General features: G+C 36.5%; 1 long non-coding RNA gene across 1 annotated transcript; it reads right to left on the reverse strand.

Annotated features, from left to right (window-relative positions):
• Positions 1 to 13,044: 13,044 nt before the first annotated feature.
• Positions 13,045 to 52,296, reverse strand: LOC128648762 (uncharacterized). The gene is made up of 3 exons (XR_008400623.1): positions 52,212 to 52,296; positions 15,133 to 15,196; positions 13,045 to 14,277 (listed from the first exon to the last, which is right to left on the reverse strand). It is a non-coding gene; the product is annotated as an uncharacterized LOC128648762 (long non-coding RNA).
• Positions 52,297 to 72,089: the final 19,793 nt, after the last annotated feature.

The following is a 72,089-nucleotide window of genomic DNA, read 5'->3' on the forward strand; positions in this document are numbered from 1 at the left end:
TATTTATTCTGTATTATAGACTAAGCATTGTGACATTTGAGCCTTAAAAGCTTTGACTGAATAAGTACTTGACAATAATAAAAACAGTCAAATGAACAGAATAAAAAAAACTGAAGCGTGCTTTAGACATGCATATAATATTAAAAGAATTTGTCTGCACTGTATATTATTTCATAAAGTAAAGAAATTATTTGTTGAAGCAATTATTTTTTTAAATAAATTGTTGATGATTAAATGTATTTATTTATTTAAGGTTTTGTTATATATATATATATATATATATATATATTGTTACATCTAATAATGCACTAGATATACATCTCTTGTGTTATTTTAGCAGTGACTACAAAATACAAATGTTAGACAAATTCAAAGCATTGTATTCAATAAATGTGTTGTGACATTTTAAAGTGCTTCTGAATAATAAATGTTAAGGAATATTCCCTTAGCTGGCAAATGTAATATGTCATGCCAGTAGAACCCAGAAAATGTTTTGTGTAAGGACACAGTAACTGCTATGGAACCTCTTTATAATTCTGTAAATGCAATTTACAACAAAACACAGAATTGCGTTATAAGCAAATAATCAGTTTAGCTCTGATAGGTCAATCAATTAAAGACTAAATTAGTGATAAAACATGTTTGCTAAAGATTATCACTAATCATAAGCAGTACTTGAATAAAACATTAAGATAAGAACTAATTAATACATTCACTATATTATTATTATTTCTAATAAGTTTCATATTTAAGAAAAAAGCAAAAAAATGTTTATTTTTAAGTTCTCAGCATAGCTGGCTTGAAACATTTTTGATTGACCCAGTGTTATTGTTGACAGATAAGACCAAGTTTCTTGGTATTACCTAACAAAAAAGAAAAATTGTGACTACAAAAGATTATTTAGATTTAAGTAGTTTACCTGATCAAAATAAAGAGTCATATTAACATGTATTTGTGTGGGTTTGTTTTGTCTTTAATAATATGGGATCCACTAGGTTAGTCTATGTACCTACTTCATTATTCTGACTTTTGTTAAGTTTGTTTAGCCTCATGTCTCATAGACAGGGTGTGGTCATTGTGCATGTCATGCAATGTAGAGTTAGAAGTCTGCTGTCTGTCATGTCTATCATGTTCAATGTTGCTCACATTGCCCTTGCTGTGTATGTTATCTACCTCCACTAATAAAGTAAGTTCATATTAATGATTTCCTAACGTTGATTACATTTTACTTAAACTTTCTGCTAAAGAGTTAACATTAAAGAGATACTAAACCCATTTTTTTTCTTTTTCATGATTCAGATAGAATATGCAATTTTAATCAACTTTCTAATTTACTCCTATTATTTTTCTTCATTCTCTTGCTATCTTTACTTGAAAAAGCAGAAATGCAAACTTAAGAGCCGGCCCATTTTTTGTTCAGCATCTGGGTAGCGCTTGCTGATTGGTGGTTACATTTAGCCACCTATCAGCAAGATCTACGAAGGTGCTAAACCAAAAATGGGCTGGCTCCTAAGCTTACATTCCTGTTTATCAAATAAAGAAAACAAGAGAATGAAGAAAAATTGATAATATGAGTAAATTAGAAAGTTGCTTAAAATGCCATGCTCTATCTGAATGTTGAAAGAAAAAAGTTTGGATTTAGTGTCCCTTTAAGGAGTCTGTAGATTATTATCGAACAATTATGTCTCTAAGTTGTAATGGACAAACACCTATATTTTTTAAAATATGCCCTTCAAAACACATCAGTATCACTGTCTGAACATCAATAGGATTAAAACCTGCTACTATTTATACAACAAGAGGCTTGCCAGGACCATAAGCCAATAACATATATGTATTTATGGGTGTGTGTATTATTACATTTCTCTTCATAACATGTCACATTAACACATGTAATTAATTGCATATGGAACTGGGATATTTTTGCAACAAATGTTCTGAGAATTTATCAATAAACTTGTACCACTTTATAAATCAGTAGGAGGCCTTTTTACATTCATTAACCCCTTAATGACCACAATGTACCCTGTATGTCACTGGTAGTTAAGGTTTTTTTTAGGACATAATAGCACAAGTCTAGCAAGAACACACTATTAATGCACTCCCTCCAGCAGGCTTTGTGGAATAGAGCAGTCTCAACGCTGGTGGCAAGACTGTGCTATAAAACAATCAAGTCCCCAAAAAAGGACAGCGACATACAGGGTACGTCGCTGGTCCTTAAGGGGTTAGTGTAAGAAAGCTGATTATGGAGAGAGGCTAAAATCATCCTTTTTAGTAGCAGAAGCTCTTATCAGTGTAATATATGTGATGGTTCATTAATCACTATATGACTGTCCATCTGGTCACCCATGTGTGATCCTTGTGTAACTAAAATTCAAAGCCAAATAAATACCCTTGGAGATTCCTTAGGGGTTTCAATTCATTATACACAGATGTATAAGGTTCATTCATGAATGTGTGGTACAAATAACAGTTTAGCAATATGAATTGGCTAAAAATATTTTTGGATTCCCACTGAGATAATAATTTACTCAAATGGAATCATATTATTATATATTTTGCAATGAAGTAAAATATATATTAAAAAATGGAGCTAGGGAAATACAATGATTTTTTCTTACAGTATCAAATTTAATTGCTTTCAAAGTCTAGCTCTTTGTCACACAGATCATATCTATTTGTATGAGGTTGTACATCGCAGATCTGGTTTAAATGAAAGAATAACTTTCTCATTACTTCATCCTATGCTGCTGTCTCTTTTCCTGTCCTTTGTAATGTAATAGAGGACAGCTGTGTGGGTGAAGTGAATATTAAGTAACCCTGTGCCTCAGCAGATTGTGCCTTTAATCCTTGCAAATACCACTAAAATTAAAATTCAATTACACTGCAAGTAGCTCTGTTAATGCCTGGAAAATATTTAACAATTAGTGGTTTGGCTTAATTAAGTAAACTGCCTTTCTCAAGAGAACCTGGAAAGACCTCTTCCCATTTTCCATCAAAATAATTAGTCTGTTGTAAACCTATAGCATTTAATTTATTGTTTCATAATCCATTGCATACAAGTATGTTATCTTTTTTCCTAGGAATCATTGTTCCCTAACAACAGGGCAGCCACATACAGAAAAAAAAAAATGATTAGATCTATTGCTATGATATTAAATAGAAAGCCGAAGCAAAAATCTCATGTTCCACTATCTGAGAGGTTTTCCTAAGAATGCGGTCTATACCAATAATACATTTTAGCCTTCAAGCTGATGTTTGCTTTGAAGACCAAATCATAGGTTTGTGATAACATCTAGATGCATTCAACCATTGATCTATTTAAAGGCAAACCACTGTCACATGCTCATCACCTTCTGGAGTCCAATAGTCTGCTTCTTCTGTATGTACCAATTAAAAGGGGGCTCAAGGGAATTCAGCTTGTTCACTCTTCATATATCACTACTATAAATTATATTCCCTGGTATCCTTTGACCCACTTTGTTTAGTCCATGGTTATCTCTTTGCTTTATGCTTAGTGTACGCGAACTGGGAGCTGAGTATCACAAGATTCTATAAAAATGAAATGAATTGATTTTTTTTTCAGTGATAAACAAGAAGTCCTGTAGAACATGTGCATCCAAATAAAATGTATTTTTTATATTTAAAATCACATGACACTGGTAAACTATGTTATTGCATCTATTAAATTTGTTTAGAACTAAACAGGTGTTAGGTATTTGGACACTAAACCCCTCCCTTAGTTGTGATGATATATCAAGTTCTCCCTATACATGAAGCATATCTGTCAATAAAATATTTAATAAGCCTCCCAGAGTAATACATGTGTGATGGGACAGCCAATAAAGGGCTAGATTACAAGTGGAAGGGTAATTACCGCTCCTGTTCGAGTGTTAACTTCTCTAGAAGTAAAGTTTTTGCATGCTTCAGGTAATGCTGGTATTACAAGTTGAAAGTAAAAATCTTGTGTTTGCATGAAACCTGACGCACGCAAAAAGTTAACCACTGTATATCGCGTTTGTGATATCACAATAATCCCATAGACTTCCATGGACTATAACCTATACTCGTATGCTAGCCCCAATCACAGTAAAACCCCTTACTCTAATAAACCCTAAACCACATCCCCCTACTCCTTTTACCCATTACACTATTAACCCCAAACCTTCTACATCCCCCATCTCAGAACTACCCCACTACACTATTAACCCCTAAACCACCACAACCACCACCACAATAAACACCCTAACCTATTAACCCCTCAGACTGCCACAATCTCTGCCATAATAACCTCTACACTACTTAACCTCTAAACCGCCATTACCCCACCCCAATAAACCCTACACTACTTAGCCCCTAAACTGCCATTACTTCACCACAATAAACCCTATACACTATTTAACCTCCTAACAGCTAACCCCACTAAGAAAAAAAAAACTACCAGTAAAACATTTTTACCAAAAATAAAAAACTCTACAAAAAAAAGCCCTTTTAGAAAACTATTGTACCCTTAAAAAACCTACACTAAAACTAAAATAAACCCAAAAATAAAAAAACCTAATCTAAAAATCGCCCTGAAATTTTGTCAGGCAGCGCCTAGTTTAAATGATTATAGCTTTTATGGCAGATTAAGGGTTAATAGTGTAGTGGGGTATTTACCATAGGGGATGTGGTATATTAGGGATTAATAGTGTATCAGGGCAGTTTGCGAAGGGGGATGTGGTGGATTAGGGATTAATAGTGTTGGGGTGGATAGTGTAGGTTGTGAAACTTAATTTCAATGGCAGTTTTTTTTTGGGTTTAGTGCAAAATCTACACAAGCTTTGAAAAACTCTATGTTTGAGTGATCGCATTTGCTTTCAACTTATAATATGAGCGTAAATTAACATGATTGCAATATTGCACTTGTGTTAATGTTAAATAGATACTACCAATACAGGGTGTTTACAAGCAGGGAATCATCCAAGAGCCATATATAGGGGCGCACAGGTTTCCACAGTCAAAAGAAAAGGGACATGAATAATTGCCAATGTGAAAGACCTACCAGAATTAGCTCTATATCTAAGTTGCTATGAAGAACAATAACAGTTGCAGGGCCATATGCCCATGCCTTGAGACACATATGTTTAAAACAACAATATTAAAATTGTAGGCTTTTTGAGTAATTTAAAACATAAAACTGCAAAATATTCTTAATACCCAGTAGATTTGCATGCAATTATAGTGTTGAGATGTACAATCAACAAATAAATATGTTTATAAGGAAAGGTAAGTGATGAAATGTATATAAGGGTCAATAATACATCACATTGAGATCCACATTGAACCTTTTCTGCTCATTCGGCTTTGCAGAGAATTCAGCAAGGTAACAAACTTTTTGATCATCAGTGCTAACTTCATCTCTCACATATTTTCATCTTGGGAAATAAACTAAATATACACACACAAGTGTGAGAGTAGATTATGCTTAATTATTTGGTCCTATTGATAATTAGATTCACAGATGGCTGGCAACAAAAACGTGATAACTGATTCTAACACTACATTTTTTTTTTTTTTATTGCATCTTGTGAGTTTTTATTGAATAGAAACTATGGTGTTGCCTTTTAGCTATTAAGAATGAAGACATCCCTTAGAAGGAGCTGCCCATCTCATCACTAAATTTATGGATTATCACTATATAGAAAACTACAATACAATATGGCAAATTACTTTAATATATTAAGAAACCTTGATTCTGTTTTTGTCTTGTGTTTTTAATTTAACGCCAAACCAAGTTCCGACAAAGGTTTTCCTTTACCAGACATCTAAACCTTATGCTCACCACAAATAATTACATCTGGCAGACCCTATTACATCAACATTTTTTTATGTTACAGGTGGATTGTGACCTTTACCCTTAAATTACTGAATTCTTATTATTACAAAGAGAAATATAATTGTGTACCTCCTAAGTTCTGAGAAGAGTGCACAACATAAAATAGATTAATGTAGCTTGCACAATTGCTATATGTACATGATTCAGGAATCCCAACCTCCACCTTCCTAAGCTGCATATCCTTCTATCTACCATTGATAGTATGTTTCATCCATATAAATGTTTTAACATAATTTTGGCCATTTCAGGAAGCCACCACATTGACTGCTGGTACTTGCCTTTTTACCTTAGTTTGGGTTTTTTAGCTACATGAAATAGCAGGGGGTGCTATTTTCTGAGTTCAGTTCATCTCCAAATTTTAAAATTGATTCCCATTTCCCATTTCAGATCACACTTGAAGCAATGAAAACTGAGAGCAAAAATAAGATTTTGTATTCTATTGAGATTTCAGACATTAACACTTTGGATTTCGATGCACTGCTATAATTTTTTTCTCTGTTGTAATATTTTATATGACTATGCAGTAAACAAATGTATTATTTTCCATGCTTTAGTTAATTTTAGGATATGCACATTTTAATGTTTTCTATTCGTATTAGCTTGAATCCCAAAGGAACTGTATCATACATTTTCATGTAACTAAGATATCACACATCACCATGGGTTACATCCTAAGGAATATCTAGGAAGCTTTTGCCGGTTATTTTAACTTCTTTCCTCATTACTTGGATCTGTTTCCAGTTATTTTTGCTACATGACTGTGACAGTACACAAAAAACAAGATCCCTTATAGTGTAACAATTTAATGTGTCTTTTGAATGCATACATGAACACCTCCTGTATAAACCACACATATTGTACCCCCTTGAGTTGATAATAGAATATAATATGTTTGTCTAGAAAAATGTAAGAGAAATCTATCTAAATACTTTTTATTTGCAGTTTTTCAGTGCATATACTTACTTGAAATATGAAAGAAAAACTTGCCTGGAGGAGAATTAGGTAGATACGATCGCCTAGATTTAGAGTTTGGCATTAGCCATCAAAAGCAGCATTAAGGGGTCCTGAAGCTGCTTTTTATCGCCCGCTGGTATTTAGAGTCAGGCAGGAAAGGGTCTACAGCTCACTTTCTTTCCGTGACTCGAGGCTACCGCAGATCCCCTTACGTCAATTGCGTATCCTATCTTTTCAATGGGATTTGGCTAACGCTGGTATTACGAGTCTTGGAAGAAGTGAGCGGTAGAGCCTCTACCGACAAGACTCCTACCGTCAAAAAGTCAGTAGTTAAGAGCTTTATGGGCTAACGCGAGAACATAAAGCTCTTAACTACTGTGCTATAAAGTACACTAACACCCATAAACTACCTATGAACCCCTAAACCGAGGCCCCCCCCACATGCAAACCCTATAATAATTTTTTTTAAACCCTAATCTGCCGCTCCGGACACCGCCGCAACCTACATTATCGCTATGAACCCCTAATCTGCTGCCCCTAACATCGCCGACACCTACATTATATTTATCAACCCCTAATCTGCCCCCCCCAATGTCGCTGCCACCTACCTACAATTATTAACCCCTAATCTGCCGACCGGACCTCGCCGCCACTATAATAAATGTATTAACCCCTAAACCGCCAAACTCCCATCTTGCAAACACTATAATAAATTGTATTAACCCCTAATCTGCCCTCCCTAACATCGCCGCCACCTACCTACAAATATTAACCCCTAATCTGCCGCCCCCACCGTCGCCGCTACTATAATAAAGTTATTAACCCCTAAACCTAAGTCTAACCCTAACCCTAACACCCCCCTAACTTAAATATAAATTAAATTTAAAGAAATAATTTTACTATAATTAAATAAATTAATCCTATTTAAAACTAAATATTTACCTATAAAATAAACCCTAATATAGCTACAATATAACTAATAGTTACATTTTAGATATTTTAAGATTTATATTTATTTTAATTGAAATATATTTTTATTAATCACACTCCTTCAACAATGACATCAAAAAAGCAAAAAAGAAAATACAGATTTTCAATCATTAGAAAACATCAGATCTTGGGGAACAAAATCACATTTCAAAGAGGAATGTCCTTCAATAGAATTTCTGATTCCAACAAGTCTCTTTTTTACTTGAGGTTTGTTCCAGTGAGATTAGTCCCTTTCACTTTGTGCGTTCTGCATTACATTTTCAGGCAAGAGTGTGTTATTTAGATATAAACACATGGTCCCTCAAACATTTTCTAAACAATGCCCATCATGTATTATCTATTTGGGGAACATGTAATATGCAGGAGGCATGATCTTCAAAGATTCCCAGCCTCATTAACAATAACTCAAAACTAAAACTATGTAAACATGAAAAACAATAATCAATGCACGGATCAAACTTATACCTTAATATTTAAACGTTGTATTTTGTGTTTTTAACATTTCAAGGAATTGGTTTCTCATCTTATCGTGCTCCCAAAGGTAGTAACTAATTCCATTCCTCACCTCCTATTCTCTTCCCTCACACCCTATCTCTCTCCCCTCTCCACTCCACCTCCTCCTCAGCTACTCTAGAAGTCAGATTATTATCCCCCTCCAGCATCCAATAAAACCAGACTTTCTGGAATTGGGCCTCCGTATCTTGGATCTGTGCAGCAGATTCATACATTGAGTACACCAACTTAATTCTAGCTATCACTTCTGACCATGACGATACCTCCGTCTTCCAGTATTTAGCGATCACTATTCTGGTCGTGGTGCACAATATTCTAATAAACGTATTAATGTGTTTGTTCAGACTAGGGATACGTTCATGCAATAAAGCCTGAGCCGGTGTGAGATCAATCTGTTCACCCAACACTCTTCCCAGTAGGGAAGACAATTCTTGCCATACTTTACATACTTTGGGGCATCCCCACCACATGTGTAGATATGAACCTACCTCTTTGCACCCTCTGTAACAAAATTTAGAGCTCTCTTTTCCCATATGGGCTGTCTTAGTTGGGGTAAGGTACCATCTGAAAGATGTTTTAATGCATTTTCTCTTAGATCGGCACTAATGAGGCCTTTACAGGTTTGGTGCAATGTTTCTTGCCATTTGAAGATTTATATTTATTTGATAGGCAACTTTGTATTTATTTTAACTAGGTACAATATCTATTAAATAGTTAATAACTATTTAATAGCTACCTAGTTAAAATAAGTACAAAAGTACCTGTAAAATAAAACCTAGCACTACACTATCAACAAATTAATTAAATAAATTACCTACAATTAGCTTAACTAAAATACAATTAAATAAACTAAACTATAATACAAAAACAAACAAACACTAAATTACAGAAAATAAAAAAATTACAAGAAGTTTAAACTAATTACACCTAATCTAAGCCCCCTAACAAAATAAAAAAGCCCCCCTTAATAATAAAATGCCCTACCCTATTCTAAATTACAAAGTAATCAGCTCTTTTACTAGCCCTTAACAGGGCTTTTTGTGGGGCATTGCCCCAAAGTAATAAGCTCTTTTACCTGTAAAATAAATACAACCCCCCAAAATTAAAACCCACCACCCACACACCCCTACTCTAACCCACACAAACTCCCCTTAAATAAACCTAACACTAACCCCCTGAAGATCTCCCTACCTTGAGTCATCTTCACTCAGCCGAGCAGAATTCTTCATCCAAGCAGAGCAAGAAGAGATCCTCCATCCTGTAGAAGTCTTCATCCAAGCGGGGCAAGAAGAGGTCCTCCATCCGGTAGAAGTATTCATCCAAGCGGCATCTTCTATCAGCCAATCAGATTGAAGTTCAATCCAATTGGCTGATCCAATCAGCCAATCGGATTGACCTTGCATTCTATTGGCTGTTCTGATCAGATTTTTCCTACCTTAATTCCGATTGGCTGATAGAATCCTATCAGCCAATTGTAATTCGAGGGATGCCATCTTGGATGACGTCCCTTAAAGGAACCGTCATTTGTCGTTAGTCCGTCGGTTGAAGAGGATGGCTCCGCGTCGGCTGGATGGAAGATGGCTCCGCTCCGCTCCGGATGGATGAAGATAGAAGACGCTGCTTGGATGAATACTTCAACCAGATGGAGGACCTCTTCTTGCCCCGCTTGGATGAAGGCTTCTACCGGATGGAGGACCTCTTCTTGCTCCGCTTGGATGAAGAATTCGGCTCAACTGGGTGAAGACGACTCAAGGTAGGGAGATCTTCAGGGGGTTAGTGTTAGGTTTATTTAAGGGGGGTTTGGGTGGGTTAGAGTAGGGGTGTGTGGGTGGTGGGTTTTAATGTTGAGGGGGGGCTGTATTTTTTTTTACAGGTAAAAGAGCTGATTACTTTGGGGCAATGCCCCGCAAAAAGCCCTTTTAAGGGCTGGTAAAAGAGCTGATTACTTTGTAATTTAGAATAGGGTAGGGCATTTTATTATTTTGGGGGCTTTTTATTTTATTAGGGGGCTTAGATTAGGTGTAATTAGTTTAAACTTCTTGTATTTTTTTATTTTCTGTAATTTAGTGTGTTTTTTTTTATTAAAGTTTAGTTTATTTAATTGTATTTTAGTTTAGCTAATTGTAGGTAATTTATTTAATCAATTTATTTATAGTATTTATAGTGTAGTGTTAGGTGTATTTGTAACTTAGGTTAGGATTTATTTTACAGGTAATTTTGTAATTATTTTAACTAGGTAGCTATTAAATAGTTATTAACTATTTAATAGCTATTGTACCTAGTTAAAATAAATACAAAGTTGCCTGTAAAATAAATATAAATCCTAAAATAGCTACAATGTAACTATTAGTTATATTGTAGCTATATTAGGGTTTATTTTATAGGTAAGTATTTAGTTTTAAATATGAATAATTTATTTAATTATAGTAAATTTATTTAGATTAATTTAAATTATATTTAATTTAGGGGAGTGTTAGGGTTAGGGTTAGGTTTAGGGGTTAATAACTTTATTATAGTAGTGGCAACGTTGGGGGTGTGAGATTAGGGGTTAATAATTGTAGGCAGGTGGCGGCGATGTTAGGGAGGGCAGATTAGGGGTTAATACAATTTATTATAGTGTTTGGGAGGTGGGAGTGCGGCGGTTTAGGGGTTAATACATTTATTATAGTGGCGGCGAGGTCCGGTCAGCAGATTAGGGGTTAATAAGTGTAGGTAGGTGGTGGCGACATTGGGGGGGCAGATTAGGGGGTAATAAATATAATATAGGTGTCAGCGATGTTAGGGGCAGTAGATTAGGGGTTCATAGCGATAATGTAGGTTGCGGCGTTGTCCAGAGTGACAGATTAGGGGTTAATAATAAAATGCAGGTGTCAGCGATAGTGGGGGCTGCAGATTAGGGGTCAATAAGTGTAAGGTTAGGGGTGTTTAGACTCAGGGTTCATGTTAGGGTGTTAGGTGCAGACTTAGAAAGTGTTTCCCCATAGGAAACAATGGGGCTGCGTTAGGAGCTGAACGCTTGGTTTTTTTCAGCCAGCTCAGCCCCATTGTTTCCTATGGGGATATCGTGCACGAGTACATTTTTCCATCTTACCGCTACCGTAAGCAGCGCTGGTATTGAGGGTTGAAGTGGAGCTAAATTATGCTCAACGCTCCCTTTTCTGAGGCTAACGCAGCCATTCAGACAACTCTAAATACCAGCGTTGTCTTAAGGGTGCGCTGGAAAAAAAAAGGAGCGTTAGCACCGTGGGTCTTTACCGACAAAACTCTCTAAATCTAGGCATATGATTTTTCAAATTGGTTATTGCCAATTTTGCTTTCAAATGTATCATGTAATATCTGGTCTTCATTATCAATTTAACACAAATTAGCTCAATATGCTTTTTTAAAAAAAATAATAAATGGGCTAGATTGGACTACTCAATGGACACAAGTAATAGTGTGTCTCTTTACATTTTAGGATTTCAGCATAAATGAACCTCTTAGTATCTCATAAATTACTGTTAGCAGTAGTTGTGAGAAAATATTAACTATGTAAAACACAAATTTGACAATTTAGGTAATCTGTCACAAAATCTGTTTGACATGTTATCCATTGTTTGTTTCCACAGAAACTGCAAGTGAAAAAAAGTAAAAGAAAGTAATAAATAAAACCTTACAACAATTTTAAGTACTTACTAAAAACCCATTCATAAACAACCTACTGGGCAATAACAAGCTTTAGAATTTGAGTTTCAGTAATTTCGCAGACAGTATTCTCTTTACCCAGCTAATGCCTTTTTGTGTCTCAGTACTGGGGCTAGTAGCCACTTCAATTCTGCAGCAGTAATGGTTTAAAACATTCCTGAAGCTAATTAGTGTTGTGGGATTGGTTCTAATCTTGTGTTTATCAGCTCCCGACATGTGTTTTCCAACATCAGGGCAAACACAATGCAAGTGATAACACCATGTCCATAATGAAAAAGATCATATTGATTATTGGAAAAGTCACCCATATGATGCATGGACACCATCGACTTTGGTGATGACAAATCATCTGACCACAAGTTATCAACTAAAAATCCACAACAAAATAGACACATTAAATTCAACCAATGGCACTTGATAAATGCTCAATAACCATAGATCGACCAGCAATAACACACATTTGATAAATGCCGTCATACATGAGTACTTCTAAGGATACATAACCACACCTTCACATGTATCATATTACTGATAGATTCATGTTTCCCAGGGCCTAAAAGCCTCATTTTGTAACAGATTACTAAGATGAAATGTCAGATGCTTATACCCAACCAAATGAATAAGTAGATACCCCCATTTGGTGATGTTACAATAGAAAAATATTTCTGATTAAACACCAAAAGTAGCAAACAAAATGTATTTATGATCAAGAAAATCAAAACAGTGATTGTTAGATAATTAAACTAAATATATAACAAAGACAAATGTGTATCACATTACACAGACATACACATGGCATATTGCCCAAAAATATTGAAAACCAAGCTACATAACTACATAAACATACACATAAAATAATTGTGTTCAGGGTCTTTCATGACTTACTTTCATGAGTATGTTTAATTGAGATGCAGCACCATGCTCAATCAAGTACAATTAGGACTCACAAAGGAGAGATGTCATCCACATTGGACATTGATAATAGACTTGTGCATGATCAAAAAATTTGTTTCGGTTCGGTTCGATTCAGATTTTTTTCGAATTTCGGTTCGTATTGATTCGAATTGGAAAAATTTGAATGAATTTGTTTCGGATTCGTTTCGGATTTGAATAAATTCGGCTGGATTCGGTTCGATTTGGTTTCGGTTCGATTCTGAAATTCGGAATTTCGGTATGTGTTAGGTGGGATGTGCTGTGTATTAGACTAGTATTATGTACTGTATATTAGGTGTAACCCATAGCAGAGTGATATAACCTAATATACTGTACAATACTAGTATAATCCATGGCCATCCAAATCTACCGAATGAATCCGAACTAATTGGGATTTATTCGGTAGATTCAGCACTATTTCAATTCGGAAATTCGAATCGATCCGAATCTCCGAATTTAAGAAATTCGGCCGAATTTCCGAATCGATCCGAAATGAATCGCACATGTCTAATTGATAATTTGTAAGGATGCCTGATGTCTAATCCCATTATGCAGGCACAAACCTGAGATATGTGTCATACATATATAGCAACTACATTCACATATATAACGAAAAATAATGTTAATATGATAGTACTGTATAAAACAAAAATAGACAATGATTTTTTATTTTTTGTCATCCCCTGCAAGCTCCTACAGTACATAGATGTGGCCTTGAGCCTAGAATGCAACATGGGTAACGCTGGTTAAATAACACTGCACAGATTTTACAAAACTAATTAATGAGGGGCTGCAAACTGACTCTTGTTTAGAGTCATCTTATGCTGTTGAAACCCATATCTAGGTGATAATTTACTGCACTGGCATGTCTGTATAAGACCCTTATTAGATTTTTGACCAAGTTCATAATCATTGGATCTTAAATTTTCATTAAGCAACTGCATGTGTTGATTTATCATAAGGTTCCATGTTTGCACAGTTATAGATGAGTAGCCAGTGTCAAGGATGTTAGTGTGTCTTGTGTTGGCAGGTTGAGTATATGTAGGATTCTGATGAGGCTGTCCTCAGGTAGGCTAATCACTAATAATATCCACATCAGGGTTTGAGTTGGCTGGTTAGAATGTTACAGATGGATTAGATAGTATGTCCTCTGGATGAAGAAATGTTTCAAATAATGTGGAAGTGTCATCATCAGAAACATCTTGTTGTTTTGTTATAAGCCAGTCTGAATGCTCAGAAATTACAAATGGTGACCTCTGCAAACTGTCTCTGATATACTGTGTTGGAGTTTTTGTTTGTTTTTTGGCCATGAGGAAAAGCTGTATCTGCAAGAAACAAAAGAGGAAAGGTAAAAGCTCACATAATGACAAGTGGGTCCGATTGTAAGTGTCAGTAGCAATTTGTTTTAGAACATAGAAATGTGTTTTTGTACTACAAACGGCTGTAAGGTATCGCTTAGCAATCTGTTAAATCCTTGTGTAAAATGTAAAGTGTGTACATTCCTGTGTGAGAGCAGGTGTTTGGAGCTAAGAAGTGCATAATAGGCATGTGCATTTGTTTCTAAACTAATGCTAATTCGTTAAGAAACACAGATATTTCGTTTTTTTTTTTTTTTTTTTGTTTGGCAGTATTCGTTTTTTTTTTTTTAAATAGGTAAAATACTTACCTTTAGCCCGCTGGAGAGTTGTGCTCTCTTTTTTACAGAACCCCTACCGCATAAAAAAATTAGCTCCCAGGGCCTGCAAAAAAGGAGAAGCTCTTTAGAGCGGGTCCTGCAATCTGATGCGCTAAGCCTTCTGTTAGCTTGGCCAGGGCTCTGTGAAGAAGAGGAGTGGGATAGCACAGCTCTCCAGCACACTGAAGGTTAGTATATAGCTACAGGTGAACTTTTTCACCTGTAGCTTCTGAACATTTACATTTGTGTAATGAATTACATGAGCAATGAATATTATAGGAAACTAAATTCTCCAAATATTTGTTTCCGGAAATTTGGAAGAGCTAAAAAAATTCCCGCTCACACCTCTAGTGTATAAGGCTATTTGTTTGCAAACTGTATCCAGAATGGTAGAGATTACAAGGAGAAGTGACTTTTGACAGATGTATAAATTGTTGTTTTGGAGCCATCTCCAATCTCATGAATGTCTTGATGTTGAGCATTTATTGAATGTGCGACTACTCACCAGATGGAGGAAGATGCTGTGTCCTGTGACAGAATGTTGTTGGTAGGATAGACTTCTGCAGTATCTGGGTGACATAATAATATTTGTTTATTTCCAGTAGCCTGATTAAGTAAGCATGAATGCTATGTGTGCTTGAGAGGAATGATATGTTTAAGGAAATGACAATCAGACTGACAATGCCTGTAGTCTTTTTTATGTGTTCTTTGTAGTTACATAATAGTTCATTTGGTTTGAAGGCTTGGAGCTAACTTCCTTTCAGCTTTTTTTTTATTTACAAAACAAAATGGACACAGAAGTTTCAAATGTAAACATATATATATCTGCTTGTGTTTTCAAAATTCTTGTTTAAAGGCACACAATACTCCAACTGATTTTCAGCGACACATGCTACAACTTGCATGTATAACTGGACTACTTAAAGAGACAGACAACACCAGAATTTTTGTTGTTTAAAAGGTAGATAAAACCTTTATTACCCATTCCTCAGTTTTGCATAACCAACACAGTTATACTAATACACATTTTACCTTTGTGATTACCTTGTGTCTAAGCCTCTGCAAACTTCCCCCTTATTTCAGTTCTTTTTACAGACTTCCATTTTAGCCAATCAGTGCTTACTCCTAGGCAACTTCACATGCATGAACTCAATGTTATCTATATGACACACATGAACTAACACCCTCTAGTGGTGAAAAACTGTCAAAATGTATTCACATAAGAGGCGGCCTTCAAGGTCTAAGAAATTAGCATATGAGCCTACCTAGGTTTAGCTTTCAACTAAGAATAGCAAGAGAACAAAGCAAAATTGGTGATAAAAATAAATTGGAAAATTGTTTAAAATTACATGCCCTATTTGAATCATAAAAGTTTATTTTGGACTTGACTGTCCATTAAATTCTACAGCATTGCATAATCAATACATGCATAATAAAAAGGCAAAACAATAGCACTTAGTCTGATTTTCAAATGAGCAGCAGATTTTGTTTTGTCCCGTGTATCATGCAACAGTCATTAGTAAAAATTATTATAAAACAGGAAACAAATACATTAAGATTTCTCTCCTTTTTAAGTATGTCCTGGGATATGCCAGCAATACAGTACACAAATAGTTACATTTTTACATAGCTATACACAAACACAGATAGATAGGTCTTTTTATAATTCATAATCTTTAAAAGATTGATTACTTTGTAAAGATAGAGAGATTTTGTTTTATTCAAGGATCTCAGGTTGCTGGATGATTTGTTGGTTTCCACGAGGTTATTCCACATTCCAATTTCCCATTACATAAGCTTCATGATTGTAATGGGAAATTGAGAGCACTGTGGAAAAAGAGGACCTTAAGTTACAGAGGGAGTGGGGAGCAGGGGTGAGCATACTGCTCAGGTAGAGATGGTGTTTCTCAGAAAAGTGGTTATAGACAAGGCAAGAGTGGTGAAGAAAAGTATCTAGAGATAGGCATAATGAGACATATACAGCTGCAAGTTTACTTAGATGGATCTGAGGTGCAGACGAATACAAAACATCCCTGTAATTGATTGCTAGGATCAACATTTGTTCGACAATACATTTCCTAACCTTAAAATTTAGACATGATTTATTGCTAAAAGGGCTGAAATTTTATGGTACTGTTTGGACAATAGTTTGTCAATATGAGGTCCAAATTATATGTTAGAATCTGAGATACTTATTAGGGAAATGGCTAGAGCTGTAACCTTGTAGCAGTGGTTATAAACTCTCCCCTAAGAGTTTAACATGTTATAGGAAAAACATAAGGTATACTTCAAATAAATAAAGCTATACACATGGAAACCACTGCACCCCTAAAAGGCTAAAGGTTATAGAGAGAAAATAGATTGAGTTTAAATTACTAGACCACAGATGTATATCTATGTCGGATATTAATCCAAACTTTCCTAGGCAACAATGTTAAAAAGATTTAATGATACATAGTATATAACATACAATCTAAAATATATAATGAAAGCAATACATTCGAAATTCAATGCAATAAACAACCTACGTAATCTTGGCATAAAGTATCAAAAAAGTATATAAAAACTTTCAAAAAAGTATGCAAGAAGTATATAAAAAATAACAAAATGAAAAACACAAAATGAAAAAACACAGTCCGTGTATTGGGAAAGAAAGAAACTGGAGCCGTTCTCCAAGATAAAGATTCACTGTGGTGGATACTTTAGTGTAGAGTCCCACAAGTGGACCTGGAAGGTTCCTCACGCTGACGGCCAATGAATGGAGGGACCTAATGTTCCAGTCTTAAGACCACTATATCGCCCCTTGTGTTAGCATACTACAGACGCTCAAAACCAGCTAAAAGTAGTAGCTTAAGTATGACTTCAGTGACTTATATACACCAACAGCAGAAATAGGGTAAAACGTTTTATTAAAATACAAGACTAATAGAGCAACGCATTTCAGCCCCTTGATAATGGCCTGGAAGGGGCTGAAACAGTTGCAGTAATTAAGGCAGGAAATAATGAGAGAGTGAATTGAAATCTTAGTTGTATCTTGTGTAAGGAAATGTTAAATTTTAGAGATGTTTTTAAGGAGTGAAAGAAAGATCTGAGTCAAGTGTGACCCCAAGACATCGGGCATGTGGGGTAGGGGAAATGATGGAGAGATTAGGGATGGAGATTTTGGAAGAAAGGGTGGGGAAAGGGAGCTCAGTTTTGGAGAGATTTAGCTTGAGGTAGTGAGAGGACATCCAGGAAGAGATATGAGAAAGACAGTTAGTGACATGGGTTATCAAGGAAGGAGATAGGTCTGGTACAGAGAAGTAGATTTGGGTGTTGTCGGCATACAAATGATATTGGAACCCGTGGCACTTTATTAGGGAACCTAATGATGACGTGTAGATTGAGAAGAGAAGGGGACCGAGGACAGAGCCTTGCAATACCCCAACAGAAAGTGTATATGGGGCAGAGGAAGCCCCAGAGAAGTCTAAACTAAAGGTACGGTTTGACAGGTAGGAAGAGAACCACAAGAGGGCTGTGTCACAAATGCCAAAAGGATTGGAGGGTTGGGAGCAAAAGAGGGTGGCCAACAGTATCAAAGGCTGCGGACAGATCAAGGAGGATATGCAGAGAGAAGTGGCCTTTTGATTTTGCTGTAAGTGGGTTGTTAGTAACATAAATTATTGCTGTCTCTGTGGAGTGATGGGGACAAAATCCAGATTGCAGTGGGTTGAGGAGGGAGTTTAATGTCAGAAATGGGATATGCGTGCATACAGTATACTAGCTTTTCAAGAAGCTTTGAGGCAAGAGGGAGTAGGGAAATAGGGCGGTAGTTGGATGGGGAGGTTGGATCAAGAGAAGGTTTTTTTGAGGATAGGTGTGACCAGTGCATGTTTCAGAGATAAGGGAAATATACTGGTGCTGAGAGAGGTTGAAAATGTGTGTGAGTATAGGGCTAAGGGTAGAAGAGAGGGAGGCAAGCATCTGTGATGGGATAGAGTCAAGGGGACAGGTAGTGAGGTATCAGATATAGAGGCCCATTTATCAAGCTCCATATGGAGCACAGCAGTTATGAAGACCGCTACTCCATAACCCTGTCCGTCTGCTCTGAGCTGGCGGACAGGAATCGACACAATTCACAATTGCCACAATTCAACCCAATCGAGTACGATCGGGTTGATTGACACCTCCCTGCTGGCGGTCAATAACAAGAGCTGCTGGTGCAATGCTGAATATGGAGAGCGTATTGCTCGCCGCATTCAGCGATGTCTGTCAGACCTGATCTGCACTGTCCGATCAGGTCCGACAGAAATTTGATAAATAGGCCTCATAGTACAAACTTGAAAATGTATTGGGCCCCATTTACTGGTGGCCAGACGGACAAGACTGACCCTGCAGATCTGATTTCACTCAACCACATTTTAGGTGGTAGAGATGTTAAGTAGCAGCAGTCTTAAATGGACAGTCTAGTCAAAATTAAACATTCATGATTCAGATAGGGTATGCAATTTTAAACAACTTTCCAATTTACTTTGATCATCAAATTTGCTTTGTTCTCTTGGTATTCTTTGTTGAAAGCTATACCTAGTTAGTCTCATATGCTAATTGTTAAGCCCTTGAAGGCAGCCTCTTATCTTGAAGGGATAGTTATCACCAATTTTCATATAACTGCATGAAATAGACACTACTATAAATAATAATATGCACAGATACTGATAAAAAAATCCAGTATAAAACCATTTAAAAACTTACTTAGAAGCTTCCAGTTTAGCTCTGTTTAAAAGGTTACTGGAACACCACTGCAAGTGGGAAATAGCAGACACCCCCCTCCCTCTTCCTTTGCATATAAAAAGACCCTTTACACAAACAGAAGCAAGCTGGAGTAGGTATACGTTGGTATTCTCCTAAAACTTTGGGGCTTGGTTAGAAGTCTGAAATTCAGAGCAATGTTATTTAAAAATAAGGAAAACAATCTATTTTAAAAAAAAAAAAAAAAACTGTATGGGCTAACATTGTGGAGTTACTTATAAGAGGGCACTAATTGGCTAAAATGCAAGTCTGAGATAAGAAGGGAATCTACAGAGGCTTAGTTACAAGGTAAACACAGAGGTCAAAAGTATATTAATATAACCGTGATGGTTATGCCACACTGGAGGATGGGTAATAAAGGGATTATCTACCTAGTGTTTCAGGCTCATTTGTGCAAGCCTGAAATGTTGGGGTCCCAAAGCTGATCTTTTAGCTTTATAAATGGGTCCCATTTGATCTAGTTTTCCAGGAAAATAGGGCCCTGATATTTCTAAAAAATATTTTACCAATATATTTATAAAATTAAACATATACTTTTTTAGTATTCTAAACATATCAAAATATTTTATATTATTATTATCATTTATTTGTAAAGTGCTACCATATTTAATAGCTCTAAGAACATGAGCAAGGGGTACATAAAACATGACTAGCGCTTTACAACTACTACAATAAATCCAACCCCAACACAATGTCTCCTAAACTATCATGATAACTGTTACAATAAACTCTAAGCCAGTTAACGCACCCCATGTTTATTAAGCAATGATAATCATCTTCTATGATTTATTTATTTATAAAAATATTTTACCAGGAAGGATACATTGAGATTTCTCTCGTTTTCAAGTATGTCCAATCCAAGGCATGGCACATAATCACTCTTTCAACAAATTTCAACTACAAATCCATTCATTTGGACAATTCTAACAAAAATATTACCCTTAAAACGACATTAAACACTTTAAGATGGTAATATAAAATGATAAATCACACATATATATATATATATATATATATATATATATATATATATATATATATATATATACAGGGAGTGCAGAATTATTAGGCAAATTAGTATTTTGACCACATCATCCTCTTTATGCATGTTGTCTTACTCCAAGCTGTATAGGCTTGAAAGCCTACTACCAATTAAGCATATTAGGTGATGTGCATCTCTGTAATGAGAAGGGGTGTGGTCTAATGACATCAACACCCTATATCAGGTGTGCATAATTATTAGGCAACTTCCTTTCCTTTGGTAAAATGGGTCAAAAGAAGGACTTGACAGGCTCAGAAAAGTCAAAAATAGTGAGATATCTTGCAGAGGGATGCAGCACTCTTAAAATTGCAAAGCTTCTGAAGCGTGATCATCGAACAATCAAGTGTTTCATTCAAAATAGTCAACAGGGTCGCAAGAAGCGTGTGGAAAAACCAAGGCGCAAAATAACTGCCCATGAACTGAGAAAAGTCAAGCGTGCAGCTGCCAAGATGCCACTTGCCACCAGTTTGGCCATATTTCAGAGCTGCAACATCACTGGAGTGCCCAAAAGCACAAGGTGTGCAATACTCAGAGACATGGCCAAGGTAAGAAAGGCTGAAAGACGACCACCACTGAACAAGACACACAAGCTGAAACGTCAAGACTGGGCCAAGAAATATCTCAAGACTGATTTTTCTAAGGTTTTATGGACTGATGAAATGAGAGTGAGTCTTGATGGGCCAGATGGATGGGCCTGTGGCTGGATTGGTAAAGGGCAGAGAGCTCCAGTCCAACTCAGACGCCAGCAAGGTGGAGGTGGAGTACTGGTTTGGGCTGGTATCATCAAAGATGAGCTTGTGGGGCCTTTTCGGGTTGAGGATGGAGTCAAGCTCAACTCCCAGTCCTACTGCCAGTTTCTGGAAGACACCTTCTTCAAGCAGTGGTACAGGAAGAAGTCTGCATCCTTCAAGAAAAACATGATTTTCATGCAGGACAATGCTCCATCACACGCGTCCAAGTACTCCACAGCGTGGCTGGCAAGAAAGGGTATAAAAGAAGAAAATCTAATGACATGGCCTCCTTGTTCACCTGATCTGAACCCCATTGAGAACCTGTGGTCCATCATCAAATGTGAGATTTACAAGGAGGGAAAACAGTACACCAAAACACTGACAGAATCCATGGATGGCAGGCTTTTGAGTGTCCTTGCAAAGAAAGGTGGCTATATTGGTCACTGATTTGTTTTTGTATTGTTTTTGAATGTCAGAAATGTATATTTGTGAATGTTAAGATGTTATATTGGTTTCACTGGTAAAAATAAATAATTGAAATGGGTATATATTTGTTTTTTGTTAAGTTGCCTAATAATTATGCACAGTAATAGTCACCTGCACACACAGATATCCCCCAAAAATAGCTATAACTAAAAACAAACTAAAAACTACTTCCAAAACTATTCAGCTTTGATATTAATGAGTTTTTTGGGTTCATTGAGAACATGGTTGTTGTTCAATAATAAAATTAATCCTCAAAAATACAACTTGTCTAATAATTCTGCACTCCCTGTATATATATATATATATATATATATATATATATATATATATATATATATATATATATATATATATATATATATATATATAAATAAAATAAAAAAGTTTAATTATTCATTTTGTCCACTTTTACTGTTATTCCATTTTGAAATTGTGAGCATTTCAGTTACAGTTAGATATGGAAGTGGAGAATTCCACACAGCCATTGGCTGCACACTCTAGTAACTTATTTATAACTGTCCCTAATTGTCCACAGCAGAGAAGGTAACCTAAGATACAACATGGCAACTTCCATTGTTTTATAGACACTTAAACTTTAAATTTATTTTGTCAATATTTAAACACCTAACAAAACTTTAAAAAATTAATCTACATGGTATTCTCAGACTAATCTTTTCTTTGAATGCATCATTCTAACTGGCATTTATTTAGTGTTTAATGTCCCTTTAAGAGTATTCCACCCTTCTTTATCAATCACGTTTTAAAAGTCAGAAATTATCCTGGGTCTTATTTTGATGAACAAATCCTATTAGGTGATTTTTAAATTAAAGTAGCCATTTAAACCAAAATTGGTAAATAATTGAACACAATTATGTTAAAATATATTATTTTTAACTTTAATTATTTATGATTTTATTTAGAGCTACATGGCATTACTCCAGTTCATCCTGACAAAGCAGTGGGGAATGAGGAACAAGGGAATCAATTAATCAAGAAAGAAAAAATATGATATCACAGCATGATATGAAACATTAAAGTTAATAGAATTAGTTGAGCAAGAATTTCTTCATTAAGGGATATTTTAGTATTGGAAATCCTTTCAGAATAATATTAATTCTTTATTATGGGTGGTCGTTTGCACAATGGTGTAATATAGGAAAGTTCTTTAGTAGGGTGCTTGCACTGGAGAACATAGAAGAGGCATGTGTGCTGATTATGAGTAATGGCTTTACCCAATTTATTGCAATTATTATAGGAGAATGTTGTCATGGGTTAATGATACTGAGCATTGGTGGATATTGAAGGTTAATTGGTATAGAGAGGTATTGTAGTGGAGAATTTAACATGGGGGGGGGGTGTTAATTCTTGTGTCAATCTGACATCTGTTACTATATTTAACTCCTACCATGCTTATACCAGGCAGTTTATTTGTTTTTCTGTTTTTTTTAACCAATATTTTATTTAGGAAAAGCCTAATGTTCCAAGAAATATGAATGACATTTAAAGATGATTAATTAAAATTGTCTTCTTGTATTTTTTAAGCTATTCTACTGTATCATGGAATAAGAAATATTTAATCAAAATAATTTTTAAAATCAATTATTTGTAAATAGATAATAAAATATTCATTTTTAATAATAAGATTATTTTTCAAGTATTCAAGTTTAAATGAGTCCTCACTGAAGTTGATTGATTGTAGCATTCCAGTGTATACTTTCTGAATGCTATACATTTGTTTACAATATTTTTTTTTTATAATATTGCATTTTAACCCTTTCACTGCTAAGCCTTTTTTTTTTACACCCCAGTGCTGAGCCAATTGTGAGCTTTTTTTGCTACCTACAGTTAAACCCTATTGTAAGTCAAATCTCAGTAAATGAACCACACAAATGATATATTGCTTTTTTTCAGCAGGCCCATCAGATTCCCAATATAACACAATTATATTTATATCTTGTAGGTTTGTAGCTGCTAAGGGAACGGAGATTGAGGGGTTTGAAAATCCACCCCCATCCAGTTCCCTTGCAGCTACTGGTATGTATCCTTGTTCAGCCCCCCTTGTGACATCACCACTTGCGTATGCGGTTACATCAACACTTGCATATGTGGTGATGTCACTGGCATTATCATGAAGACTGGGAATGCCGCCCACTAGGCCACCAATAAACTCTGGCCTGTAGTGAGGGTGATCACCGAAAACAGTGTTTGATCGGCTTATACCCCTGCATTACAAGAAAGGCTCATCATGCTCCTACAGGTAGCAATGCACATGGCGAGAACACACCTCGTCATGCGCATCAAAGGGGTTATAGATAGATAGATAGATAGATAGACATACAGACAGATAGCATTTCTGTAGCAAATACAAGGAAAAGGCATTTCAATTTATTTTATCAAATTATTTAAACACTTTTGCTCAGTATTCTATAGGATTGATTGATCAAAATATAAACAGGGTATTAGACATGTATTTCACTTTAATGTCCATGCTTGAATATTCTATGAAAGTGTTGTATACAAATTCTCACAGTTAACTGACTGTGTTAGTCCTCTGATCTAGGAGTAAATCAGACAATAAATTTGCTTTTTGTTAATGAACGTAGGGGAAGTTATGTTTAATTGCATATTATTAGCAAATAACTTTTTGCTTAAAAATGGAATAAATATGATAACTGAAGTTGAGAAGAGAACTCTGTTCTATATCCATTGATTTTAGTACTAACAAAAATTAGAATTGTATGCTCTTTAGAATGTGTATTTTACATTTGATGTACTGCAATGTAGTTATAAATACAAATTTAAATCAAGACATTTTAATTTGTTGTGTAAAATACAAAATACAAAGTGCATGAGATATTTACTCCTATTGAGTAAAAAATATTTTTAGAAAACTTGAGTGCTTTCACTGGCAAACTTGTCTTTAATGACTCTGCAAATGATCCCTTTGGGCCAATGTGTTAGGCAGGTGCAGTTAATTTAACTAAAAGTAAGATCAATGTTCTGAATGAGTTAAAAATGTCTTAACTTGAAGACCATAGTACAAAATGCCATTCTACCATAATCATCAAGAAATAATTCCCTTGCTAAAGCAATCACTGTAGCTGAAATAACACAGGTAATGTTATCCCATACTATAAAATGTATTTCTATACAGTTGTATAGTATTATTGCAGAGCATTTAATATTGTTTCTTGTTTATAGAATTGAGGTAGTTGATTATTCTGGGCAATATAATGCACAGTTTTATTGTGAGACCTTCAAAAACAGGAATTGTACCAGTTGATGATGAGATGCTTTTCATTAAATTTACTAGAGACAGCAGTAATTATGTTAATTACATTAATACAATGGAAATGTCCTGTAATTATAAGGTGTTTAGTGTTTCTTTAAATTCCACTTAACGTTCTGAGGGAAAGAAATTCAGGAAAATAAATGAGTTATAAGAGATGTATTTAGATCATATCTGACATGCTAAATCTGTTCACACGTGAGTGTTTTGTTAATATTAGGTGTATCAATATTTTTGAACCATAGTTAATTGTTAAAGAGACAGTCTACACCAGAATTTGTATTGTTTTATAAAACAGATAATCCCTTTATTCCCCATTCCCTAGTTTTGCATAACCAACACAGTTATATAAATACACTTTTTACCTCTGTGTTTATCTTGTATCCAAGCCTCTGCAAACTGCCCCTTTATTTCAGTTCTTTTGACAGGCATGTATTTTAATCAATCAGTGCTGGCTCATAGAAACTCCACGTACGTGAGCACAGTGTTATCTATATGACACACATGAACTAACACCCTCTAGTGGTGAAAAACTATCAAAATGCCCTGAGAGAAGAGGCAGCCTTCAAGGGCTTAAAAATTAGCATATGAACCTCCTAGGTTTAGCTTTCAACTAAGAATACCAAGAGAACAAAGCAAAATTGGTGATAAAAAAATTTGGAAAATTGTTTAAAATTCCATGCCCTATCTGAATAATTAAAGTTTTTTTAGACTAGACTGTCCCTTTAATATAGGGGCAATATTTGGTTTACTTTGATAAAAAGACTAAACACAGATAATATTAATCTAAAGTTATAAAAGAAATAGTAAATACTGTTCAGCAGCTGTTCTCTACAATTATTATTTGAGTGAAGAACCATATAGATTTCTGAACAAAAAAGAAAGCAAACGTAATTGCTTTCTCAAAAAAACATAGGCCTAGATTTCAATGGGAGCAGAAATTTATTATTGTTAATGTGCGTTAACATAACTTGAGCTCAATCAATAGCACTCCTATTTTTATCCTCATATTACAAGTACAAAGTAATTTTTTTTATAATTTTATCATTTAAGCAATATTCTAGAGCAAACTAACATCCGTCACCTAAAAGATTTCTATGAGGGCACACAGTAAAATTCATGTGAGATATCGCTTTAGCACTAAGTCAAGCGTGTGCAAAGATGATAGTGTGCAAACAGTAGAGTTCTTTATGTAGTTATTTGCTAAACTATTAATAATGGTTTACCATTACCAAGTCTAAAAAAATCTCTCAGTTTTACAGCGGTATTTTGGAATATGTTCAAGCATGGCACTTAGCTCCCTGCTCTGTCCATTGAAAGCATAGGGTTTACTAAACAAGTTTTGACCATTTGAAGATGGTTTGACTAAAATATTTAATCATACATTTTAGATTGGGCATTATACTTTGCACAAGGACACAAACAAAATAATACACCCTGTCCTACTGATTGCAATCCATTTCTAGCACATAAACATAGCAACATGAAATGATAACTTCCTCAAAAAAAGTCATTGAGAGATTTGTGAAGCTCCACAAGTATTTATTTTCTATAAAATAATATTTGCAGTGTTGCCAGTAGAGTTCTTCCTATATTTAACTGAAATAATATGATGATTGTAAAAATGAGAGAGTAAAATTTGTCTTCAGCCGTGTCAAAAATTAATCTGTTTAAAAAATTCAGTGCAGCTTATACTTGAATCACATTTAGGTCTAGATTACAAGTGGTGCGCTAACTTATTTTGCATGTATTTACAAGTTGAAAGTAAATTGTTTTGTTTAATTATACATAGTTTGTAAGCAATAGTTTTTAAACTATATATAGTGATAAATAATGGGTAATTCAATGATTGAAGCATTACATCTCAACAATTGTTCATTGCCATATATCGTGGATATATACGGCTAGAGAGTTTTGTCGGTAGAGCCCTGCGGTGCTAACAAGCCTTTTTTTAACAAGCATTTTTTTTTTGACCGCTCACTTAAAACAATCCTATCAGCCAATCGGAATTAAGGTAGGAAAAATCCTATTGGCTGATTTAATCAGCCAATCGGATTGAAGTTCAATCCGATTTGCCGATCCAATCAGCCAATAGGATTGACCTTGTATTCTATTGGCTGTTCCAATCACATCAGCCAATAGGATTTTTCCTACCTTAATTCCGATTGGCTGATAGGATTCTATCAGCCAATCGGAATTCAAGGGACGCCATCTTGGATGACGTCATTTAAAGGAACCTTCATTCTTCGTTAGGACTTTGTTTGAAGAGGATGCTCCGCGTCTGCTGGATTGAAGATGGACCCGCTCCGGAAGGATGAAGAAAGAAGATGCCGCCTGGATGAAGCCTTCTGCCGTCTGGAGGACCTCTTCTGCCCGGATCGGATGAAGACTTCTGCCGTATGGAGGACCACTTGTGCCCGGCTGGGTGAAGACGGCTCAAGGTAGGGTGATCTTCAGGGGGTTAGTGTTTTTTTAAGGGGGGATTGGGTGGGTTTTAGAGTAGGGGTGTGTGGGTGGTGGGTTGTAATGTTGTGGGGGTATTGTATTTTTTTTGCAGGTAAAAGAGCTGATTACTTTGGGGCAATGCCCCGCAAAAGGCCCTTTTAAGGGCTATTTGTAATTTAGTATAGGGAATTTTATTATTTTGGGGGGCTTTTTTATTTTATTAGGGGATTAGAGTAGGTGTAATTAGTTTAAAATTCTTGTAATTCTTTTTTTTTATTTTTTGTAATTTAGTGGGGGGGTTTTCTCCGTAATTTAGTTTATTTAATTTAATTGTAATTAATTGTAGTTAGTTTAGGTAATTAGTTTAATTATAGTGTAGTGTTAGGTGTAATTGTAATTTAGGTTAGGATTTATTTTACAGGTCAATTTGTATTTATTTTAGCTAGGTAGCTATTAAATAGTTAATAACTATTTAATAACTATTGTACCTAGTTAAAATAAATACAAAGTCCCTGTAAAATAAAAATAAATCCTAAAATAGCTATAATGTAACTATTGGCTATATTGTAGCTATATTAGGGTTTATTTTATAGGTAAGTATTTAGTTTTAAATAGGAATAATGTAATTAATGATAGTAATTTTATTTATATTTATTTAAATTAGATTTAAGTTAGGAGGGGGTTAGGGTTAGACTTAGGTTTAGGGGTTAATACATTTAATATAGAAGTGGCGACGTTGGGTGCGGCAGATTAGGGGTTAATAAATGTAGGTAGGTGTTGGCGATGTTAGGGACGGCAGATTAGGGGTTAATAAAATTAACTAGTGTTTGTGAGATGGGAGTGCGGCAGTTTAGGGGTTAATACATTTATTAAAGTGGCGGCGATGTCCGGTCGGCAGATTAGGGGTTAAAATAATGTATTTAAGTGTTTGCGATGTGGGGTGGCCTCGGTTTAGGGGTTAATAGGTAGTTTATGGGTGTTAGTGTACTTTTTAGCACTTTAGTTAAGAGCTTTATGTTCCGGCGTTAGCCCATAAAACTCTTAACTACTGACTTTCAAATGCGGTAGGCGTCTTGACAGGAGAGGGTCTACCGCTCACTTCTTCCAAGACTCATAATACCAGCGTTAGGCAAATCCCATTAAAAAGATAGGATACGCAAATGACATAAGAGGATTTGCGGTAGCCTCGAGTCGCGGAAGAAAAGTGAGAGGTACACCTGTACCTGCAGGACTTGTAATACCAGCGGGCGTTAAAAAGCATCCTTGGGAACTCTCAACGCTGCTTTTTAAGGCTAACGCAGAACTCGTGATCTAGCCGATAGTTTCTAACCATGTAAATTATTAAAGTTGTAAAGAGTTAATTATTCAATTATTTTATTAACTATTGCTTAAAACCATATATAGTAATCAACAGATTATTCAATATATATCTAAAACAATTGTTAAGATGTAATTATTCAATTAGAATTACAGCCTTTATTTACAGCCATATACAGGGAGTGCAGAATTATTAGGCAAATGAGTATTTTGACCATCTTTTTATGCATGTTGTCTTACTCCAAAGCCTACTACCAATTAAGCATATTAGGTGATGTGCATCTCTGTAATGAGAAGGGGTGTGGTCTAATGACATCAACACCCTATATCAGGTGTGCATAATTATTAGGCAACTTCCTTTTCTTTGGCAAAATGGGTCAAAAGAAGGACTTGACAGGCTCAGAAAAGTCAAAAATAGTGAGATATCTTGCAGAGGGATGCAGCACTTTTAAAATTGCAAAGCTTCTGAAGCGTGATCATCGAACAATCAAGTGTTTCATTCAAAATAGTCAACAGGGTCACAAGAAGCGTGTGGAAAAACCAAGGCGCAAAATAACTGCCCATAAACTGAGAAAAGTCAAGCGTGCAGCTGCCAAGATGCCACTTGCCACCAGTTTGGCCATATTTCAGAGCTGCAACATCACTGGAGTGCCCAAAAGCACAAGGTGTGCAATACTCAGAGACATGGCCAAGGTAAGAAAGGCTGAAAGACGACCACCACTGAACAAGACACACAAGCTGAAACGTCAAGACTGGGCCAAGAAATATCTCAAGACTGATTTTTCTAAGGTTTTATGGACTGATGAAATGAGAGTGAGTCTTGATGGGCCAGATGGATGGGCCCGTGGCTGGATTGGTAAAGGGCAGAGAGCTCCAGTCCGACTCAGACGCCAGCAAGGTGGAGGTGGAGTACTGGTTTGGGCTGGTATCATCAAAGATGAGCTTGTGGGGCCTTTTCGGGTTGAGGATGGAGTCAAGCTCAACTCCCAGTCCTACTGCCAGTTTCTGGAAGACACCTTCTTCAAGCAGTGGTACAGGAAGAAGTCTGCATCCTTCAAGAAAAACATGATTTTCATGCAGGACAATGCTCCATCACACGCTTCCAAGTACTCCACAGCGTGGCTGGCAAGAAAGGGTATAAAAGAAGAAAATCTAATGACATGGCCTCCTTGTTCACCTGATCTGAACCCCATTGAGAACCTGTGGTCCATCATCAAATGTGAGATTTACAAGGAGGGAAAACAGTACACCTCTCTGAACAGTGTCTGGGAGGCTGTGGTTGCTGCTGCACGCAATGTTGATGGTGAACAGTTCAAAACACTGACAGAATCTATGGATGGCAGGCTTTTGAGTGTCCTTGCAAAGAAAGGTGGCTATATTGGTCACTGATTTGTTTTTGTTTTGTTTTTGAATGTTTTTGTTTTGTTTTTGTTTTTGAATTGTATATTTGTGAATGTTGAGATGTTATATTGGTTTAACTGGTAAAAAATAAATAATTTAAATGGGTATATATTTGTTTTTTGTTAAGTTGACTAATAATTATGCACAGTAATAGTCACCTGCACACACAGATATCCCCCTAAAATAGCTATAACTAAAAACAAACTAAAAACTACTTCCAAAACTATTCAGCTTTGATATTAATGAGTTTTTTTGGGTTCATTGAGAACATGGTTGTTGTTCAATAATAAAATTAATCCTCAAAAATACAACTTGCCTAATAATTCTGCACTCCCTGTATGGAAGATTTTTTTTTAAACAATATGTTTAATTGAACACTCATTAAGAGCAAATAAGTATCATTACTTGTATACAAGCCTTTTTTTTAACTCATAACTTACCAGGAAATGACAACATGTTTGATTAAAGGCCTTCTTTATTTAACAAATGTTTCAAAGGCAGAAAAGTATTAGGACTATAATTGTTTAAAATGTATGTGTAACACATCTGAAAAAAATTAAATAAAATGTTAAAAAACACAGGAGTCATGTCACATATTTTTATTAAGACATGTAGATAAAGAATATCACGGCACAAAAATGTCAACTTTTTAATTAAGAAATTTAAATAAGATGAAAACATAAGTTTAATTTCAACTCTTTTTCAGAACAGATATAAATAAGGAAGATGATGACATCAGATTAATGTCAAATGTTTATATTCAGATATTCAGATGAATTTTTTTAAGAATATCTGAGATCTGAATATTATTGAATAGACATTGTGGTGAATAATTTTAAAAGGTTTTTGGTACATTAATTATTAACATTTTAACATAATTGCAAATAAATTATCCTGGAAATGTAGTAATTCAGTAAATTTATATTTATATGAATAAATATAGCAAGTGCGTGTTAATGAACAAATTATACCTTGGTATACAAGTAATATTTCCTCAAAGGAGAAACTTAATCAAATAATAACTAAGTTAAACTTAGTTCAATGGTATAATATGCCACATCTTACCTGCTTTTCCTCCTTTTTCATCTTCTCTCTCACCACCCACTGACAGTCTCAGGTCTGGTGCTTACTGCTGACCATGACTGTTAAGTAAGTCTCCCTGATTTCCTCCCATAGTCAACTTCGATTGTTGCTGGCCAATCACACCTCTCCAATTGTGGGGGCATATAGGCCTCTATCACTGCCTCACTATACTGCTCCTCCCACTTCCTGGGCTTATGAGCTTGCCCAGCAGAGTCGTACCCTCCCACCTGTGATGAGGTACTAGCCGTCTCTCCCTGATCTGTCTCTAAGGTCTGAGTCCTCCTTTCTCCTCCCCCACCTTCTACAGGCCCAGACTTAGGCCTCCCTCCCTCTATCCATTCTCTAGACCGACGGAGGTCTTTGCGGAGAGAGCATCAGAAGAAAATTCCTGCTTTCATCGACTAAGAGGCTCAAGGTATGGGGGTTCCAAGGCGGTTCATATAAGCACCATGTAATACATACATAAATGTCTTTCAAACTTCAGCACTGGATTTTGTGTTATATATATATTGCTTCACAATTGTTCAGTGAGGGAAAAAGCCTTGCACCGTTACCATATACACTGTGAATTTATTTATTAACTTTGGATTGCTGGGTATTTTTTTCAAATTTTTCTTTAGATTTGCCTGACATTCTAACTCTCTCATCATTCCTCTCTGGTCCTATCCCAAAAGGTAACATGAACCCACCCACAGTCCTTAAACTATCCCTCCCTCTTCCTATCACCCTAGCTACCTCATCACCTAACCTGACTGCCCCTAAATCCCTGCTAGCATCTAAAGCTGTGCTATCAATCTGTTGCCCCATCATACCCCTCCCCCTACCTCTTTCCCAACCCCTCCCTCTAATGCTATTGCTTTCAATATCGATAGCTAAACACAAAACACTTCTTTAAAAAATTGACAATTACCTAAACGATAGGTAATGAATAATTAATAATTAATTCAAATATTACAATATGTCAATATTGATTTTAATGATTTATTATTATTTATAAGAACCTCAAAATTAATAATTTGCAATTATTATTAATATGTATTAATATTTTATACAACATAAATATTTAACGCACCTTATGATTCAGATAGACCATGCAATTTTAAGCAACATTCTAATTTACTCTTATTATACATTTTTCTTTGTTCTCTTAGTATTTTTATTTGAAAAAGCAAGAATGTAAGCTTAGGAGCCAGCCCATATTTGGTTCAGCATCTGGGTAGCAGTTGCTGATTGTGATTGGTCACACTAACTGGTGGTTTAAATGCCATGGTCTTTCCAGTCCATTAAGGTTTTTTATTTCAAAAAGGGACATAATAACCATATGCTAGATAACTTTAAAGTGATGCAGCAAATAAAAAAAAATGCATAGGAAGTATAGTCTAAACATTTCTATGTAAAGAAGGAAGTTATTTTACCTCAAAATAATATGACAAAAAGTGCATATAAAAAAACAATTAAAAGGAGGAGACAATGTCTGATTTCATAATGTCTTTAGCTGACAATGGTAAGTGCTCTATGAATAGTTATCCTTCATCTACTGTCTGCTGCATGTTGGGAAAAAACAGCAGCTTCCTTAGTGCTGATGTCACACTTTGCTTAACTATGATCTCATAAGATTTCACTGAAAACTCCTGGGCCAGGATTTTGTAAATAGTCTTAATGACAATGATATGGGCATTAGCTTCACAGCAAAGATGGATACGAAGAGTATAGAATTTTTGGATCTGATACTTGAATGGGATAATGATGGTAAAGTTATAACTAAAACTTTTTTTAAGTCGGTTGATGCCAATAGCTATCTAAACTATAGAAGTAATCATCACTCACCTTGGAAAAACAATATTCGTTACAACCAGTTCTGCAGGATACATAGGAATTGTACCAATTTGGACACATTTGATAGTCAAGCACTGATACTTAAAAATAGATTTTTAGAGAAAAATTACCCGAGTCATCTGATAGAGAAAAGCTACTTGAAAGCTGGAAACAAATGTAGAGAAGACTTCTTTGTGAATTACACCAACAAAGATTTGGCCTCTCATAAATTGCAGAAAGTAGAAGAATCAGTGAAAGACAATACAACATTATTGAAAGAGGTTCGGTTTATCACTCAGTATAACAATAACCATCAGAAAATTAGAAATATTCTGAAAAGTATTGGCACATACTGGCAGGTGACCCTTTACTGAAAGAAAATATAGGGATGACTCCAAATTGTACCTTTAGGAGAGCACCAACTTTAAAAAGTAGACTAGCACCTAGTAAGATTGTGATGAAGAAACATTACACGGGTGCTAAAATACAAAATCCTAAGACCAGTGTAACCACAAATACATTTTTGGGGAAACCGTTTTTTTTTTAAATGCAATCGTCAAAATTGTGGACTATGCATATACAGACAACATAAAAACAGAAATTACATCCTTTGTTAGCAAAGAAAAGTTTTGTACTATATCACATTTTACATGCGATTCCTCAATCGTTGTTTATATGCTTGAGTGCATTTGTGGGGTTCAGTATGTTGGGAGGACCTCCAGACCCCTCAAAAAAAGATGGGGTGAACACAAGAGGAATATAGCTAAAAACTTAAAGAATCATAGTGTCCGAGACATGTTATTGATTGTCATTCTGGCAATCCAGATACTTTCAGTATTTTCCCTTTGGAATTGATTACCCCTAAATGGGGCAAAAATAGTTTTTTGCGTTTGAGACAAAGGGAGACATTCTGGATATGGAAACTCAAGACGCTGTCTCCCTGTGGCTTAAATGCGAATATATATATATGGCTGCGTTCAATTAAGCCCCTTATGGTCTTAATCATATTTGAGGGATTTCTACATCATGCATATAATGTGTAGATGTCACTGATTGGGTTGTTTGTCCAATCAACGACCCCTGACTCCTGTTATATTCTTCATTATAATTCACATTTATAGAATAATTACAGTAATAGCCCACCCTCATATATTATTAGGACACTCTTGAGATTTATCTAGTTCGTTAGAGGAACATTTACAGTTACACAAGATATCTGGGTTATCTGTCGACAAATTGAGGTAACAATTTCATACCCCTTCTAGTAATCTTTAGAGCACCATACCCATCATTATATTGTTCCATCATTTGTTCTCTATTGGACCAATATAGACTAGTATATTTAGGTTTGCTATACACAGCTAATACAGGAACATCTGCTTCTGTTTATTAGAATTGTATTAATAATAATTTTAATATATTCTGTACTATGGTATTTATTATATTTTTCTACATCTACATATAGATTATTTACATGTTGTATAGACTGAGTGTAACACTGATGATGCATAAATAATACATATAGGATATTATTTTAAGGTTCACATATATTGTAATCCATGTCAGTAAAGGAGATATAATATCTATCAGGCACCCAGTGGGTGTTTTATTCCCTTCATACTTCTTCACCCCATCAATATGGATATTGTTATATCAACTAATTTTTCCTATTGGCCTGTGACTATGAATAGGTCAAGGTGATATATATGCTAAATGGCACTCTGTTGATTTATTTTATTGTATAGCCCAAAACGATGCCGTAGTCTAACTGCACATACTCTATAGTCAATCTAGAGTCTATGAGATAACATATGTACTTAATTAGACGAGTTAAGAAAACTTTATATATATGAATGCATATACTGTATATTGCAACATGTGTATTTCTGTGTTTGTTCAAAGATATTTTTTAATTTTGAAATTTTAAATGTTTATCCATTGTTAACCAGTCATTTTTACAGTATGTTATTTTGTGATACATACTAACACTGTTACATATATGGCATTCCATCTAGGAGTCTATATGCCGTTACTGTCTACCGGTTTTTATGATAGGGTGTTTTAGATATGTTTGTCATTTTATGCCGCTATGGATTAAAATCCATGTATGGGTTTGCGTCCGGATTGAGGTCATTAAGAAACCATTTACTCAAATGAGATGAAGTATTTGTTTCTCTCTGTGAGTTTTATATCACCGATAACTATTACTATTATCTCCAATTAATGTATTCACGGCACTTACGCTGTCAGATTATAGCTGCAGACTTTAGAGGCTCGTCTGCACATTACACACCCACTTTTGGATGCTGCCCAATAGACACCTTGAAAATCCGGACACACCTCCACACATGCGCTGTGGGGACCAGTAGACACCGAAGTATGGTGTTAAAAGTTTGTGGAAATTGAATTGTTATTATGCACCTGATGAAACGGTCACGTAAGACCGAGAAACGTTGTGTTGTAAAATAAAGTAATTTTAACTTTTTTAAGACTTTGTTTCCACAAACTTATTTTATTATATATATCTTTATATATTCCTTTGATACATTTGTTGCACAGTGTGCTACGAGCACGCATTTATCTGTGCAGTTCAGTCCACGGAGCTGGGTTACCTCAAATACAGCACCAGAGGCTAGAAATATAAACACTAAGTCCTTGTTTGCGGTGTTGTTTGGTGAGCAATACAGCCTGTTATATATCTGAAATCTAAAAGAGTGAATCAACTGCTGCAAGAGTGGAAGTTAGCTGGATGACTCTAAAAGTTCCAGAAGGCATTTGTGACACTTCTTAAGTGTCTGGGAGCTTGTAAGTATAGCAATACTTGCGCAATATGGTGTGTTTATTCCACTGATTGTGCACTATGGTGGCGCCTTCTTTTCTATCATATATTTCTGAAGATTCCTTCATTCTGGGACACCAACAAACGATCTGAAGAAGTCGCTGGCCACCATTTTCCATAATCGAGATAACACTATCCGATTGACATTCTGTTTGTATTGGTGACTATCTCCACACCAGTACCAGCTAAGTTAACTGGGAATTTTGGAGTGTTTTCTGGGACTTTTCCTGCTATATATGTGATGTTATTCATGTCATCCATTTGAATTACATTGCACTGTTTATTATTGTTATCATTGTCAGTAATTTCTGATCTCTTTTCACATTGTTGGCGCACTGATCTTTTTTTTAAATTTTTTCTAAATCAGTCTATGGTAAAATCTTTTAACCGTGATTATGCTGATGTAGACCCCACTCAAAATATGAATTAATAATTTATATTGTAGAATAGCAGTGGATAATATTTCACAAGGTCACAAGAAGAAAGTACATACTCAGATATTATGATGATAGAAATGCTAATTCATTGAAGCAACATCTGGGTTTACCAGATGTTTATATATTGTGCTGATTGCTCAATCTAAGAAAGACTACAGACTGGAAAACAAAGCAATAAATTCCAAAATAATTTGACGGAAGACAATATATTACTGTACTAAAATATTCACAAATATTATTATCCTAAAAGTTAACTTTACTCTGTTCAATGACTTGGTATAGCAGCAGCAGGGTACTGTAAATGTATGGAAGAATTCTACTTTTGTTTTGTTTTAGTATTTGAAATAAGCGATTTTCTCATTCACCCACCACACGTTGTTGTTAAGAACATGCCCAATCAACTTGATCGAGCCTGCAGGAAAAGTAGATCTCATTATCTAATCTCTCTCTGAAATTTTCACTTAGGGTAATGGTTTCAATGAACAAAGACAGCTATTTAATTTGCTTAAATAAACCTAGAGGAGCCCACCACTGAGAACACATTAAGATAAGTGGGATTTACACTATAGTCTCCCTTTATTTGCAACAAGTAGAGTTTTTTTATGTTTTGAAGAAGTTAAGAAAATAGCCAGTGAACCATATTTTTCAGTGAAATAAATATTTTTTTCCAATATTCTGAGTATTTATCTTCTTACACAATGTGTAGTGTTATAAACAGTACAATGAGCCTTATCTGAACTTACAAAACAAAGGGAGTTTAAATTGTTTAGTTTGTAATTTTTTTCTGGTATTTCTTGAGAAGTCTACATTTGGTGGTCTGGTTAAAGACTTTAGGAAAATGAAAAAACAAGACATCTGAAAATAATGTATATGTTGTCATATATATACATATATATATATATATATATATATATATATATATATATATATATATATATATATCTGTAGTATAGCCTAGCACTCACGGTAACCAAATAGTATCAGGGTGCTTGTCAAAAAAGTCCAGTATATTTGAAGATAGGAAGGCACTCACCGGTTTTAACAAAGGGAATTATTTATTCCTTTACCATAAATGTTTTGGGGTGTTACCCCCGTTTTCAAACAGACAACCAGACCCAACATAGAACAGATCTTTAAATACCCTCTCACCTCAATCAACCAAGTGCAGGTGTCGTTCAGCTTGGAGCGCGCATCACCAGGCAGCGCCCGTATCCTAGCAACCACTAGTAAACAAAAACTATGTGACAGCCCAAATATATATATCAAGTATAAAAACAATATTACTGATTATATCACTAAATTCGGAGCTAGCATTGTCCCATAAGAGACCTACTATATCAAAAGACTGAAGTTACAAATCAAATTTATTACACAATATACAGTGATCTACCGGAGCCTTAACCGTTAGCAGCAGAAAAGACTAAAGACCCTGTCCGCTTAGTAAAAAATCTACAAACGATATTTCAGAGGCAATCTTGCTGTTAATGGCTCACCAATCACAGCTGCATTGACATGTAACCGGCATCAGCATGCTTACCATAAACTCTTACTATGCATCACGCCCTGCCGGATAAAAACATTGCATAAACCTGATTAGGCTACTCTCGGCTGAATAATGTCCAAGACAGGCATTAGGAGGCTTTATAATGCCAATTCGTGGGTAATTAGCCCTATACTGTTTTTTGACGTGCACCCCAGTACTATTGGGTTACCGTGAGTGTTAGGCTATACTACAAATGTTATTGTTCCTTTGTTATTGTTCCTTTTGTCTACAGCACCCGGCCATTGGTTATACAGTATCTTGGATACACTTATACCTCATTTTTACTGAGATATATACACTATGTCACAACTGGAGATAATACTGGATAACAAACCCTATGATAAGGAATTGACTGATAATACAATCCCAGGAGCAAGGATATTTAAATTCTCAGAAGACTCAGCTGATATACTATTTGAGTCACTGGGCACAGGACCACAGGACAAACCAGCCACCCATATCCTTTTACACCTACTCAAGCTGAAAAAGAAGGACAAGGATCTGGAGTTACATGGGAAGTACCTGTCCGAATACTATCGGAAGTGCTATATACCCAAAGGCTTCAGGGTAAGAAATGTACCGACAATTGGTAAAAATAACCCTCTATTTTGCGAGAAATGGTGTACTATTCTAAATAAGTGTTCTTTGGACCTTATTTTGTTATATGTGTGTGTGTGTATGTGTGCTAGGTAGACCACTTTTCCCAAGCCATTGGCTTAGAATTAAAATTTAACAAACAGTATTAAATAAGCATTTATCAAACTTTCCACCCTAAAAGATGTGTGCTCTTAAAGGCACAGTGTATTGTAACATTTTCTACCCTTTTTATCTGTTCTAATGATTCATTTTACTTGCTGGAGTGTACTAAATTATTTACAAACTTCTCATTTGCCATTATTTGGAAATAGCTGAGTGTGCCTCATGTATCCACTTTTATGCTAAAAATGTCAATACTTGGCTATATAAAAGCTGTTTAAAGTATGCACCAAATTTCATATAACTGTATGTAATGGACACTACTATAAAGAAGAATATGCACAGATACTGATATGAAAATCCAGTATAAAACCATTTAAAAACTTACATAGAAGCTTCCAATATATCACTGTTGATGAGGTTAGGCTGGGACACCCATTGAAAGGGTTTGAGAGCAGACCCCCCTCTCCTGCATATGAAAAGACACATTACGCAAACAGTGTCAAGTACGAGTCTGTAGACATTAGTATGCAGCTAAAACTTTGGGGCTTGGTTAGGAGTGTTAAAATCAGCATTTAAAAATAAACTTCACATTTTTACAAAAACACCACCAAATGGGCTATATAAATGGCTCATCTACAAAACATTTATGCAAAGAAAAATCTAGTATACAATGTACCTTTAAGTAGAGCCAGCAAAAGAAATTACACTCCAAGTGGGAGGCTGGAGAGATAAGAATATAATGTTCATTTTCAATTGTTCTCTCTAAGAGCCAAATGATTAAACCTCACAATTTCAGACGTGTTTTTTCTTGCCATGGTCAAACTATCGTAAAAAGGGGCTGTCCATGCAAGTGGCGAGATGTCTCCTATTAAAAGTAATGGAGGTAGCTGGAAAGGGAAACTTTGCACCATGGAGCAAAGTTAGCAGTTAGCAGGGTGCGCACTGTTAAAATTAAATCCTGTTGCAAATATAAATCACATATGCTGCTTTCTGCGCATAGCATCTTACAATTGCCTATGTTTTCGTATGCATGTGTTTGTCTATTAGGGTTATAAGTATATTGCGTATTTTGAGAAAAGCTTTCCACCTTTTAGTTGGTGAGAAAAAGTGTTGAGATCTGCAGTATTAACTTCTTTACAGAAATACGCTGGTATTAGAGAGACAATTATTTTGTACTTTTCATTAGAAATTTCCTGGATCTTTTTTGCATATCCAGTGTACTTAAATTCTGTGTTACGCTTTGGATAGTTAATGTGATTTATTACTGTGTAATCTTCATACAAATTTTAAGTTTTGATAAATTGCGATACTTAATGAACAATTTTATTACATTTTTGATGCACCTTAACAATACAATTATTGCCTGCTTATTTTTCTGTGAATGTTTCAATTATTCATTTTGTATGATGTTTAAAATAAAAATTTTATTGTGGACTTTTCATAAGAAAAAAAAGTATACGTCCCTTAGTGAGACACCCTGTTTTCAGAGTATAAAGTGGCTTTAGATCATTCCACTAGAGAAATAAAAGTAATGGGGAGCATTCTTAAATTATCTCACCAGCCCAGAGAGCTTTAGATCATTGGGCCCTAAGTGCTGGGCTTTGTTTTAAAGACTGAAATAAGATAAGGAAGTGTATGTGTGTGTATAAAGTGATAAAATAAGATCTGAGTTCCCTGCAAGATAAGTCTATTTTAATATGTTATTATGTCAAAGACCCCCCCCCAGCTATTCCATATACAAATATAAACTTAAAGGAGCATCTGATCATACATTTTATATTCTGCTGATATCAAAACACATTATTAGAAAGTCATTCCTTGCTTACATATCCTGAGGCAAACACCTGCTTAGTTACATGTTCTTGATAAGGCCATATCAAAATTGCTAATAATTCCACCTTGTTAATTAATAAATTGCCGTTATGTCTGTAAATAATGAGGCCTCTCTTTGGAGGGTCTGGGTAATGGATATTTCTCTAGAGGCTTTATTAAATCACATTTCTTTCCTCCCTCAGTGAGCAATCAATCCGATTGTTCTTGAATGCATTTCACTATATGTGATTGTATCTGATCAGATTACCGGTTCATGTTACATGTATACATTACAGGATTACATTAATTGACTTTGTTACTTGTTGATGTTAACTGATTGTAACCTTTGCTTTTATATATTACCATTTTATGTAATTAGATTTAATGCAAAAAATGTAGAATCCTTCTGTTATAAATACATTATCCCTAAATGCATGAAAAAATAAAATTATATTACAATAATGTTATTCTTGTATACAAATGCTATTTCATTATGGATTAAATTATTTCTAATATTACAATCCAAACATAAACATAGCATATTTAAGAACATAAAAATAAAGAATAACAAATTTCTAAAGGGATAGAAAGGCCAAGACTGAATTGTGCATGGGCACATTGCAGTTATAAAAGTATTTTTTCCATTATACTTCCATTGGCACAAATGCTTCTAGTAAAAGTTTATAATTTTTCAGAAGCATATGCACATATGCTGTATATTCAAACACTGCACCTTCTCAGAGAGTCAACAGTGGGTTGTATGACACAAATTAAAGGGACAGTAAATATATTGTAATTACAAGACATTTTGGTTATATTGCTGTAACATATGAGCCAAGTCTTAACTTTTTAAAACAAATTAAGATCCTTTTTATGGCAATTGCTTATCAATATCAAGACTCTACCCTTCATTTGCCTTATTTGTAGGAACCAATCGGGGCTTTATTTTGCAGACAAGGCTAGCCACTGTCATAATGTTAGTATAAAGTATATTGTTTTGCAATTCTTATCAGCTAATATATGTAGCAGGGTTTGCCTTGAGAAGCCAGAAGGGTGCATTTTAACATCTAAGAATTAGAAAATCCTCAATTTTCACAGCTAAATTATGTGAACAGGGTGCAAAATAAATAATGAAAGTTCATTCATATCACCCTGTACTATATTGAAAACACATTATTAACACATTATCTGATGTTTTACTTTGTGAATTTAATGTATTTTTAAAAATATACACTCATTTAAAATCTGGTGACTGCAACACACAACAAAAAAGTTGGGACAGACAGTTGACTGTTTACCACTGTGTAACAATACCTTTTCTTTTAATAACACTTATTAAGCGTTTGGGCACTGAAGACGCCAGTTGGTTGTGTGGAGTTATAAAATCATGATTAGAATAAATTATAAAATCATAATTAGGAAAATATACAATTTCAAAGTAGAATTACACATTAAATTATAAATTAAATTAACTTAGATAGGATTAGTAAGTTTAGTTAGTAATGGGTTAAATAGTGTTTTAAAGACAATCGCCTAGATTTAGAGTTCTGCGGCCAAAGGGGTGCGTTAGCTACGCATGCTTTTTTCCCCCCGCACCTTTTAAATACCGCTGGTATTTAGAGTTCACAGAATGGCTGGGTTTTCAGTGCGCTAGGCTCCAAAAAGGGAGCGTAGAGCATAATTTAACGCCACTGCAACTCTAGATACCAGCGGTGCTTACGGACGCGGCCAGCTTCAAAAACGTGCTCGTGCACGATATCCCCATAGAAAACAATGGGGCTGTTTGAGCTGAAAAAAACCTAACACCTGCAAAAAAGCAGCGTTCAGCTCCTAACGCAGCCCCATTGTTTTCTATGGGGAAACACTTCCTACGTCTGCACCTAATACTCTAACATGTACCCCGAGTCTAAACACCCCTAACCTTACACTTATTAACCCCTATTCTGCTGCCCCCGCTATTGCTGACACCTGCATATTTTTTTAACCCCTAATCTGCCGCTCCGTAAACCGCCGCAACCTACATTATCCCTATGTACCCCTAATCTGCTGCCCCTAACACCGCCGACTCTATATTATATTTATTAACCCCTAATCTGCCCCCCACAATGTCGCCTCCACCTGCCTACACTTATTAACCCCTAATCTGCCGAGCGGACCACACCGCTACTATAATAAAGTTATTAACCCCTAATCCGCCTCACTCCCGCCTCAATAACCCTATAATAAATAGTATTAACCCCTAATCTGCCCTCCCTAACATCGCCGACACCTAACTTCAATTATTAACCCCTAATCTGCCGACCGAATCTCGCCGCTACTGTAATAAATGTATTAACCCCTAAAGCTAAGTCTAACCCTAACACTAACACCCCCCTAAGTTAAATATAATTTTTATCTAACGAAATAAATTAACTCTTATTAAAAAAAATATTCCTATTTAAAGCTAAATACTTACCTGTAAAACAAACCCTAATATAGCTACAATATAAATTATAATTATATTATGCTATTTTAGGATTAATATTTATTTTACAGGCAACTTTGTATTTATTTTAACCAGGTACAATAGCTATTAAATAGTTAAGAACTATTTAATAGCTAAAATAGTTAAAATAATTACAAAATTAGCTGTAAAATAAATCCTAACCTAAGTTACAATTAAACCTAACACTACACTATCAATAAATTAATTAAATACAATACCTACAATTATCTACAATTAAACCTAACACTACACTATCAATAAATTAATTAAATACAATACCTACAAATAAATACAATTAAATAAACTAACTAAAGTACAAAAAATAAAAAAGAACTAAGTTACAAAAAATAAAAAAATATTTACAAACATTAGAAAAATATTACAACAATTTAAACTAGTTACACCTACTCTAAGCCCCCTAATAAAATAACAAAGCCCCCCAAAATAAAAAAATGCCCTACCCTATTCTAAATTAAAAAAGTTCAAAGCTCTTTTACCTTACCAGCCCTGAAAAGGGCCCTTTGCGGGGCATGCCCCAAAGAATTCAGCTCTTTTGCATGGAAAAAAAACACATACAATACCCCCCCCAACATTACAACCCACCACCCACATACCCCTAATCTAACCCAAACCCCCCTTAAATAAACCTAACACTAAGCCCCTGAAGATCTCCCTACCTTGTCTTCACCTCACCTGGTCCCGATCTGTCCAGAAGAGGGTCCGAAGTCTTGATCCAAGCCCAAGCGGGGGGCTGAAGAGTGACGTCCATCCTCGGGCTGAAGTCTGGATCCAAGCGGCAGCTGAAGAACTCCATCATCGGGCTGAAGTCGGAAGTCCATCATCGGGATGAAGTCTTCTATCAAGCCGCATCTTCAATCTTCTTTCTTCTGGAGCGGAGCGGAGCCATCTTCTTCGAAGCCGACGCGGAACATCCTCTTCAACCGACGCCTACTCACTGAATGACGGTTCCTTTAAATTATGTCATCCAAGATGGCGTCCCTCGAATTCCGATTGGCTGATAGGATTCTATCAGCCAATCGGAATTAAGATAGGAATATTCTGATTGGCTGATGGAATCAGCCAATCAGATTCAAGTTCATTCCGATTGGCTGATCCAATCAGCCAATCAGATTGAGCTTGCATTCTATTGGCTGATCGGAACAGCCAATAGAATGCGAGCTCAATCTGATTGGCTGATCCAATCAGCCAATCGGATTGAACTTGAATCTGATTGGCTGATTCCATCAGCCAATCAGAATATTCCTACCTTAATTCCGATTGGCTGATAGAATCCTATCAGCCAATCGGAATTCGAGGGACGCCATCTTGGATGACGTCATTTAAAGGAACCGTCATTCGGCGAGTAGGCGTCGGTTGAAGAGGATGTTCCTCGTCGGCTTGGAAGAAGATGGCTCCGCTCCACTCCGGAAGAAAGAAGATTGAAGATGCGGCTTCATCGAAGACTTCATCCCGATGATGGACTTCCGACTTCAGCCCGATGATGGAGTTCTTCAGCCGCCGCTTGGATCCAGACTTCAGCCCGAGGATGGACGTCACTCTTCAGCCCCCCGCTTGGGCTTGGATCAAGACTTCGGACCCTCTTCTGGACAGATCGGGACCCGGTGAGGTGAAGACAAGGTAGGGAGATCTTCAGGGGCTTAGTGTTAGGTTTATTTAAGGGGGGTTTGGGTTAGATTAGGGGTATGTGGGTGGTGGGTTGTAATGTTGGGGGGGGGTATTGTATGTGTTTTTTTTTCCATGCAAAAGAGCTGAATTCTTTGGGGCATGCCCCGCAAAAGGCCCTTTTCAGGGCTGGTAAGGTAAAAGAGCTTTGAACTTTTTTTATTTTAGAATAGGGTAGGGCATTTTTTTATTTTGGGGGGCTTTGTTATTTTATTAGGGGGCTTAGAGTAGGTGTAATTAGTTTAAAATTGTTGTAATATTTTTCTAATGTTTGTAAATATTTTTTTATTTTTTGTAACTTAGTTCTTTTTTATTTTTTGTACTTTAGTTAGTTTATTTAATTGTATTTATTTGTAGGTATTGTATTTAATTAATTTATTGATAGTGTAGTGTTAGGTTTAATTGTAGATAATTGTAGGTATTTTATTTAATTAATTTATTGATAGTGTTGTGTTAGGTTTAATTGTAACTTAGGTTAGGATTTATTTTACAGGTAATTTTGTAATTATTTTAACTATTTTAGCTATTAAATAGTTATTAAATATTTAATAGCTATTGTGCCTGGTTAAAATAAATACAAAGTTGCCTGTAAAATAAATATTAATCCTAAAATAGCTACAATATAATTATAATTTATATTGTAGCTATATTAGGGTTTATTTTACAGGTAAGTATTTAGCTTTAAATAGGAATAATTTATTTAATAAGAGTTAATTTATTTCGTTAGAATAAAATTATATTTAACTTAGGGGGGTGTTAGGGTTAGGGTTAGACTTAGCTTTAGGGGTTAAAAAATTTATTAGAGTAGCGGTGAGCTCCGATCGGCAGATTAGGGGTTAATACTTGAAGTTATGTGTCGGCGATGTTAGGGAGGGCAGATTAGGGTTTAATACTATTTATTATAGGGTTATTGAGGCGGGAGTGAGGCGGATTAGGGGTTAATAACTTTATTATAGTAGCGGTGCGGTCTGCTCAGCAGATTAGGGGTTAATAAGTGTAGGCAGGTGGAGGCGACGGTGAGGGGGGCAGATTAGGGGTTAATAAATATAATATAGGGGTCGGCGGTGTTAGGGGCAGCAGATTAGGGGTACATAGCTATAATGTAGGTGGCAGCGGTGTACGGAGCGGCAGATTAGGGGTTAATAATAATATGCAGGGGTCAGCGATAGCGGGGGCTGCAGATTAGGGGTTAATAAATATAATATAGGGGTCGGCGGTGTTAGGGGCAGCAGATTAGGGGTTCATAGGGATAATGTAGGTGGCAGCGGCGTGCGGTCGGCAGATTAGGGGTTAAAAAATTTTAATAGAGTGGCGGCGATGTGGGGAGACCTCGGTTTAGGGGTACATAGGTAGTTTATGGGTGTTAGTGTACTTTAGAGCACAGTAGTTAAGAGCTTTATGAACCGGCAATAGCCCAGAAAGCTCTTAACTACTGACTTTTTTCTGCGGCTGGAGTTTTGTCATTAGATTTCTAACGCTCACTTCAGACACGACTCTAAATACCGGCGTTAGGAAGATCCCATTGAAAAGATATGATACGCAATTGACGTAAGTGGATCTGCAGTATGGAAAAGTCGCGGCTGGAAAGTGAGCGTTAGACCCTTTAATGACTGACTCTAAATACAGCGGTAGCCCAAAACCAGCGTTAGGAGCCTCTAACGCTGGTTTTGACGGCTACCGCCCAACTCTAAATCTAGGCCAATGTATTTAAAACTGTGACATTTACATTCAGTTGCTGTTGTCAATCAAAACACCTATACTGCTAGCTAAACAAAGTATTATTAACACTCTAATACACTGCGCATGAACAAGTTAAAATAGTATTTTCTATATGTCAGCCAAAATTATAAAGTCTTTTAAGGAAGTTTAAAATATACAAAGATAGCCTTTTCATTTATGGTATGCTTTGATTTTATTGGCTTAAAATGTGTATATAAGCTTTGCATTTGTATAAGGCTATTGTTATCTTCAGCCTTCAGATCTCGAGGTATGGTATTAATCTTTTTTGTGATTAATAAATAGTTTATGTCAACTAATATTTGATAAATATGAGTATTAATTTAATCTGTTAGATAACCCAGATTAAATATTTGTCTATAGTTAGGGTTTTGTCTAACCAAGGCGAAATTAAGCCATATTAAGAATAATTCTTACAAGCATCTCATTTTTATCCTCTTTTGCGAGAATCATACATATACATCTGTTGCTAAACACTCATTTAGTGACAGCCCTTAGGCAGAGGTATATACGACAGGTTAAGTTTAGCAAGAAGAATTTTCCCCATTCATCCATAATGAATGTATTCAGCTGCACAACTTACAGGGCCTTTGTTATCTTATTTTGCACTTCATAATGCACCACACATTCTTTATCAGGGACAGGTTAGGACTATAGGCAGGCCATGCTAGCACCCCCACTCTCTGCTTATGCAACCATGGGCAGAATGTGGTTTGGCATTGTCCTGCAGGAAAATGCAGGGATGTCCCTGGTAAAGACAACGTCTGGATGGCAGCATATGTTTCTCCAAAATGTATACATCTTTCTGCATTAATGGTGCCCACACAGATGTGCAACTTACCCATGCCATGGGCACTGACACACCTCATACCATGACAGATGCTGGCTTTTGGACCTGACGCTGATAACAGCTTCAATGGTCCTTTTCCTCTTTGGCCCAGAGAATGCAGCAGCTGTTTTTTCTAAAAACTTTTTGAAATGTTGACTCGTCAGACAACAGAACAGTATGCTCCTGGGCTACTGTCCATCTCAGATGAGACCAAGCCCAGAGAAGTCGTTGGCGCTTCTGGACTGTGTTTATGTATGGCTTCTACTTTGCATAGTAAAGTCTTAACTTGCATCTGTGGATGTAGCAGCGAATGGTGTTAACTGACTAAGGTTTACCAAACTATTACAAGCCCATGTCAGGATATCCATTACAGAATGATGAAGGTTTTTCAGACAGTGATGTCTGAGGGATCGGAAATCACGCGCATTCAGAAGTGGTTTTCGGCCTTGCCCTTTACACACAGAGTTTTGACCGGTTTCCTTCAATCTTTTAATTATATTGTGCACTGTAGAAGGTGAAATGCTCAAAATCTGACTTGTCTGTTGGCAGATTGGCGGGCTTCGATCCCATCCTTGCTCTTGAAGGACTAGACCTTTTTTGGAGACTCCTTATATACTGTGATTACACGATTTCCTCACCTGTTTCATATCACCTTCTTATTTCAACTTGTCACACCGCTATTAGTCCTAAATTGCTGTCCCATCAGTTATCAGATTTGAAATGAGTGTATATTTTCAAAAATACATTAAATTCACGAAGTAAAACATCAAATGTGTTAATAATGTGTTTTCAATATAGTACAGGGTGAATTGAATTTTTAAATGACTCTTTTTGTTTGTTTGTTTGCATTTTCCATACTGTTCCAACTTTTTCGGCATTGGGGTTATAATAAAAGCCTGCAATTATGATGCAAGCGGGTTGTTATCTAATAAAGCAAAGCCAGAAAGAACAGGCAAATAGACTGACGTTAAGCCTGCAATGTGTTCTAGTCAACCAGGATTCTTAGGGGAGGGATGGAAGTGGTGATTTTTAAGTTATTGCCTTAGGCTCTGAGGCTAAGATCTGTTTACAATCGGTGGGCTAACAGTTGGTTTCCTTTGTGTTCCACTTCCCCCCCACACACACACACACTGCGCGTACAAGTTAAAAGTAAAAAGTTAACGAGTGGACGAGCGAAAGTCTGATGCGTGCTAACTTCAGGACTTTAGGTATTGCGACCATGCTAACTTTTTTTACCATAAACTTCTATAGGGCGCTCTGTTAAAAAAAAAATCTAACACATACTGCTTGTGTGGTAACCAAACACCACATTAAACCAACAGTGCTAAAGCTAAAGGTAGTTATGAATACTTTACATTCCAATGTTCTTCACATAGAAGAAAATGTTCTTTTTATTTTTAAATATATATATAGAAATATATATATAATCATTTATACATATAAAAGGTATATATATATGTATGAACTTTGGAATGTAAAGTATTAATTTAAAACACATTAAAAATTATTAAAATGTAATAAAAATTGTTTTGTGAGCGATATTTGCATTCCACTCGTAATTAAAGTTAGGCGCAATGCGAACACAACCTCACGTTCGCATTGCATGGAAGCTTTGCACTTACTAGAGCATGCCTTCATAGGAGCCAATGGGAGCTTCATTCTCATGCCGATAGTCACGGCAGAAAACCACAGCGAATGGGGTAAGTCGTGCAGCAATGGGAAGCAAAGTTTAAATATATTTGTAAATTAATAGATACATATATATTTATATATACACACATATTAACATATATATATATATATATATATATATATATATATATATATGTATATAAGCATATACACATTAATTTCAAGTTTAAACACAGTCCCCATAGACCGCAATGTAAAGTTATATTTCCCTATGCTTTATTTTGGGTGCAGTGGGGGAACATTTTTTGAATTAACCAGAGGTATGTGTATGTAAATATATATATATATATATATATATATATATATATATATACTGTATTTCTTTCATGTAAGTGGCAAGAGTCCATGAGCTAGTGACATATGGGATATACATTACTACCAGGTGAGGGCAAAGTTTTCCAAACCTCAAAATGCCTATAAATACACTTTCCACCTCACTCATACCTTAGTTTTACAAACTTTGCCTCCTTAGGAGGTGGTGAAGCAAGTTGTGCTTGATTTTCTTCTGTGATAGGCGCTTCTAAGCATATTGAAGTCCAGTTCCTCTCAAAGTACAGTGTTTGTCTGAGGGATGTGAAGGGAGTATTGTCTAACGATGTCATGTTTTCACCTATGAGAAATCTATTCTAAGGCTCTCTGTAATCGGTGGCAGAGATTCATCTCTGCCTCCCTTTTCAGATCAACATTATACTCCTCCACCATTACCTCTGCTGATATGTTTCAGTACTGGTTTGGCTGTCTGCTATATGTGGATGGGTGTCTTCTGGTAAGTATATAACACTCTCAACTATGTTTGGCACTTTATTTTACAAAATTTCAAATGTATATTGTATATATTTGCCATGAGTCAGGTCTGTGTATTTCCCTTTGCAGTCTAAACAGTTTCAGCTTGGGGTTTATGTTTATGGGAGTTATTTTTTATTGCAACATTTTTGGTGCAAAGTCGCGTCTGCCATGACATAAGTCATGACATTTCTTGCAAGTTTTTTTGATGTGAAGTCACGCCTGTTATGATGTGAGTCACAACATTTATCACGTGAGTGCCAAAAGTTTTTTGCTCTGCATTTGCGCAGTTTTTGGCACATTAAATTTGTTATATAAGTCTCTCCCTCTTTTTGCTAGCCATATTGGAGGGCTAGGTTGCTTACTTTTTATTTTACTTTTGTATAAAAATTTTATCATAAGCATTTTTTCCCATTCCTTAAACTGCTATTTGAGGAGATTGGATATTTTGTTTAAATGTTATTTCTTCTTTTTTGTTACATTTTCCAAGATGTCTCAGACTGATCCTGCCTCTGATGTTACTGTAGGAACTAAGCTGCCTGAACACAATTCTACCAAAGCTAAGTGTGTATTTTGTAAATTAGCTGATCTTACTTCTTCAGCTCAAATATGTGGCACTTGTTATGAAAAACTATTACGTGCTGATAATTTTTCTATAAGTACAAATACATCTACTGTTAAACCTTCACAGTCTAATGTACATGATATTCCTGTAGATATTAAATATTATATTGCTGCAGCCATAGAGAAGGCTATGGGGCCTATCTATCAAGCTCTGAATGGAGCTTGATGCCCAGTGTTTCTGGCGAGCCTGCAGGCTCACCAGAAACAGCAGTTATGAAGCAGCGGTCTAAAGACCGCTGCTCCATAACCTGTCCACCTGCTCTGAGCAGGCGGACAGGAATCACTGCAATTCAACCCGATCAAGTATGATCATGTTGATTGACACCTCCCTGCTGGCGGCCGATTGGCCGCGAGTCAGCATGGGGCGGCGTTGCACCAGTAGCTCTTGTGAGCTGCTGGTGCAATGTTAAATGCAGAGAGCGGATTGCTCTCCACATTTAGCGAGGTCTTGCAGACCTGATCTGCACTGTTGGATCAGGTCCGTAAGACCTTTGCTAAATAGAGGCCTATGACTGCTATTCTGCCTTCAGATAAATGTAAGAGGTCTCTCCTTACTTCTCATAGTTCTGATGAAGCCTGTATTGATCATCAGCATACTGTAGTATCTTCTGCTGATGAGGATTCCTCTGGCTCAGAGGATCCTACTTCAGAGTCTGAAATTGATAAATCAACCTTTTTTTTAAGATTGAATATATTTGTTCTTTATTAAAGGAAGTATTGTTTACTTTGGGTATTGAGGAATCTAGTCCTCTTGATAACAGGAATAGCAAACGTTTGAATTCTTTTTTTTAAAACTTTTGCAGTTGCTCCTGAAGTTTTTCCTATTCCAGATGCTATCTATCTCTCATATGATTACTAAGGAATGGTCTAAACTTGGTGCTTCTTTTAACCCTTCTTCTAGGTTTAAAATGTTATATCCTTTACCTGTGGCTAATTTAGAGTTTTGGGGAAAAGTCCCTAAGGTTGATGGGGCTATTTCTACTTTGGCCAAACATACTAGTACTTCTTTTAACCCTTTGAGTGCTAAGCAGTTTCCTACCTGGGTGCTAAGATTTTTTTTTTTTTTTTTTTTTTTTTTTTAACAAAATGTTTATAACTTTTTTTTTTCAGATCCTCAAGACTTACACTGTTGGAAAGGTTAGGCTACTACCTTTCCAATGGTAGGTCTTGGGAGCCTGTAGCTGCTTAGATGCCTGAGATATGGACTTCTAAGCAGCATGCCCCCTGCTCCTATACTTAACATTGTTAAGTATAAACAAAGTTTTGCGGTGACGTCATCACATTATTTTGCATGACGCCACTGCGCATAGCATGAAGCCCCGGCGATGCCTGTCACTATGCAGGCCCAATTGCCAGGGTAAGAGCCGGTGGAAGCCCACAGATCTACCTCAAGTTGGGCTCTGAGCCATCAGCACCAGAGTGGGAAACTCTGTGATGGCTCATAGTCGTCATTAGCACTCAAGGGGTTAAGGATCCTTTAGATAGGAAGACTAAATCTTATCTTAGAAAATCATATTTACATACTGGCTATATTCTTAGACCTGCCATTTCTATGGCTGATGTGGCTGCTGCTTCAACTTTTTGGTTGGCCAGTTTAGTTCAACAGTTAATAGATCCTGAATTGTTCTTTTATTGCAACATGCTAATCATTTTATTTGTAAAGCTATATTTGATGTTGTTTTGTGGTTCTTTCAGGATGTATTCATATAATATATCACTTAGAGTAAGGAAATAACTGACAAATCACACAGTTTTTTTGCAATACTTACAATAACAATAATAGCTGTATTCCGCAATATGATTATAGTAACAATATACCACAAAACTCTATTCATGCTTATAACATTTATGCAATTACAATACTCCTGCAATTATCTTATTCTTACCACATCTATGCAGTTTCAGTTACTGTCTAGCGATAAAAATTATAACTAAGTTGCCTGTGCAACCACTGATAACAATCTTATGTTTTACTATTACTTAGACAATGCTAGCTAGTTTTAAACAAACAAGTAATACATCACCATGATCCCTCATCTCAGCACCCTGTCCTGTGGCTTGATTGGAGAAGACATCTGGGCAATCTGAACAGGAGAAGGCGGTCTCTGGAACAACACTGACGATGCACCCATCGACAGGTCACAAGTCTCCTAATCTGATTGCTCATAGGCACCTCTCCTTATACTGTTAACTAATGTAAGAGTTTTGGCGCAAATCCACATACCCCTAGACACTCCCTGCAGGTTGGCTGAAGCCCAAAGCATCTGGCCAGTCTGCTTTAGCCTCACCCAAGCTTATCAGGGACATTCCAGGGTACTATCCCTTATGTCATTCTTATGCTTATGCTGTCACTCTTCATATTTCTCTGATAAGGTGTTCTTATACAATTACTTCTGCCAAATTCAGTAACAATAATATTTAGCTTTAACAATCTCTCATAGCTTTATATAATAGCTGAAACACCTTAATAGCTTTATTACTTAGCACACTGCAATAAATAATAATTAATCCTTTAACAAATAACTAGTATTTAAGTTGTTCTTTTAGTGTCAGTGAGTGACCCCCCTTGTCAGAGTTACACCCTCGTTCTGTCTGGGTTTGACTCCTTATTATTAGTGCCCATTAGTTGTTTACCAGTGTAGCATGACTCAGTGAAATACAGTGTCAGCCACTTGCAATTAAAAAGCACAATCTCTAAAAGGCAAAGTCATACAAATTAAAGCAAGTGTTACATGAACAATTACCTCAACCATTTCCTTACAGATGTGATTAAGATTGATATTTAATCTATGTCTTTAGCTATTCTTACTAGTTATGCCATTACTAGTTACTAGTTATGGCTTAAATCTTGGAATGCTGATATGGTGTCTAAATCTACATTACTATCTTTATCAATTCAGGGTAATAATTTATTTGGTTCTCAATTGGATTCTATTATCTCCACTATCACCAGGGTAAACTGAGTTTTTCTGCCCCAAGATAAGAAATCTAAGGGTAAATTTAAAGCTCCCAATAGTTTTCATTCCTTTCGTCAGAATAAAACCAACCTCTCCTTCCCCTAAGGCCTCTGGCTCTAATTGGAGACCATCTCTGAATTGGAATAAATCCAAGCCTTTTAAAAAAACCTAATCCAGCCTCTAAGACTGCATGAAGGTGCAGCTCTCAATCCAGTTCAACTGGTGGGAGGCAGATTGAAATTATTTCAACACATTTGCACAGTCTCTGTTCAAAACCAGTGAATTCAGAATATTGTTTCTCAGGGGTATCAAATAGGTTTCAGAATAATACCTCCCATGGGAAGATTTTTTCTTTCTCATGTTCCAACAAACCCTGTGAAGGCTCAGGCTTTTTGCAAATGCATTTCAGACCTGGAGCTTTCAGGGGTGATTGTTCCAGTTCATCTGCAGGAACGGGGTTTGAGTTTTTATTCAAATCTATTCATTGTCCCAAAGAAAGAAGGTTCGTTTAGACTAAGAGGCCCATTTATCAAGTTCCATACGGAGCTTGAGGGCCCGTGTTTCTCGCCAGAAACACAAGTTATGGAGCCATAACCCTGTCCGCCTGCTCCGATGAGGCAGACAGGAATCGCCATAATTCAACCTGATCGAGTGCGATCGGGTTGATTGACACCCCCTGCTGGCGGCTGATTGGCTGCGAGTCTGCAGGGGGCGGCTGGTGCAATGCTGAATACGGAGAGAATATTGCTCTCCACATTCAGTGATGTCTGTCGGACCTGATCCGCACTGTCGGATCAGGTCAGACAGACACTTGATAATTCAGCCTCTAATTCTGGATCTGAAATTTCTAAATCGTTTTGTAAAAGTCCCAACTCTCAAGTTCATGACTATAAGGACTATTCTGCCTTTTGTTAAGCAAGGTCATTTTATGTCCACAGTAGACTTACAGGACTCTTATCTTCATATTCTGATTCATCCAGACCACTATCGTTTTCTGATATTCTCTTTTCTAGTCAAGCATTAACAATTACTCGCTCTTCCGTTTGGCTTAGCAACAGCTCCAAGAATTTTTTCAAAAGTTTTCAGTACCCTTGTATCTGTAATCAGAGAGCAGGGTATTGTGGTGTTTTCTTATTTGGACAATATCTTGGTACTAGCTCAATCTTTTCATTTAGCAGAATCTCACATGAAACAACTAGTGTGGTTTCTTCAAAGACATGATAGGAGGATCAATTTACAAAAGAGTTTCTTGATTCTTCAGACAAGGGTCACTTTTTTAGGTTTCCAGATAGAGTCAGTGTCGATGACTCTTTCTCTGACAGACAAGAGTTGAATGAAGTTAGTTTTAGCTTGTTTAAACCTTCAGTCTCTATCATTCCCTTCAGTGGTTATGTGCGTGGAAGTTTTAGGTCTCATGACTGCAGCATCAGATGCAATCCCCTTTGCTCATTTTCATACGAGGCCTCTACATCTTTGCATGTTGTACCAATGGTACAGGGATTATACTCAGATATCACAACTGATATACTTAAATCCCAGCACTCAACTCTCTCTGACTTGGTGGTTGGACCATCACCTTATTATTCAAGGGGCCTCATTTGTTCATTCTACCTGGACTGTGATCACAACAGATGCAAGTCTTACAGGTTGGGGAGCTGTCTGGGGGTCTCTGACAGCACAAGCGGTTTGGGAACCTCAGGAGACGAGGTTACCAATCAATATTTTAGAACTCTGTGTTATTTTAAAGGCTCTTTAGGCGTGGTCTCTATTGAAGAGAGAACCTTACATTAGTTTTCAAATAGACACTATCACAACAGTGGCATATGTCAATCATCAAGGAGGAACTCACAGTCCTTCAGCAATGAAAGAAGTATCTCGGATACTTTCTTAAGCAGAATCCAACTCTTGTGAAATATCTGCGATTCATATCCCAGGTGTAGACAATTGGGAAGCAGATTATCTCAGATGTCAGATTTACATCCAGGGGAGTGGTCTCTCCATCCAGATGTGTTTTTTCATGTTGTACAGATGTGGCGTCTTCCAGTAATAGATCTGATGGCCTCTCATCTAAACAAGAAGCTTTCCAGATACCTTTCCAGGTCCAGGGATCCTCAGGCGGAGATGGTGGATGCTTTAGCAGTTCCTTGGTTTTACCAACCTGCTTATATTTTTCCACCTCTTGTTCTTCTTCCAAGAGTGATCTCCAAGATCATAATGGAACAATCTTATGTGTTTCTGATAGCACCAGCATGGTCTCACAGGTTTTGATATGCCTATCTTGTCCGGATGTCCAGTTGCCAGCCTTGGCCACTTCCTTTAAAGGGACATTATACATTCATTTTTTCTTTGCATAAATGTTTTGTTGATGATCTATTTATATAGCCCATAAAGTGTTTTGTTTTTTTTTTAAAAATGTATAGTTTTGCTTATTTTTAATTATCATTGCTCTGATTTTCAGACTCCTAACCAAGCCCAAAGTTTTATGAGAATACCGTCAGCTACCTACTCCAGCTTGCTCCTGTTTTTTTAAAGGTTCTTTTCATATGCAAAAGAAGGGGAAGGGGGAAGTTTCTTATTTCCCACTTGCAGTGGGCTTTCCAGCTACCTTTTTAGCAGAGCTAAACTGAGATCATTATCTGTGCATCTTATTCTTTATAGTAGTGTCTATTACATGCAGTTATATGAAAATGAGTGTATACTGTCTCTTTAAGGCCAGACCTTCTGTCTCAAGGGCCGTTTTTCTATCAGGATCTCAAATCTCTAAATTTGAAGGCATGGAAATTGAACGGCTAGTGCTTAGTCATAGAGGTTTCTCTGACTCAGTGATTAGCACTATGATACATTTTCCTTGAAAAAGACTTACGAGCCTGTATCACCGGGTTTTGAAAACCTTTATTTCATGGTGTTCCACTTATAATTATTCATGGCATTCTTTCAGAATTCCTAGGATTTTACAGTTTCTTCATGATGGTTTAGATAAGGGTTTGTCTGCAAATACTTTGAAAGGACAAATTTCCGCTCTTTCTGTCTTATTTCATAGAAAGATTGCTAAGCTTCCTGACATTCACTGTTTTGTTCAGACTTTGATTCATATCAAACCTGTTGTTAAATCTATTTCTCCTCCTTGGAGTCTCAATTTGGTTTTAAAGATTTTGCAGACTCCTACTTTTGAGCATATGCATTCTTTGGATATTAAACTACTTTCTTGGAAAGTGTTATTTCTTTTGGCTATCTCTTCTGCTAGAAGAGTTTCTGAATTGTCTGCTCTCTCTTGTGAGACTCCTTATCTAAGTTTTCCATCAAGATAAAGCTGTTTTGCAACTTTCATTAAAATTTTTACATAAATTTGTGAATTTTAACAAAAGGGAAATTGTTGTTCCTTCCTTGTGTCCTAATCCTAAGAATACTCTTGAAAGGTCTCTACATTTTTTGGATGTGGTAAGAGCTTTGAGATATTATGTTGCGGCTACTAAAGGTTTCAGAAAGACCTCTAGTCTATTTATTATTTTTTCTGGCTCCAGGAAAGGTCAGAAAGCCTCTGACATTTCTTTGGTATCTTGGTTGAAACTTTTGATTCACAAAGCTTAATTGGAGGTGGGGTAGTCTCCGCCACAGAGAATTACAGCTCATTCTACTAGATCAGTTGCCACTTCTTGGGCTTCAGTTGATTAAATTTGCAAAGCTGTAACTTGGTCTTCTTTGCATACTTTTACTAAATGTTACCATTTTGATGTGTTTGTTTCCTCAGAAGCAGCCTTTGGTAGAAAGGTTCTTCAGGCAGTTGTCTCAGTTTGATTCTAATGAATTTTGATTTTAGTTTATTTGATTTTTTTTTAAAGAAAACATTTATTTTGGATTTATTTTTTCAGCGGATTTAGCTGTTGTTATTTTATCCCTCCCTCTCTAGTTACTCATGGTATTCCACATCTTGGGTACTATATCCCATACGTTACTAGCTCATGGACTCTTGCCACTTACATGAAAGAAAACATAATTTTTGTAAGAACTTACCTGATAAATGAATTTCTTTCATAGTGACAAGTGTCCATAAGACCCACCCTATTTTTTGGGGTTATGATTTTTGGTATAAAGCACTTTATTTTTTCCAGTTCCTCTTTTTGTATGATTTTTACTCCTTCTTTTACACCTCACTTCTTGGCTACATGTTAAACTAAGGTATGAGTGAGGTAGGAGATGTATTTATAGGCATTTTGAGGTTTGGGAAACTTTGCCCCCTACTAGTAGGAATGTATATCCCATACATCACTAGCTCATGGACTCTTGCCACTATGAAAAAAATGAATTTATCAGGTAAGTTCTTACATAAATTATGTTTTATAAATATATATATATATATATATATATATATATATATATACAGGGAGTGCAGAATTATTAGGCAAGTTGTATTTTTGAGGATTAATTTTATTATTGAACAACAACCATGTTCTCAATGAACCCAAAAAACTCATTAATATCAAAGCTGAATAGTTTTGGAAGTAGTTTTTAGTTTGTTTTTAGTTATAGCTATTTTAGGGGGATATCTGTGTGTGCAGGTGACTATTACTGTGCATAATTATTAGGCAACTTAACAAAAAACAAATATATACCCATTTCAATTATTTATTTTTACCAGTGAAACCAATATAACATCTCAACATTCACAAATATACATTTCTGACATTCAAAAACAAAACAAAAACAAATCAGTGACCAATATAGCCACCTTTCTTTGCAAGGACACTCAAAAGCCTGCCATCCATGGATTCTGTCAGTGTTTTGATCTGTTCACCATCAACATTGCGTGCAGCAGCAACCACAGCCTCCCAGACACTGTTCAGAGAGGTGTACTGTTTTCCCTCCTTGTAAATCTCACATTTGATGATGGACCACAGGTTCTCAATGGGGTTCAGATCAGGTGAACAAGGAGGCCATGTCATTAGATTTTCTTCTTTTATACCCTTTCTTGCCAGCCACGCTGTGGAGTACTTGGACGCGTGTGATGGAGCATTGTCCTGCATGAAAATCATGTTTTTCTTGAAGGATGCAGACTTCTTCCTGTACCACTGCTTGAAGAAGGTGTCTTCCAGAAACTGGCAGTAGGACTGGGAGTTGAGCTTGACTCCATCCTCAACCCGAAAAGGCCCCACAAGCTCATCTTTGATTATACCAGCCCAAACCAGTACTCCACCTCCACCTTGCTGGCGTCTGAGTCGGACTGGAGCTCTCTGCCCTTTACCAATCCAGCCACGGGCCCATCCATCTGGCCCATCAAGACTCACTCTCATTTCATCAGTCCATAAAACCTTAGAAAAATCAGTCTTGAGATATTTCTTGGCCCAGTCTTGACGTTTCAGCTTGTGTGTCTTTTTCAGTGGTGGTCGTCTTTCAGCCTTTCTTACCTTGGCCATGTCTCTGAGTATTGCACACCTTGTGCTTTTGGGCACTCCAGTGATGTTGCAGCTCTGAAATATGGCCAAACTGGTGGCAAGTGGCATCTTGGCAGCTGCACGCTTGACTTTTCTCAGTTCATGGGCAGTTATTTTGCGCCTTGGTTTTTCCACACGCTTCTTGCGACCCTGTTGACTATTTTGAATGAAACGCTTGATTGTTCGATGATCACGCTTCAGAAGCTTTGCAATTTTAAGAGTGCTGCATCCCTCTGCAAGATATCTCACTATTTTTGACTTTTCTGAGCCTGTCAAGTCCTTCTTTTGACCCATTTTGCCAAAGTAAAGGAAGTTGCCTAATAATTATGCACACCTGATATAGGGTGTTGATGTCATTAGACCACACCCCTTCTCATTACAGAGATGCACATCACCTAATATGCTTAATTGGTAGTAGGCTTTCGAGCCTATACAGCTTGGAGTAAGACAACATGCATAAAGAGGATGATGTGGTCAAAATACTCATTTGCCTAATAATTCTGCACTCCCTGTATATATATATATATATATATACACACTCACCTGCCTCATTATTAGGCACACCTGTTCAATTGCTTGGTGATCTACTGGGATTTTCACACACAACCATCTTTAGGGTTTACAGAGAATGGTCTGAAAAAGAGAAAATATCCAGTGAGCGGAGGTTGTGTGGATGAAAATGCCTTGTTGATGTCAGAGGAGAATGGGCAGACTGGTTCGAGATGATAGAAAGACAACAGTAACTCAAATAACCACTCGTTACAACCAAGATATGCAGAATACCACCTCTGAATGCACAACACATCGAACCTTGAAGCAGATGGGCTACAGCAGCAGAACACCACACTGGGTGCCACTCCTGTCAGCTAAGAACAGGAAACTAAGGCTACAATTTGCACAGGCTCACTAAAATTGGACAATAGAAGATTGTAAAAACATTGCCTTGTCTGGTGAGTCTCGATTTCAGCTGCGACATTTAGATGTTAGGGTCAGAATTTGCCGTAAACAACATGAAAGCATGGATCCATCCTGCCTTGTATCAATGGTTCAGGATGGTGGTGGTGTAATGGTGTGGGGGATATTTTCTTGGCACACTTTGGTCCCCTTAGTACCAATTGAGCATCGTTTAAATGCCACGGTCTACCTAAGTATTGTTGTTGACCATGTCCATCCCTTTATGACTACAGTGTACCCATCATCTGATGGCTACTTTCAGCAGGTTAATGCACAATGTCACAGAGCTCAAATAATCTCAAACTGTTGTTTTAAACATGAAAATGAGTTCACTGTACTCCAATGGCTTCCATGCTATTGTGTCAATATGGACCAAAATGTCTGAGGAATGTTTCCAACACCTTGTTGAATCTATGCCATGAAGAGTTAAGGCGGTTCTGAAGGCAAAAGAAGGTCCAACCTGGTACTAGCAAGGTGTACCTAATAAAGTGGCCGGTGAGTGTATATATACTGTATATATATATATATATATATATATATATATATATATATATATATATCAAATATATATATACATATATATAACAAATATATATATATATATATACAGTATATATACACACACATATATGTGTATATATATATATATATATTCAAGAAAAAGACAGAGGGGAAGCAACTGCTGTTTGAGCTCAATATAGAATACTATTACCAGACTAACAAATGTCTATATGTAAACAATTGGTGCAGACCCTTAGAATAAATAGCATGGGGCAGAAAAGAGAGAGAAAGACAAGAACGAAATCTTGTCTATTTAAAAACAGGGAATTCAGCACTCTTTTAATTAAAGAAAAGCTCAAAAGATTGTATACTTCAAAATATATATATAAACCAATTCCAAGAAGGCACTCTTCATTTTTAAATAAGTTAATTCTTTATTGAATTAATGTTTTCAGGGTCCATTTTCGGGGGTTTTCTATGTTTTTGGCTTTGAAGTGCACCCTGGCTGTTGATAATGGACATGGAGGTGAGTGCTGGATCCCCTTTGTGATATTATATATATATATAGATATAGATATATATACTGTATATATATAATATTAACCCATTTTTTAAAATCTGCAGATTGTAAAAAGGAATGCAATCATTGACATTCAAGCCGAGCCTACAAAATCTGATGCGTTTACAGAAACTGAGCCAAGTATTACAGATATGCGAGAAACATTTGTTGAGAATATGTACCACTTAAGAAAACGTGCGCATAATAATTAAAAAAGAATCCTGATAATCAAAGGGCCAGATTATAAGTGGAGCTCAAAATATCGCTAAAAGCATTTTTGCACTCCACTTTGTAATACTAGTACACGCAAAGTATTACAAGTTTACAGCAATGTAAACGTAAGCTCGAGTATGCATTGCTGGGAAGCATTGTCCTCACTAGAGCACGCGTCCATAGTTCCTATGGGAGCCTCATTCTGATGCCGTGACGGACAGTGAAAAGGTAAGTAGAGCAGCAATGGGCAGCAGTTAGTAACTATATATGAATATGATTATATAAATATATATATTTATGTGTTAATATGTGTATATATTTATATATATATTATCATAGAAAGAAGGCACTCACTGGGTCTTATCCGTCCTTAATATTTTTAATTTGTGACGTTTCAGGGTTGCCCCCGTTTTCAAACACACATACATATCCAAACAGTGTACTCACCCAATATATAGAAACCCTTCGTATCCCAAGGCGACGCTGCCTACAGCGTTACCAGAAGTAGATGCTCCCTCTGAAGGTTGCGTTACGTAATGTCCATAACTATAGCAACCAGGCGTTAGTCAGCAGCGCCTAAGAAAGAAAGGGACAACAATATGGCAAGATAACATAATTGACGTAATTTGTACAAAACGAAATCTATGCAATGCCCTGCAGAAAAATTCTATATGCCATCTATGTGTAAAAGTCATACCAATCTGTGGTTACGTCTAGACACTAATGTTATAAATGTATAAAGATTTCCACCATCTTTGCTTTCTATGCAGTATTTTTACAAACTGTTTTACACTGTTTTATTCAGGATACAGGTATGCCCTGTGCTCCTGTATTGATAATAATACTCTAAGGAAAAGCAGATAAGAGAGGGCGCTATAAATATCATGTGGGGAACAAATTATTGTTAAAATTCAACAAAGAGAGATTAGCATAAATTGGTTATAAAAGAACAAAAATTAGATACAAAACCACAGCAAAAATGGTTACAAAAAGCACAGAGATTGGTTATAAAAGGCACACACACAGATTGGGTATAAAAAAACAGTGCCAGTCCAAATGTACGTTCAGTCCCTGTGGTGTCATGGTCCCCAGAGTATATGTCCATCTAGCTTCTCGCTGCAGTAGAAGCTTTCCTCTGTCCCCTCCTCGTGTTAATGGGCATATGTGGTCTATAATTATGTATTTTTGATCTTGTGTACTATGCTTTGCTTGGGCAAAATGCCTCGCCACTGGCTGGTCAGAGTCACCTTTGTGTATTGCTTTTCTAATTGCAGATCAGTGATTTGCCATCCTCATCCTGAGATTGTCAACAGTCTCACCTACATAAAATAAACCACAAATGCAGTGGATTAAAGCTGTTCCCTGTTGTTAGACCACCACATGTGATACAGCCCAGGCATCTGTAACATCCCGGTTTGTTTTGTAACCAAGTATCTTTAATGTAACAATTCCTGGGATCAGTTTTAATTAGTTGATCTCTCAAGGAATGAGCTCTGCGATATCCCATTCTAAGTGGATCAGTATTCTGTAGAGGTAAATCTTTATCAGTGGTTAGCAAAGTCCAGTTATCTCTCATGGTCTTAATGAGATAATTTTTTCCCAAGGTAAAGGTGGTAGTGAAAGTCATTCTACTATGATCCTTTGTATATTCCCTTGATTGCAGCGCTTCCTCTTGGGTGAGGTGCAGGATCTGTTCTTTACATTCTTTCAATAATCCCCTTTGGTAGCCCCTTGTGGCAAATTTATTTTCCATTTCCAGAGGTTATTTATTCTTCATATTGAAGTCTGTGTTATTTCTGATCGTTCTTTTGTACTGGGAGATTGGTAATGCTCTTTTTAGACCGGGAGGGTGGCAGCTCGTTGCATGCAGTAATGAGTTTTTATCTGTGGTCTTTGTATATAATGTAGTGCAGATCTTGTTCTTTTCTTTGTATATCCTAAGGTCTAGGAAAACCACAGTATTCCTGTCATACGATAGTTTGAATTTCACTGTTGTATGTATATCATTTAGATCCTCCATCCATTTTTGAAGTCCATCCTCTGTTCCCATCCACAGTAGGAACAGGTCGTCGATGTATCTACAAAATAAAATTATTTTCTCATCCTGAAATAGGTTTTTGCCTGTAGTCTCCAATTCCTCCTTAAACAGATTTGCGTAGGCTGGGGCCACATTGGACCCCATAGCAGTTCCAGCAATCTGCAGAGAGTAATCTTTCTCAAAGCGGAAAGAATTTAATTCTAGGCAAACTCTAAGAAGTTCTAATAAAATGTCAATTGCGGGTCCATTATAAGGATACCTTATCAGATGATTCCTTACAGCCCTGATACCCTCTTCATGAGGGATGATGGTATACAATGATGTAACATCGAGTGTAGCCAGTATTACTTCTTCATCCATTTCTGGCTGTTTCCATAAGAGCTGTATCATACTAGTTGAATCCAAAAGGAATGATGCAGTATTTTGTACTATGGGCTGTAATATCCTATCCAGATATGTAGCCACAGGTTTAAGCAGTGACCCTATTGCAGAAACAATGGGTGTGCCCGGTGGGGTTTCCAAGCTCTTGTGTACTTTAGGTAGCATATACAGAACTGGTATTCTTGGATAGTCTGTTATCATGTATGCCCCTAGGTCTTGATCAATGTTGTTACTTGTCATAAGATCATTGATTAAATTATCCAATTGTTTCTTAAATTGTGTAGTAGGGTCACCTCTTAGTCTTTTGTATGTGGCTTGATTATTCAGCTGTCGCATTACTTCATCCCTGTAGTTATTATAAATTAGTAGAACAATAGCTCCACCCTTGTCTGCTTCCTGTAGAACTATTGTATTGTCATTATGTAATGTCTTGATAGCTTCCTTTTCTTTAATTGAAAGATTATTTCTATAGTTTCCAATTCTGATGTTAGGATCCTTGGTCTTTTGTATCATTAGCCGAGAGAATGTTTTTATGGATGCATTGTTGCTCTGAGGATCAAAAGATCCTTCTTCTTGAATGTTGTCTCTTCTGTAATTTCAAATTGGTCCTTAAAGAATTCCTTTAATCACAGTTTTCTTGTAAACTTTTGTATATCTATAAAAAGATTAAATTTATCTTTATTTGTGGAGGGTATAAAAAATAGTCCTTTGTTAAGAACACTTATTTCAGTGAGTGCCTTCTTTCTCTGATACTGTATTACTATTTGAAGTGCACCCTGGGCACAAATCTTTTACCTGGAGTGCTTTACCCCTTGCTGTATCTATATGAACTTTTGTATAGCACCCGGAACTATTATACAGACACACCTTTGAATCACTTGGGCACTACTTGTTGTTTTTATTACTTGCACTAGTCTATTGATTGTTAATCTTAGACTATTTATATTATTATTGTGGATATCAATGAAGAAGTTACCATTGAGGAGGATATAATTCAGGATATGGAAATTAAGGGAGCTGAAGAATTCTTCTTCACAGAGGAAGATGCTTCCAGAATTAGGTTTGCAGCTATCCCTCAAAAAGCGATAGTACAACAAACATCCCAAATATACGCTAAGCTGCTGAAACTTAAGAAAAAAGAACAGGATTTAATCCTACATGGATCCTACTAGTCCGAATACCACCGGAAAAAAATACATACCGCAGGGTTTTAGAATAAAAAATACCCCTACCATAGGGAGGAACAATCCCGGATTCTGAACTAAATAGTGTAACATTTTAAATAAATGTTCACTGGACTTAATATTGCTGGTGATAGAAGAAGTTACAAGACTATTAGAGATCAACAGAACAGAATTTAAACAGTATGAAGAAATACATCTGGGCAAACTGGAAGCAGAGAAGGATAATAATTGGATTAACAAATTAAAAGAGGAGGTGGACAGATACGAGAATGAACTTATTACCTTTAAAAATAGAAAATTAGAGGATATTACCAATGATTATAAAAATAAAATGGTGTACAGGTGAGCCCTGAGGAACGTACACAATATCGTATGAACAGACCATGGAGACAAAGGTATAACAGGAGAAGACCAGTAGGTACTGTGGACACTTCAGGCAATAGTTCAGACTTAGACAACATTACTATAACTACAACTCCACAGGATGCCAGCAGATCAGGGATGGTTACTCGTTCAAAAAAAAGAGGAAGGCGGAAGATGTATACCAGGAGGGGGGGGGCACCAGCAGACCCCCAAGAGCACTCCAGAGGGGAGCAGGACACAAACCTAATAATCAATGTAAGTGAACATATCCTAACCTGTGATGAAATAAGTGTTCTTAACAAAGGGCTCTCTTTTATACCCTCCACAATTAAAGATGAATTTGATTTTTTTTATAGATATACAAAAGTTTACAAGAAAACTGCAATTAAAGGAATTCTTTAAGGACCAATTTGAAATTACAGAAGAGACAACATTCAAGAAGAAAGGATCTTTTGATCCTCAGAGCAACAATGCATCCATAAAAACATTCTCTCGGCTGATGATACAAAAGATCAAGGATCCTAACATCACAATTGGAAACTAGAGAAATAACCTTTCTAAAAAAGAAAGGGAAGCTATCAAGACCTTACAGAATGACAATACAATAGCTCTACGGGAAGCAGACAAAGGTGGAGCTATTGTTCTACTAAATTATAATAACTACAGGGATGAAGAAATGCGACAGCTGAATCATCAATCCACATACATAACACTAAGAGGTGACCCTTCTACACAATTTAAGAAACAATTGGATGATTTAATCAATGATCTTATAACAAGTAACAACATTGATCAAGACCTAGGGGCATACATGATAACAGACTATCAAAGAATACCAGTTCTGTATATGCTCCCTAAAGTACACAAGAGCTTGGAAACCCCACCGGGCAGACCCATTGTTTCTGCAATAGGATCACTGCTTCAACCTGTGGCTACATATCTGGATAGGATATTACAGCCCATAGTATGAAATACTGCATCATTCCTTTTGGATTCATCTAGTATGATACAGCTCTTACGGAACAAACAGATTTAGTAGTAATACTGGCTACACTCGATGTTACATCATTTTATACCATCATCCCTCACGAAGAGGGTAGCAGGGCTGTAAGGAATCATCTGATAAGGTATCTTTATACTGGAACCTCAATCAACGTATTATTAGAACTTCTTAGAGTTTTCCTAGAATTAAATTATTTCCGCTTTGAGAAAGATTACTATCTGCAGATTGCTGGAACTGCTATGGTGTCCAATGTGGGCCAAGCCTACGCAAATCTGTTTAAGGAGGAATTGGAGACTACAGGCACAAACATATTTCAAGATTGAGAGAATAATTTTATTTCATAGATACATCGACGATCTTTTTCTACTGTGGATGGGAACAGAGGATGGACTTCAAAAATGGATGGAGGATCTAAATTACATACATCCAACAGTGAAATTCAAACTATTGTATGACAGGAATACTGTGGATTTCCTAGACCTTAGGATATACAAAGAAAAGAACAAGATCTGGACCACATTATATACAAAGACCACAGATAAAAACTCATTACTGCATGCAACGAGCTGCCACCCTCCCAGTCTAAAAAGAGCCAATCCCACAGTACAAAAGAACGATCAGAAATAACACAGACTTCAATCTGAAGAATAAACAACCTCTGGAAATGGAAATTAAATTTGCCACAAGGGGCTACCAAAGGGGATTATTGAAATAATGTAAAGAACAGATCCTGCACCTTACCCAAGAGGAAGCGCTGAAATCAAGGGAATATACAAAGGATGATAGTAGAATGACTTTCACTACCACTTTTACCCTGGGAAAAAATTATCTAATTAAGACCATGAGAGATAACTGGACTTTGCTAACCACTGATAAAGATTTACCTCTACAGAATACTGATCCACCTAGAGTGGGATATCGCAGAGCTCATTCCTTCAGAGATCAACTAATTAAAACTGATCCCAGGAATTGTTACATTAAAGATACTTGGTTACAAAACAAACCGGGATGTTACAAATGCCTGGGCTGTACCACATGTGGTGCTCTAAGAACAGGGAACAACTTTAATCATCCATATGGCACAAAGAAATTCCCTATAAAATATAGGTTTCCATGTATGACCAAATTCATCATATATTTGCTCCACTGCATTGGTGGTTTATTTTATGTAGGTAAGACTGTTGACAATCTCAGGACGAGGATGGCAAATCACTGATCTGCAATTAGAAAAGCAATAGACAAAGGTGACTCTGACCAGCCAGTGGTGAGGCATTTTGCCCAAGCAAAGCATAGTACACGAGATCTAAAATACAGAATTATAGACCACATACCCCCACTAACACGAGGAGGGGACAGAGGAAAGCTTCTACTGCAGCGAGAAGCTAGATGGACATGTACTCAGGGGACCATGACACCACAGGGACTGAACGTACATTTAGACTGGCACTGTTTTTTATAACCAATCTGTTTGTGTGCCTTTTATAACCAATCTCTGTGCTTTTTGTAACCATTTTTGCTGTGGTTTTGTATCTAATTTTTGTTCTTTTATAACCATTTTATGCTAATCTCTCTTTGTTGAATTTTAACAATTCATTTGTTCCCCACATGATATTTATAGCACCCTCTCTTATCTGGTTTTCCTTAGAGTATTATTATTAATACAGAAGCACAGGGCATACCTGTATCCTGAATAAAACAGTGTAAAACAGTTTGTAAAAATACTGCATAGAAAGCAAAGATGGTGGAAATCTTTATACATTTATAACATTAGTGTCTAGACGTAACCACAGATTGCAATGACTTTTACACAAAGATTGCATATAGATTTTCCTGCAGGGCATTGCATAGATTTCGTTTTGTACAAATTACGTCAATTATGTTATCTTGCCATATTGTTTTCACTTTCTTTCTTAGGCGCTGCTGACTAGCGTCCGGTTGCTATAGTTACGGACATTACGTAACGCAACCTTCAGGGGGAGGATCTACTTCCGGTAACGCCGTCGGCAGCGCCACCTTGGGATACGAAAAGTTTCTATATATTGGGTGAGTACCCTGTTTGGATTTGTATGTGTGTTTGAAAACTGGGCAACCCTAAAACGTCACAAATTAAAAATATTAAGGACGGATAAGACCCAGTGAGTGCCTTCTTTCTCTGATACTGTATTACTATTTGAAGTGCACCCTGGGCTCTACGGGCTGAACAAATCTTTTACCTGGAGTGCTTTACCCCTTGCTGTATATATATATATATATATATACACACATATTAACACATAAATATATATGTGCCGTTTTTTTCTAACATCCCACTCCTACCAACTTTAAAGCCCCATAACTGCCTAGTGCAATTTTTTTAAATTTAATTTAATAAAAACTAAAATGCCCTCTATTTTTAGGGCATTTGGGGCACTTTTAGAAAATAAACCAGGGATCGGATCTCTGGTTCATTATTGGAGCGCTAATTTCGGTAGCAATAACCATCCACTTGAAATGGCTGGTTAATTATCATGCTGTAGCAAATGGGCAAATTTGCCCGTTTGCAGGAGCGCAATAATTTTGCGCTCCACTTGTAATCTAGCCCAAGGTAGGAACTCAGTCCCTTCAACATGTATTGGATACTGTGCAATCTTCCTGGACACATTAAAGAGGGATGTTTACGGACAACTTGCAGTAGATTTGTTCCATTTAGAAAACATAAATCATGACGTATTTATGTAGAATTATGGTTTGTTTTTTAAATTTTGTCATACTTCAAGCACTTTAGTAACAATAAAAATGATTCATGCTTTCTTTGGAGTGAACTTTTTATTCATTTGGGTGATTCTGGGGAAAAAAGAACTATGCCCTGCACCACATGTTAATTTTACAAAGATGCCTGTAATTTGTGTTTTCTCTTGTGCTAGCTGTACATATGAATCACTGGGTTGTGCAGGGATAAACGTACATTCTGTCATTATACTATTCATATTGTGCATGTTCCCATTGCACACCAAGTGCAGAGCGATAGAATGAAATTGTTGGCAGAGGCGATATGCCATTTGCTGGTTCTACGGTGACTTTAGAGCAATATGGGTGAAGAGTATTGTCCCAACAATCCCAGATAATTCAGGACCGTGTAGTGTGCTTACTACCAGGCCTCACACAAATGGCCCATAATATATAAAAAGTCAGAGGCAGCAGCACCACTTGAAAAAACTCGAGATTTATGATCACCTTACCAAATTGTCAGCAAGGGTAGCCACATGTGAAAAAAGGACCCATATGGGCTTTTGGGGGTTATAATATATAGAAGCCCCCATTATGCAGTACAGAAATAAAATACTATAGAGACAAAATGTAAATATACATTTTTTTTAGGGATCTCCAGACATAAACATTTTTTTTGTTGTGTATATAATGTAACATCCTCATACAAGGAATACAAATCACTATTAATGGGTATTTTACTTGTAACACAGAATATGCAATCTATATTCTTAAATGTCCTTGTTCATAGCTTTATTTAGGCGAGACGACCAGAAGGGTCAGAGATCGTATTACTGAGTATAAATCTAATATCAGGAATAGATATGAAAAATCATCAGTGGCTTGTCATTTCAAGGAGGCCAGTCATTCAGTGAGTCAACTGAGATTCCAAATAATTGAGCATATACCAATAGACAGAAGAGGGGGTGATAGAGAGAAGAGGCTCAAACAGAGAGAAGCCTTTAGATCTATCAGCTTTTAACTAGGATACCAATGGGGATGAACAAAGAGTGGGATTTATCCCTTTTCTTGTGAAACTGTACTTAAAAAAACATTTATAGTTGTGTTAATGAAAATTATCTGTAATAAACTGTATATTACTATGGTAGATTTACCTATGTGTTTATATTATGTACTGTGACTTTAAGAGAGCAATAAGTCTTTTTGCACTAGAATCTCGGTAGCTCTGTGATGTCAGAGGGGATGGGGTTCAAATAGGTATTTAAGTTTGCCACATCTGTAACAATTTGTGCATGATTAAGGACTATAGTGTACGAAACTTTGCTGTTTTAACTTTGATGCACTTTTAATAAATCTGGAGTTTTTTCAAGAAGTGCTGCTGCCTCTGACTTTTTTTGCAGAGTATTGCCCCCCACATGTTTGGTGTGCCCCCATATTTTATTAGTCCCTCTTGAGATTAGGCCAAGCATCCTATGTGTAAGGGAATCCTATGAAAGGATGTCAATTGTTCAAGATGGCTTTTATAAACTTCCCAATTATGAAAGTGCTGCATATAGATATTTTAGATGTCATAAACATCAGCATCAGTGAGGGCACACACCCTACACTTGTGGGCTAGATGTCTGGCACGTATGATTGTTTTGAGATAGAGTTGTCTAAGAGCAAGTGAACAAACAAGCTTGGGATCCATATTTGCATAGGCAAATAGCAAAGCCACAATGGTGGCACTGGCAATAGCAAATACTGTACACAATGGTGATCAAAAAGGGGAGGTTATTCAAACCCCTCAATCTCAGCTCTTTTATCAGCTACAAACCTCCAAGAACGCTCATGTGAATGGGTATTTTTCAAATGATAATATAAAGCAGTTACAAAAAAAAACAAAAACACACATTTGGGGATTTGTATGAGGATGTTACATTATATACACAATAAAAAAAATGTTTATGCCTGGAGACCCCTAAAAAATGTATATTTACATTTTGTCTCTATAGTATTTTATTTCTGTACTGCATAATGGGGGCTTCTCTATATTATAACCCCCAAAAGCCCATATGGGTCCTTTTTTCACGTGACTACCCTTGATGACAATTTGTAAGGTGATCACATTAACAGTAGTGGCCATTGGACCATATTTAATACTATTTTCTGAAATCTATGCAAAAATGATACATATTTGTTTTTTTTTGCCACAGCTATCTCACATGCCATGAATTATAAATGTAATAATGGTATATTGTGAATTAGCTGAGCCTATTGAAAAAAAACAATATATAATGTGTGTGGGCCACTCACTGAAATTTGACCTACAATAGGGTTTAAATATAGGTCTCCAGAAAAGCTCAAAATTGGCTTAGCACTGGGGTGAAAAAAAGGAACAAGTTAGGAAGTAGGGTAATAGGAATATATCTTACTTAAAAATAGGATGACGTCTCTCACCATAACTATGGGGCATATTTATCAAGCTCCGAATGGAGCTGATGTAAGAAACAGCAGTTATGAAGCAGCGGTCACAAAGCAGGCGGACAGACATCGCAGGAAATCAACCTGATCGAGTGCGATCGGGTTGATTGACACCCCCTACTGTCAGCCTATTGGCCACGAGTCTGCATGGGGCGGCGTTGCACCAGCAGCTCTTGTGAGATGCTGCTGCAATGCTGAATACGGTGAGCGTATTGCTCGCCGTATTCAGTGAGGTCTGTCGGACCTGATCCGCACTGTCAGATCAGGACCAACAGACCTTGATAAATATGGGCCTATGTGTTTAACTATCTTTTGTAACCAACCTTGTAAGCTGTTTAATATTTGTTTAAGGGAGTTAAATGACTCTATTAGAAATGCTTTAAGCTTAACAACTTAAACAGCATTCCGGTAAGGAATTCACCAAAGTAGGTGAATCTGGACTATTAAATAAGGTGCTATATGACAGATTTAAGTGAATTCTCAGTCAATTGTGGGGGGGGAGGAAAGAGTAGTATGCCGAAGTTTAAAAGAGGACAATGATGTGGCGGAACTAGCAGCCGAGCGAGGTGGCTGCACAGAACTAGAGCTCCTAAATTAATATCTTTCAATTTGGTGTTTAAGTTGAAAATCCTTTATTTCTTATTTAGTTTTTTATTTTTATTATTACTCCACTTCACTCTAATATGTCATCCTACCCTCACATCCAGCTTTGGGACTTATTTGGAGGTGATTGAAGCCCGGATCGTGCTGGCCGGCTGGCCCCACAGTTGAGAGCGGCTATCTATTATTACATTAAAGGGACATTAGTTTTTCCCTAGGCTAATCGAGTGAGATTTCTGCCCTGGAGACACAAGGAAACAGCCTGTCTCTCTTGTTGCCTCGGTCCGTTCACCCACATACACAGGACGGGAAAGCCCGCAAAAAGCAGCCATCTTAGGAGAGACTGACCGGGAGTGAATGGGAGAGTCAACAAGCCACACGACCAACGTCTGCGACACGGACCACCTCTTTTGTGCCCAGTCCCCACTGCAGGACGCTAGTTCAAGGAGTAAACACCACAGAGCACCCTCAGCCTGTTAGATACAGAGCTGCAATGCAGTCGCCCTGGCTGAGAGCAGCTGTTGAATAACAGAGTCGGAAGTTGCCGCACT

The sequence above is a fragment of the Bombina bombina genome, chromosome 2 (genome assembly GCF_027579735.1).
Source record: "Bombina bombina isolate aBomBom1 chromosome 2, aBomBom1.pri, whole genome shotgun sequence".
Lineage (NCBI taxonomy): Eukaryota > Metazoa > Chordata > Amphibia > Anura > Bombinatoridae > Bombina > Bombina bombina.